Source organism: Ptychodera flava, chromosome 16 (assembly GCF_041260155.1).
Source record: "Ptychodera flava strain L36383 chromosome 16, AS_Pfla_20210202, whole genome shotgun sequence".
NCBI lineage: Eukaryota > Metazoa > Hemichordata > Enteropneusta > Ptychoderidae > Ptychodera > Ptychodera flava.
In genome coordinates this window covers 38,086,772-38,158,860 of record NC_091943.1, presented here as the reverse complement: position 1 = coordinate 38,158,860, position 72,089 = coordinate 38,086,772, and the positions used below count along the sequence as shown (strand labels likewise).

Here is a 72,089-nt window from a genome sequence, read left to right as displayed (position 1 = left end):
GTAAAAATTGAAGGAACTACACAATATCCATATAAGGTAAAAAGGAATGATTAATTTTCATCGTCAGCCGTATGCTCTGTAGGGGATGGCCATCAACACTTTCGACGCATTTGATAGAAATCCCACAAGGAATTGATCATTTGATAAACACATTTGATAAACTGACAAATATAACAAACAGTAAAAAATTACTCAAAACAATGTTGGATATTTAAACTGCTGACATTCTGCATATGTCATTTTTTGTAAGTGTAACAGCAATAATCATTTGCAATTCAATTTTGTTCAACCTTGAACCCAGTGGATATTTCTACATGATGAAATGTGGTGATTTGATGAATAGCTGGATGACAACCATGCAAAGCAGCACATAGTACACTGTAAAATAATCCTGTTAAATCTATTGTGCAGTACGAATTTACAACACAGACCCACCAATATTGTCCAGTACAAAATCATATACCATTTATTGCAATAACTTCTCTTAAACTTGTGCAAATTTCCCATAAATTCTCATAATATTGTGTGATTACACTACATTTTAAAGATCGTATACAAACCTTAAGCATGGAAAAGTCAAGTGTCTCTAAATAACCCTACTGATAATAACTTGTGAGACATGCACTCAAACAAGATCTTGAATGTCCACAAATGAAGTGAAAAATGTTGTCATGAAGCTTTTTCATATTTCATGTGTACTATCTCATAATTCACTGATCATTAAGGGTTTCCTCAGAATTGTGTTTAGCCTATCAAAACAGAGGGCTTGCTTGCCAAAACAGCTGGAAAGTTTTTGCCCATTTTCATTTAATGTAGGGAATTACAAATGGACGTGTTGATTGAAAACTGTATAATGAATACAACTCTGAAGGGCCCAAACATTTTTAACTTTCATGTAAATAAGTTAAATTTTTTATTGGGATAGGCAGGTGCAAGTGGTACTTCTAAACTTTACCCCTGTGTGAGAGTGAGGACTTCAGACTCCCTCTCCAGTGCTTGGGAACACTACCTTGATAAAGTAATAAAATTCTGACATAATTAAGGATTTGCAAAGGTTAGTCAGAATTGGTAAAAACACTTCAGACTGCACAAAATATATGTCCTCGTTTCATACTTCAGATTATAATACTATACTGTATGTAAATTGCTAATTGCTAAGCTAGTACCTATCAAATGTGTTCCATATTTCATAAATTCAGATACAGTCTATTATTTGATTCACATAAAATCCCATGCTGAGTTGAGTGGCATGCTCATAAAAGTTTATTTAAAGACACTTCTACTAAAGCATTGGAATGGCCATGCAATGTGCATGAGTATGGTATTTTGACAATGAACCTACGCATAGATACATACATAGGTTCACATACCTATAGAATCTAAGGCTGTCACTGACCTTGCAGCACTTTCCCTTGTTGAGCTATGACTGATGATGGTGCACTAGTTATTGGCACGTAGCCAGGGTATGGTGAGGGTTCAGCACTACGACCACCACTACCATTGGCCATTACGTAGCCTTGAGGTCCCATTGGACGGTCTTGGTAAGTGGTTGGTGTGGTGGCCATAGTAGTGACTGGAACCTCACCTACAGAACCTGAAAATAAAAATGAGGAAGATATAATGAAAAATTTATCTGCAGACTTAAAACTTTCATATCTTACTATTTTACCTTGCATTCTTGAAATATAGTTATGTTTATTGTTAGGAATACCACAAAAATATTTACAGAACACATATATTCTGGTCATGGCAACTCTCTGCACCTTTCCTTAACAGTTGCTTTAACAGTTTGATCCCTGATTTAACAATTTGAAGTAATTTATCAATACACCAAAGCAATATTGTGTAAAATAAATGAGTGCATTTAAAAAATTTTGCACAATAGCTTACTGCCAAAATAGCCTAGGAGATGTGAAGAGAGAAATTTAGTATTTCATGAAGTAATCAAGATATCTGTGACTGTAAATGTAGTTTCTAGCTATCTCTCTGCATATAGATATGCACATAAAACCCAATTTATCCATAAATGCACAAAAGTGATTTACTTTCAATAAATTCAATCAACAGTCTTGGAAATGGAAGCACTGAAGAATAATAAAATTGCATGAGCGTGAAAGAGAGAAGAGGGTGAGGCAATTCTTGAGTTTTTCATGTACTGCACATATAAATATAACTTGATGATTTGTAGCATAGGATTAACAAAGCCTTTGCCAAGCTGGCAAACCAAATGTACATATGAACTCAATACGCTCTAGTGTTTCTGACAATTGGTCTTAGAGAAACTGTATGCTCCAATGTGCGAGTCAGACATTTGGTGTCAGAGAAACTATTTTACCAAAGACAAGACATTTGGCCAAAAAAAATTTACATTTGCACATTTTGCCATAATTTTAAAATGTCTAAGTGAAATATTACTCCTAGAAACTTTCAAACCAAATTTGAAAGTCAATCTGCGATTGGTTTCAGAGAAAATTATGTTTTGACCAAAAATGAAATGTTTTTCAAAAATGCTCTCATTAATCACGGGCATCTTACTTTGGCATTATGACTGCATTAATGTACTGTGTCTCTGGGATAGCTAGATGATACTCATTGATTGGTCTGCAGGACTAAAGATTCATGTAAGTTGATGATTACAATTACTAACCATCAAGAGGAACTCCCAGCTGAATCAGCACATACTCTGCAGCATAGTTCTTAGCTTCATCCACAGTTGGACAAAGCTTATTTGGCTGAAAACTATTAGGGAAATGTCCTGCTAAAGCTGGAACAGAAACCTGTTGGTCAAAACATATAATAAAATACACATATAATGTACCTGCATGCTGATCAACCTGTGCAAGTTAGAATACAGATATCACTTACACAAGTAGTCTATAAAGAATCACTGAATAAAATGCGAGTTGCCTTGTAATGCTAGTGCACTACAAACTTCACTCATGCACCATGAGTGATATTAGCATAAAACAGAGTGAACAAAGTAGGGAGAGTTTGAAAGCAGGAAAGGAAATTTTGAACAATATCAGATGTCTGAGTGTTGGTTAGTATATACCTTTCAGATTGAGACTGCATAAATGCAGAACAGGGAAAGACATTACAAGTAGTGTTACCTTATATAGGAACAGTTGTACACTACTGTCAGGGGCTCTGGTAGAATGCAGAGTGTACACAGGAGTACCCCAGTTGTTCTTGTTACAGATCTCCTCCAAGTACTAGAGAAGTAAGAAAGCACAGCAATAAGGAAAAGAAGAGGAAGCGTAGATCTGTTTTTGTTGACACAAAGCAAGTGAAATAAAAAAAGTGATATAAATCATGCTTATGAAGGTCTACAGATGAAATGGTGCTGTGATATGCGGTGGCATGGGATTGACAGCGATATCATAGTATTCATCAACCTTTCTCCAGTTTAATTTCTTTGAAAGTCAGTTTTCAAACATCTTTCATTGTTTTCAAACTGAAACAGTGTTGTTTGCTTTGATGCAAAACAAACCCAGATTATAGAGAAAATTTCAGAAAAACTGAATTTTCATTTCTTATTTGGAAATTACATTTGAGATGAAAGGGTTAATGAATTTGAATGAAAAATAACAGAATCTGCTATAGACGCTTTGCATATGTGAAAATTAACATCAAGAAGATCTCAGGCCATATTGTCAAGCTGCTTGCTGCTCTAGTACATGCATTCAACAATTTAAGCTAAGCTCTGCCTTCTGTTATAGTTTTCAGAATAATAACCAGTACAGAATCACCAACCAGGATAACACTAATATTTTTTACATAGCTTTCAAAGTGTTATGTTTTAAGTGCTGATTTTTCTTTATGAAATTATGAACACAAAGACACATAGATAACATGTACTTTGGCAAAAAGAAAGGGAGAGACATCATTTGAGTGTTTCTTCTTCCCCTTGTCTACTGCACAGAATGCAAATTAAATTTGTAAAAGTTAACCCTTTCATATCCATGGAATATCAATCATATCATTATCTATTTATTTCTGAAGTTTACATTAACATTAGAAATTTCAAGGGAAATTAAAGTCTGTTTTGCTTCAGAGCAAACCACAAAGTAAGGAAATTTAAAGCTACCAAGATCTACACTGGTTCATCAGTGTTGAATAGTGGTGGGGTTGGATGCAAATAGCTTGCGTCTATGGAAGTCTTTTGAAATGAAATGGGTTTATTACTGAATATTCTTTGCTTGGATAGTGGGAGGAAAGTAGCCAGTGATCATGACAGCTAAATGACAGCTACTAATTCAATGGTTGAGTTAGAAACACATAGACAAAGATTGTGCGTTGAGATGAATTCAACACTTTGTGGTGGCACACATGATGTCTATACCTGGACTGGTGATTTGATACTGGAGGGTTTTAATGTCAGCGGGTTAGTTGGTGTCAATTCCATGCCAGGCATAAGATCATAAAGACGAGGCTACAGGAAAAAGGAAATAAAAAAAGAAAAACAGATGCACATACAAAAAAATTAATATACTCGAAAGAAATACAAAGGAGAAATGAGAAAAAAATTGAGATGTAACTCTCAAGAAAAATAAGTTTATCATTTAAGCTCAATGCTTTTGAACTTTCAAAGTGTTTCCATGTAGCTCAGTGACATGTGATTTGTAATAATCTATGTCTATTGTTATCTAACTCAACCTACTCGATGTTAACTCACACTAATATTTTAAGCAAAAAGAGATGTCAAGTAGATAACATTTTATAACAGTTGCTTACTCAGTACTGTGTATGTAAAATCTGGAACATCAATGATTTCTGAATAGGTATTCACAGTAACTTTTTACCATTTTTTCCAGATTTTTTTACTCACAGCAACCAATGTTTCTTGGTCTATCCTTATGGCACATTGAAATACCTTATACATAATTCATTTTGTCCTACACAACCTGTATATCTGTGAGGTATATGGTTGTTCTTGCCACTAAGAGTGTATTAGACCAGACAACAACTGAGCAACTCACACAGATATATCCTGTTGAGCCAACTAGGTATTTCAACTTGCTTTAAGGAAAACACAAGCAAATTTAATGTAATTGATACACAGAACAAATCAGATTCACTAGATAAAATCACTAGAAGTAACACCTAGTTTGACTTTTAAGGACACTTTGAACCAATTTAAATTTTCATTATTTGACTTATTTAGCAAACAAATGTGCAGTTATTACACAATTGTGTTGCTTACAGACACTTTTCATTCATTTCACCTGTTTTCAGACATATATTGTAAAATACTTTCATAACTTTTGTTTCACCAATGAATTTACAAATGGCACTACATTTTTGTGCATAATGTAATTCTAGTGATAGAAAGTCCTTGACTAACTACTTCCTGAGTTATTAACCTGTCAATTTTTATGAGGAGGTGAGTCTTATGTAGTTGTAAGAATTTACATTTGCATTTGACAGAGACTAATGTGAACTGCATGTAACTGATGTAAACTGCATGTAAAGTTTTCAGTGGACACACAATTAAATTCCTTTTGTGTATTAAACTTGTAACTCTTGGGTATGACACTCAAAAGCAAGATTGCCTAATCTCCATGAGTAGATCAGCATAATCGAGCTTGTTAGTTTCAAAGTTAGAAAGCAAGCGAGAGTAGACATCACAATATCACATACACATGTATAATGGCTTTCTTGAAACTTAGTAACTTTATGAACCACATGCACATTTTCAGTTTTATACATACCTCCACTGGGTTCTTCTTATCAAAGTATCTACCAGTGTATCCTCTTCCCATATTGTAACCCAAGTATCCACGACCACCAGCACCTCTTGAACCAGCTGCACTTCGACCACGTCCTCGCATCATACCCCTAACGCCAAGATGGCCATGATTGGAAACTCTACATTACAAAAGCAGGCAAACATGCAGTCTGAACAATTCTTATTTCTTCATTTCTACGAATGTTGATTCATCAACTATTATAATCTGTCATTCTTTAAAATAATATAATTTGGGAATTTATGCCTGATGTAATATAATCAGGTAAAAATTTCGCCCTTGACTAAAAAAGTATGATGTCATAGCAACAATACAAAATATGATAATTGTATGATACTTCACTTTCTTATCACAGCATGAATAAATCTGCATGCATGTGCAAACATACCAATAAAAGAGTACATATATGTCACGGACATGGAAGCAAATTGAGTGCTTTGCATATTACAAACAAATATGATATAATGAAATGATAAACCAAGCATATTACTTGATAAACTTTGATTTGTTAAAAGAGGAGCTTATATTTATCAAACAATTCTATTTAATGCTTTAACTTGAGATACATTTTTTTCACATGGATATTAAAAATTAAGGCATGGTTCAGGCGTCAGATTATCTCGCCAGGAAATTTACTTACTAGATTACAATTTCAATGGAAAACAAAAGGCTAAACCTTCATAATCCTCTTACAGACTAGAACAAACTTGATCCCTGGGATCCAGTCCCCTACCTTTAAAGTACTGATATACAAGCAAGACAGAAAGGTAATTATATACTCACTCTCCAAACCTTGTGTTTCCAGTTGCTGAGTACTGACCATAGTAAGTTGGTGGTGGAGGAGCGGACGCTGCATAGTTTGGATCAAATGCATATGGTGGGACACATCCTTGAGGAAAGGTTCCTCTACCACCACCTCTTGTATAACGTACATAATTCTCTCTGTCAACTGGTTTGGCAAGAACAACTTCTATCATGGAACCATCGATAGTTTCACCTGTCATTCCAAAAACAATTCAACTTCAATTAATATTTCAAAACAATGAATATCAATGTCATGTAAATACAGATTATCTGATGGCTTTTTCTCTATTTGAGGTAATATCTACATTGTGACTTGAAATCCAGGGCCAATGAATAAGGAAATGATACTGATGGACAGCAAAGACAGCTGGCTGTATGAACATAAATAGATCATTTTAGGGGTAAACTACTGGTACTGGAAGATGACTTAAATTTGTACATATGTATGATATTTTATGGACAAAAATCTGAAATAGAAGATTAATTTTCACACCAAGGAACCTATTTTTAAATTACAAATCAAGCCATGCACCTTGAATCCAGATATATTGGCATGTCATATGGTAAACGTATGCATAAGATGGAACCTTGTGAAACACATACCATTCATTGAATTCATTGCCTCAATGGCATCGTCACGAGTTGCAAAATGTACAAAAGCATAGTCTCTAATCTTCTTAACTCTCTCCACACACCCTTCTTTGATTTTATTAAAATCTTTCTCGATTGTTTCTTCTGTTGTATTCAGCATCAGATTGCGGACATAAAGAACCTTGACCTGAAAATACATAAAAAAGGAAATTTAGTATTAGCTGTCAGTCCACTGAGGCACCTTGAATGTCACACCGTTGGCACTATCTGAATAAACTGTCATCCCAAAAAGCTTATATTAGATTGCAAAAAAAAGTAGAGAGATCATATGCATGTGTGTAATGTTTACACTGCAATAGCTTTATGCTGGCTTTGAAAGAAAAAAGGCATATATGAATCACTTTGACTACCAATTGCAACTTCCTGGTGTGCGCTCAATATCTCATAGCACTTATCTAATTGTTCCTTATGACATTTTTGTTGGTAGGCATATGGTTTGACCATCACATTTTATCAGTTGACAGTCATTACTGTGGCAACATCATGAACTTGACAGGCAGAATTTGATACTTTGATTAATATGGAATGTGTCAGTGTAGTTTAGAAATAAACATTAAAATAACAGAATTAATATTTGGTAATACATGTGAGCATATTATACTTCAGTTCTAGGTTATTTCAAGGGCTAACCAAAGAATATATACTTTAATTTGCCCATAACTCAGTGACAATTAAAAGCATCACACTGTTGTTGCCACTATTTTTTGTCAATAACTGTGCACCTGTATGCTGTTTGTTTAATTTGCTGATGTTCAAGGTTTATCTTTACCCTGGCAATCAACTATATTCTTTATCTTTATATATTTTATATATTTTATGTGTTTGTATACAACAATCTGATAAGTAATACTACTGATTTTGCTGCAGTCATATCAATGGTAATAGTTGCATGTATGATACTATAACACTGTTTTCCTTGTTTGTGCTTATAGACAGGGTCGATTGCATTAACACCTGACAGAGCCAAACAATTAGCAATTTGACAGCAAATGATATTCATATATGTTGGCTGTTGGCATTTTGTTTCTCAAACTTCCAGTAAAAAATTGACAACAGAACAATGACAAATTTTCTTTGGTTTATTTTGATCAAGCTGAGTGAAGTATTGTATTGCAGCTAGGCTACACAGCTGACCTTATTAACCATTTCTATAATGTGCCTCTGAAAAATTAAAATTTCTGAATGTCAGTTTGTCCAAACAATATTCAGTCTACAAATTTTACATCAAGAGGCGTACACATTTAGAATGTAAAACAAAATCATGCATGTATCATAATCCGGGCTGTTATGATTACAATTGGCTTTTGCTTTCCAAATTACACTGATAGAACTGACACTCCTTCACCCAGAAATGTATTCATGTCACTAAGAGAGAAAATATCACAGTTGACCTGTATGGAAGTAAAACAATTACGGTATGATGCTGCAGTAAATAATGGCCTTTTACTATTAAAATGCATGGTTTGTATGTTAAACACTGCAGGGATATTTCATTATTGGCCACAGAGACTGTTTGCTACAAAGTAATTATATGCAGACTATTTGGTATCACACCCTACTAGTAAGATAAGCAATGAACATAGCAACTCTGGAATGTTCTGATGTCTGGTACACCTTGGTACAATTGAAGAAAGCAAACATCTAGTCCACCTTCAACAATTTTCACCACCACAACTGCATGCACATACAATCTATGTTGTTTTTGCAGGTTATCCAAGACTCTGAATTATTCATTCACAGTGGATTTTCTGTCAAGTAATATTATAAAACACATTTCTTCTTGTCTCTCTTGCTAAATACAGAATACATAATGAACGTTTTTCCTTCCATTACAGTCACATAAAGCAAATTATTTTTGACAAGGGATTATCTGCATTTTTTATGTAATTACTGTGTTACAACTGCGTTGATTTTTATTTGATCTGATTTAGTACTTAAATAATAGAGGAATGATACACTAGTCCTGAATGAGGAAATGAGAATTACAACAGTCTAATCAATGATTCTTTACTACAGTTAATATTAACTTATAAGTTACCAGAACATATATTCATGCATATTCATGAGAAACCTCGCACATCATATTGTTGATCTCCACTACATTCAGTACGCCAACACATACTTGCAAAATAATTTCTAATTAATGCATGCTTGGTGTAGCTTGGCATTTGCATGAAGAATTCTGCATGCAAGATGTTATGCATTAATTGTTTTTTTAAATGTGGGCCGTCAGTTGGGGGTGGGCCGTCAGTTGGGGGTTGGGTGACCATAAAATAAGCTAGGCAAGTCACATTGTAGGTTAGAATCTATTGAAAACTATTTACCTCAGACATGATTTTGTTTCGAAATTCATTGAAAGCTTCAATATTTCAGGGGTCCAAGGAGGTAGCATCTATGGAATACCATCTTAATGTTTATAGTTAGAGAGGGGTTGAGCTAATTGTGACACCATGCACATTCAATAAGGCATCTAGCATATAATTTTCTTAAGCATTATGAAATGAAATACGGCATATGATACTTGATAGGAGAAAATTATATAGATAACAGGGCTTTCAGCTTGACTTTCAGCATGCATAAACGTCTATGCAAGCACTAATCACAACAATTATTTTTGTTTTCAACAGCAAAAGTGTAGGTAGCAAATATATAAAATTGCTGAGTTCTCAAAGGAAATGGGAGAAATGTTGGTTGCTAAGCAAGTGATATATTCAAAACATGCAGTGTACGATTAATATTTACAGAGATATATAGAAATACCTGCATATTAGGAAATTTAACCTATCTTTTATTCAACTCTGCTTAGACCCCTGTTACAAATGGAATTTCTTTTATGCAGAGTTTATTACACAGTTTTACAATAGTCTGTGCAAAATTACTGTTCACAACCAACAACATTTATACTCTGGATCAAGTCACTGCTACATCTATGTTATTTTTTTTTCTTAGCTTCCAGGGGTATTTACAATAAAATGTTACACGCATTATGAAACAAGCAACCTAACGGCCGATATAGCTCCGCTGTGTTTATGTAGAGAATAACTATTTTTGACACATGTTGATGAAGAAGGTGGAAATCTTTGATAGCTCAATGCAGTGGCCAGAGAAAAGTGGCAAAAATATAGCTGCAAAAATACACAATTGAAGATTTCATCATACTTTGAATATATCACATCGGATCATCCCTAAGAACATGTCAACCAAAGCTATCTGATGAGTAGTTTTTTGAGAATAAAATTTTCTGACCAAAAATGGCAACAATTGCCCCCAAAAATAAAAATTGCAGATTTCATCATCATTTCAATAATTAGTTAATCTATAGAAACCTGTTTACTAAATTTCAAAGCTATCAGATGAGTAGTTTTGGAAATACACATTTTTTGACCAAAAATGGCAAAAATTGCCCCAAAATTACAAAATTGCAGATTTCATCATAATTTCAATAAATATCATTAAAGTGATCTGTAGGAACTTGTATACCAAATTGCAAAGCTATCAGATGAGTAGTTTTGGAAATACACATTTTTTGACCAAAAACGAAAAAAATTGCCCCAAAAGTGCAAAATTGCAGATTTCATCATAATTTCAATAAATATCATTAAGTTCATCTGTTGGAACCTGTATACAAAATTTCAAAGCTATCAAATGAGCAGTTTTGGAAATACACATTTTTTAACCAAATATGGCAAAAATTGCCCAAAAAATACAAAATTTCAGATTTCACCATAATTTCAATATATTTTACTTAGCTCATCTGTAGAAACCTGTATACCAAATTTCAAAACTATCAGACCAGCACCTTTTGAGAAATACATTTTTTGACCAAAAAAGGCAAAAATTGCCTTAAAAATGCAAATTTGCATATTTCTACACAATTTGAACAAATCTGAAATAGATTATCCCTAAGGACATATGTACCAAATATCAAAGCTATCTGACTGGTAGTTTTGAAGAAGAAGATTTTTAAAGATTTTTACCAAAAATGACAAAAATTGCCTTAAAAAATACAAATATGCAAATTTCACCAAGATTTGAACAAATCTACATAAGGTCACCCTAAAGTAAACTGCATATCAAATTTCAAAGACATCGGACAAGCGGTTTCAGAGAAGAAGATTTTTTTACCAAAAACAGCAAAAAATGCCCCCAAAATACAAATATGCAAATTTCACCACGATTTGAACAAACTTAAGTGAGGTCACCCAAAGTTAACTGCATATAAAATTTCAAAGCAATTGGACTTGCAGTTTCAGAGGAGAAGGCAATTGTTGACAGAAGACGACGACGACGGACGACGACGACGGACGACGACGACGGAAAATCAACCTATTTGATAAGCTCCGCGTCGCTGACAGCGGAGCTAACAAGACAAACCAGTAACCAATATACAGCAAAAATTGTGAAGTTACATAAAACATATCCCTTGACAAAACCATTATTTTGTAATTTCTCTGTTTATGACTACAGTAATGATAAATTATGACTCATATTCCCAGAGGGAAATTACAGTTACTTCCTTTTTATGTTCAAATCAAACATTTTGGTCATGCTCTGGAATTTTCCTACAAGCCTTGTAGTTTCAGCTCATGCTAATTGTGGAGTTCTCCAGTATTGTCCTAGCTTGCATGGACTTATCAATTGGATTGGCTAAGGGAGAAATGCTTTATTTTTGGGGGAAAATTGTCTGCACTGAGCAGGTGAAGAAAAGAATTTGATCCCATGACAGCTTGATAAAAAAATTGATCAAATAGACAAAAATAAGGTTAACATGAGTTGCGATATGCTAGAAATCAGCAAAAATTTGAGACATATAATTTTTGCACCACCATGGTAATGTTAATAGCTTCTGACAGCAGTTTTTACTCACAGAAATCTACAACTTGTCATAAATAATATATTTGTTGCCAATGACAGACCCTGAAAATCATATTTCAAGGTTTGTATTGCAATATAATAACACTAATACTATGAATATTTAAATAAAAGGGTTACTATGTGACTTAATGCTTTGTACACAATGACAAAAACATATCATAGAATTCAATGAACTATGCTTAGAAGCAATATATTATTCTCATACACATTAATATACACTACAAAAGAAAATATTTTCTTTCAGTTCCCCTTTCTCAAAGTTTCAGCACTGGAAAGGTATTTTGATGTAAGAGAAAAAAAATTTGTTTGTTGAATTAACTTATGCTATTATGATCCCTTAGGTGTCCATCCCATGTTTGGCTTGCTGTAGGTCATGCCTCACTTGTCTCCACTTCAAATACCCTGGACTTTGAACCAATATGGCTTGATTTAACAGTTATCCTGAAACATGTTATCATTGTTACATATCTCATAAAAACCACTGAGATCTTCCAAAGTAGCATTTTTTCTCACACAATATGTTATCATGAAAATCTACTTTGAATCTGGCAATATTTTGTTCATACTTGGCTATCATGGCGTGTAAACAAGCATAAGGCCAAAGTAATTAAATTCTTTGTTTTGCGTCCACTCTAAATGGGAAAAGGTACGCGGCTAAGCGGCTGAAAAACACACACAACAAAATTAACACAATGTAATTTGATCGCAGCAAATAAAAAATTGTAACAAAATTTTAGTTCAGAAAAGCTAAGCGGTAATGTCCTAAAATTTCCTATTCAAATACACAGTGTGTGTTTTTCATGAAAACCTTAAAAACCTAGGCGGGTTGGGACGCAAAACAAAGAATTTAATTACTTTGGCCTAATGGTATTGTGCAATTGTGCTAGCTTGAGATGTGAGTCAGCCACGTGGCAAAATCAGCAGTACCTCAATCTTGTATCTAATCTATCATCAATTATGACCTAAATTGCAAACCTAGACTACAGCCTGCCAACTTCTTGTCAACTGAACAATTTTCATTTTTGAAGTTACATGAAAATCATTTCATGTGAATGCACTTACGATGCTGCTGTACATATTTTTCAACCCACAAAATGAACTCCCAGTGCATGGTTTACATTACAACTTAATTTAATGACAGGCAAACATGTCACAACAATATTTCTTCAATGCCTGTACAGCTTGATCACATTGCACTTATTTAAGATGATGACATGCAGGGATGAATCATGATTGTCTTTTTTATTTCTAGATAGGATTCCTGCATTGTATATATACCTGGTTTACATATATTGATCATTAGCCCTTGTTTTCTGACTTATCTCAACCAAAGTTGGTTTATATGTACATATATCCCTTAATTGTTAGGAGCCTTTGAAATGAAAATGCACCAAAAAAGTCCAGCTTTCTATTTAAATGCCAATATTATGAACAGCTCATACAAGCATTAGGGCAGAATTGTTCTGCTCACATCTAGAGTTTGATTGTGATGTGAAATAAATCTCTGTCTTGCAAAGCTTTGGAATAATTCCATGGTAGTAATACAAAGTTGCTTCAATTTGTTCAATCACTATTTTAGTGTTTGCTTTTGCAATTCAAGGCTGTACAAGGACAGGCACAGGTGATGTGATTTTTTTATCCAGCTAAAATGTCATCTTTGTAAGCATTTACACAGAGACTGCATCAAAGTTTTTTTCACTCAGTAAATAATTTATACTTCAAGATATGAATCATACAACACATTTTAGTTTCTTTGCAACAAAGATATGAAACAACATAATTTATCAATTAAGTGACTGAAACTTTAGCTTGTTCATTTCTCTAAATATATAGATTTATCTGATGAAGTGAAACCATTATGCTGTGAGGAAAATAAAATCTCATATAATTATTATTTCCACTGGGAAAATACATATCCAAGGGATTTTTATACCATAAAACTCATCAACTTGTATTTGCTGTATTGAGAGAATTTATGCAACAGATTCATGTTTCATTAGGAAGTGCATAATATATCTCTGAAGATATGGTATCAGACTACTCCTGCACTGTGAATTTGAGATTCCTAACATTTAGAGATATTGTTTTCCACGCATTAATCATGATTATACATTGATCACTGAGCAATAGGCTATTAAATGCACGAAAGACTTTATTTTCTGGTATCACAAACAAACATGGGTTGCACTATTTAATAGTACATGCACTTTAGATCACGGGAAAAAAAAGTATATTCACAAAAATTTCATCACAATCCTTTCTATTTAGTTGAGACCCTACTATTACTTTACAACTGCGTAATGTGGGTGGTGATGGAAATTTACCCTATGAACTTTGCTCAGCATTCAGATAATCCTATCACAGTGAAGACAATGGAGTTCAAGGCATATATCAATCTGTAGAAATGCATGCCTGTTATGACTGGTTGTAACACATGTGCTGACTTGCATTTATTTCAGTTGCTTAATACTAAGTGTCTTTAGGTCAAAATTTCACATCGGCCTTTTAAAAATTCATCATTTGAGAAAGTAACTGTTATGTAATACGATTACTTTAGTTGTTGTATAATTGGATTATATGGGCTGGCTATGTTAAAATTTACAGTAGGGATTTCACAAATAAGTACAATCTGATGGTGGTATCTATCTCTCTGGGGTCGTTATATCCCTGCCAACAAAGAGAACATATGGTACCTGGCAAAATATGTATAACTAATGAGTAATATGCCTGTATACCTACAGTATGCCTGGTCTCGTATTTTGAATTGAACATCACCAAAGTCCATACTTCTGTATGCATTGCCTTTTCATTTACAAACTTTTTGTCTATAATCTAATATAGTTGCTATGACTAGTAGATGATGTATATAAATTCCTATAATACAATAGTACAGTTATTTAGCTCAGAGGTGGTTTATAACTAGCTTGATGGTAGTGATTAATTTGAACATTACTAGATTTTACAACTGTTCAACATACCAAATTCTTAAAACAACTTCATGTTGAGATATTTTAATATGTATTAACACCTCAAGTCACAACGTCGCTGATATCTGCTTTCTTTTTTGGTCTTAAACACTTCTTTTCTGTTTTCATCAACAAGTTGTATGGAAATTGAAGTTGAAACTTTGTTTCTTCAGCCCACAAGTGCATAAGTCATGCAACCATGCATCATAAGGATACAAACATTTGGTCAATTAAATTATAGAACTACACTTGCCAATTCCACTTCAGATTGTACAATGGCAAAATAAAATTTCTCTGATTGTCCATAAATTTCATTGATATTCATGTATAAGGTGCCTATCTTCAAACTGCATTTTTTTCACATAGAATTTGAGAAGGTCATGATCATGCGTTCCATTTACAATTTACAGATAAAACAAAAGCTGTATGTTTGTCAAGGCAGGGTGACAATGTAGTCAATGTTCTTCAATTTTCAGTATCATTTCAGCGTGTCATCAGCTCAAAGTATATCAGAGAAATCATTTTAGGGAAGAGGAGCAACTTTACTGTTACCAAGTTCTGAAATTATTCTTTAGAAAAAAGCATCCTGAAATTTTAACTATAAAAAATTCTAAATTGAAGAAAGTTGAATTCATGTAGCAATAGAAAAAGTTCATGACACACATTTTTCATTGTTGTTAGACACATAAATTTCAACACAAAAAATGAAAGTTTGAGTTTATACACAGCTTTCAGTCGACAATTTAAATGATATTGAGCTGATTGATAATTTGGGAGAAATTTGAGCTACAATGACATTATCAAGCTATTACACATGATTGATACATCTACTATCTGTTTAATTACAATCGCATTGCTGTCAAAATGATAATAAGCTTTATCTTATGAAATATCAATTATAAAAACAGCCAGGTTTAACCCTTTCACTGCCATGGTTTAGCCCAAACCCACTGTTATCAATGATGATTGCGGACCTGTTAACAGGGAATTGAAAATCAACAGGTTAAAAGATTCTCCAGAATAAGCTGGGTTTCATGTTTCATGGCTGCATCTGAAATTATAAACTAGGACATAAAATTATACAGATACTGTATTAATTCAACTTCTGTATTTGTATAAATCACCAAAAGATTTTCTTGCGCACTATTGTTGATGATGAACACACACACATTGCAACAAAGCTAAAGAAAATCAGTTTAAGTTGCAATATTAACTGCACCTACACCATCTAAAGTTAAAAAAAACTTTTCCACTTGATAATTGTGTGTATGTTTCTAGCTTTTTTGATCCAAAAATTACAGTAAATATTTTATGGCATTGGTTTACACATACACACATTGAAACTTTCTATAATTACTGATTTTCTTCTGTTTTTGCCTCTTCAACATTAAAACCACACTTCAAAGATTTGCAGTTAGGCTCCTATTATCTTTGGCATAACCAAGTAAACAGAAGTTGGCCATAGTTGAAATTGAATGTCATCACTTGTAGAAACCTGTTCTAAGCTCCTCACAGTAGCGCAAGGTCATGCATTGGGTTACTAGCATTGTTCAACAACCTCTCATCAGTTCTAGTACATTAACACTGGAGTCACTCACAAGGCCACCAAACAATTAAAGGTTTGCAGAGCATGAATAACAATAAATTTGGTGAATAAGTGTACAATATGACTGAAATGTTACCTACACTGTAAGAACATTTCCATGGTTCTGAACTGACTATGATATTAACTGACCTCAAGCATTCATATGATATTAATCAATACAATTATGCCATCATTTGAAGCTTTCCTTCAAATTTTCTTGCTTCATTTGGAGGCTTGGACAACGAGAAAGGTGGTTGTGTGTCAAACCATGAGATTACTACCATACCATGAGGGATTCTCAAAAGAAGCCGGAAAACATCCATATGATGACAGGTAAGTTTTTGTCTTATAAAAGATATTAGTCCTCAACCATAATATTTGTTTCGCCATCATGACAAATCAATCATGCAATTTCTCATTTTTCTTCACTATTGTTTGTTGAATTAACTTTACTTGGGACAAACTGGCTTATTTGGTTATTTTGATAATTCAAAATGAATTAGCCACACACAAAATAAACATGGACACAAATAAAAATAAATGTTGATGTAACACATCACATGACCACCAAGTGATGCAATTGTAACTCTACTGAATTGTATTAGAGCAAAGGCATCCAGCTCATCATGAATTTGTATGCATTTCAGGTAAGTACAAGAAATCAATGATTTTTTTCAGATTTCTGTCTATAAATATGATCACTGGCATGTTTTGTAAACCACGCGGTTAATTTCAAGATGCTTGATAGTATATTGGCTTGTAAAATAGTACAAGATTGATAAGGACTCCATCTAAAACCAGTGACTTTGACCGTTTGACAAAGTCCAAATCATTGCTGCTTCTTTTGAAGAATATCCCTCCATGTACACAAAACTTACTAATGTTTAAGGTCTTTTGTTGTGGTTTTCTGGTTTCATACTGAAATAATATCTTTGTTTCACTATTTCTTTTCAGTTCACAGTGTTGTCGTGGAACATCCAAGGTATAAAATTACTCATGAATACTAGTCATAGCTCACTGAATCAAGTATTACATCATGGTCATTTGTTACCTAGGAGATGACTTTTAATGCATCTTTTAAGATCTTTAGAACAAAGTCTAGCATTATACTGTACAGAGACCACAGAGAATAATAGCTAATCCAAGTGAAGACATTCACAGTACACAGTACAGCATGTTATAACAAGGAAAATGGGGTGAAAATAACACAATAACAGACAGATCAAGACAAGGAATGTTTAACAAACTTATGTCATATCAATCCTTCATAAATATTGAACACAATTATGATTCATATGTTAGATATATCTTGTACAGAATTACTGTGATGACATTTTTCTCCATATGATTTTTTTCAAACTACCAGCATGAAATGCAAATAGCTTGGCACATGTCCAATATTCTTCATTATATTGTCATAGAAAGTGCAGTGTCCATAACACTACAGTATGATTTTATTAAATTTGTATTCAATTGCTTTCTGATTCAATAAGCTGGAACAATTTTCACAAATGTTGTTCTCAAAAAAGAAGAAAAAGAGAACACAAATAAAGGACCTCATGTGACCAGGGCCCACATGTGCATTGTTAAACAGCAAGGTAACTATAGAGTCAATCCTGTTGGCACATGTCCAACAGTGTGGATGTACATAAACAAATTAACCTGTTGCATATTTAAGGTTTAAAAGTTTTACAATCAGAAGTCTTTTTCGATTAAATTTTGTATTTAAGCTTCAGAAAAATTCATGTAAGTTACATTAAACTTCTGGATAATTCATTCAACATACAACACACTTCTGGAAAAGTAAATACAAACAATCTTGTAACTTACAATTTTTGATTTATGGTTATGTTATTATAAATTACCATGACAATACCAATCTTATAACTTTAAAATATCCCAGTATTAAACACAAAGTGTGTCTTTCCACAGGTAATATACGACACAAACTGAATTATGTTACTTCCTGGAAACTCAGAGGATGTATGCACACATCCACACTTTGTATTGAAATCTTTTCAAATTTGTTACAGCTGGAAAAATTTCATAAAACCATGAGAGGAAATGTGCATCATTCTAGGCTTGTCTTCTTGTCTTCTTTATTCTACTCCACAGTCCAATGCAATCACCTGCCTATCTACAGTTTCTTTTACATTTTCAGACAAACTATACATACATATGCTCAGCAGTTATCACATGATTCTAACTGATAGTGGATTTTAATATTTCTCAGCCTTGTAAAATTACAGCAGCAAAAAACCTGAAATGATTGTGTATATAAGCTTGAAAATATCATGACGCTCAGAAGTTGCTGTTTGCCAATTTTCAATAAAGATTATAGTCACTCACTGTCACACATTTATTGTATTAACTACCACACAAAGTGTAGCACAAGATTAATTACCAAATCATGAAGTGCCTTGAACTTGGAGGATTGAGGACAGAAATTCTCTTTATAAAATAGACAAGGGAGTGTTCATTCGCTACTCTATGCAGAACGTTGTCTGTTCTCTGATATTCAGCTTCAGTTATTAATGTGTAAACTGTTCTGGCAATTTATTAACCAACAGCACCTGTAATAGATATGTACCTCGTGCATTTTTAACACTTTTGGAAATAATTTTTGAAATGACTTTTAAAAAATAATGATTTGTCATATACATGTTCATCATTGCACAAGGCATCGATGTTTTCAAACCCATAACCGCAAAATCGTGCATATTAAAGCAAATAGCTTTGGCACATTATACAATTCCCTTTGCAAAGCCCCGCCATGTTGTTTGCCTTTCCAAGGCGATCGACTCCACCCCCTCAGAAAACATGGCTAACAAGTGTTTAGGGTCGAAACATTTCTATTTATTTCAAAAATTACGGTCAAAACTTGTTCAGCCACAGCCATCAATTTGCTGCGCGATACTTTGCCTCGATTTGCCACCTTGCTAGATCAGAGTGAAGGAAAACCTTTAACCGGGAGCTTTTCATTTTCATCTTGAACACATCCAGCATGCAGGTCATTGAAAATGACTGACCCAGAACGGCACGAGCGCTATAAATGAGACTTGTGTACACCTCGCCGGCACATATTCTTGTAACTCGGTCACTGAAGGAAGTCCTCTTTTTGTCCAAACTGCCGGATTTTCGCAGAAAAATTGGTGAAAGGTCACTTTCCCGTTATTTTGGTCCAAAATTTATCAAAAATGTTTGAACATAAGACGACAAGTTTGTATTCTTACGTTCTCAGCACCCAACTGACCTAAGCTGCGTGCACACACACGCATTCTCGGGCTTCAATCGGTCGTACTCCTGTACAGCTTGCTTCACGCGACTTGCTTCGTGGCATAGTCTTCATATATTTAAAAAAAATATTTCGACTTCAGAGAAACAATTCAATTGGCTAATATCTTTTTGTAGACATAGAAGTATAATACAAGTTACAACTACCTACCTTTACAGTCATTACAAATACCTAACATTGATAATATTTTTGATATTCTATTATTTACTAATTCATCGTTGGTACACTATTTGGATATTCTGAGAATATATGTATTTTTCACATTTTACTCGCTGACAACAATGCAAAGGAGCATTTAACTTACCGTTTTCATTATCTCTTCATCGACTTCTTGTTCAGGTTCGGCCCAATCAACGGCGATTTGATGACCCCATAGCTGTATTCTACCTGGGATGAGTTTTCTTCTTGCCATTGCAGCAGCACGGTGATTTTCATATTCGACGAATGCAAAACCTCGGTTCTTAGATTTGTCTGTGGCACTTGGATAGACAATTACGTCAACAACACCTTCAGTTACTTTTTGCATTTCATGGAGTATTTCGTCCCTTTTCTTGTTCTTTGGTATACCTCCTACAAAGAGCCGACAATTGTCAACACTAGCACAAACGCCCAGGTATCGCCCTTTCCGAATTTCATAGTTGTTCAGTTGTTTGATAGCTTTTTTGGCATCTTCCTTGTTCGTATACATGACGAAAGCATACCCGCGATTATTGCCACTGAAGTCCATCATCAGTCTCATCTCATAGATTTCACCCAAAGACTGGAATACCGGCACCAGCTCGTCCTCAAACAGATCTCGTGGTATTTTACCGACGAAAATTTCACATCCGCGACCAGGCGGTACGCCTTTCCATCCTGGTGGAGGACCTCCATACTTTCGCTGTCCATTTTCTTGGATGATGTTGAATCCAGTACGCTCCATCAACTGTAAAAGAGCTGTCTCATTCCTTGCTCCAGCAACCCCTTCTGGAGCGTGCATTTTGCTGCCGGTCTCCATGTCGCTCGCCTGGCTGTTGGGCACAACTACACTATCTTCTGCGGTCATCGCGGTGGACTTTGAAACAGCATGTGATAATGTTAGCTAGCAGCGGCGGGTGAATTGCACCTAAGCGATATCTCCACTATCAACACAAACCTAAGTACTCTGCAGGTGTAAAATGAAACGAGCAACCTTATTGGAAGAAAGTTGTCATATGGTAAAGGACAACTACTTTAGACGCTGACCTAAAGCTCCGCAAATAAAGTTTGAAAGAGTGGTTCTGCAAAAATTTGCATGGTCTAAGTAGCTATTGTACCGACATTATGAATTTGTTCTAACTTGCTGTGTTGTGCTACAATAATAGTACAACCCAATTAACCAATCAATGGCGTTGTTTTATATCCATGACGTTCTGTAGTTTAGTATTGCGACCAACCTGGCAGCTAAACCGATTTACACATTACTGCAAACATAGCAAAGTTTCGTCCTACACTGATAACGATTTACCTAAGAGAAAAGGTTCACGGGACTGGCTTAGAGAAATCCATAGCGAACTGAAAGATCGTATCATTTACGAAAATTGCCAATTTGCTTGTGTGGCGAGGAAACAAGTATAAACAAGATGTTTGGAATTTTCGCTTAAGAACCGATGGTGCTATTTTTAATACGCGGCCGAAATTTTTGTCACAGGGAGTGCTTCGGTTTGATAAATTACATTTCTAATCGTTGATACTATCTCGGACGGATTATTCATCAACAACGCGACAGCTCTACTTACCTGGGACGGCGGAAGAAATATATATCTACCGAGTATCAACGTGTTTGCTTTGCTGCACGCCGGTGGTTGTAGGCCTACAACCACAATGAGAAAGGCTATTCATAGCCCTTTACCCGTACCAAAAATGTTTTCCATACCTGTTTACTTCTGCTATTGTGTTGCTAATGCTTTACCGCTTTTCTTTTGGGGGTGCGGAGAGGTCGTTAAACAACAATACAATTCTCAACGATCCCGCCCTATCTGTCTCAACATGTCCACTTTTCGTTTATTCGCCCAGCGTAGAGCGAGGTGTAGCCATCTTTCTTTGAAATTCGTGAAGATCTGACCGATTTTAATAGCCAGAAGATCGATCTCCAGAAAGACGAAAATGTAGGCCTAAAAGCAAAATGCTGTGCGCCAACTGAAGAATGATGAATGCGAAAGTGTAAATTGGTTCACCTGTCCTTCGGTGAACTTCGACACAATAGCTTTGTTCGTGGATACCGTAAATTCGTGAGCGTTCCTGAACGTACTGAAAATAATTGTTTCAATCCTGACCACGGTTTGATTACTACTTCACGTTCGGTTGCGTGCCCTGCACGCGCACGTGCAGTGACAACGCATATTTAAGCTTAGGGGATATGTGAACTGTGACGGCGAAATAGGCCTAGACGAAATATCATGATAGCAAAACAGGAGTTGACTTTCCGTAGCCTAGTCCTGGGCCAGGTCAGTCCGTCGAGGACCTTTGATACACCGACAACTAGGACTACTTCACTGCAATATTTCTGATTGGTCTAAGTTGGGTTAGCGAAAGTCCATTAAACGGACGGGGAAAAATTCACGAAACATGCAGACCAACCAATCGATCGGCATTGAAATCGTGAAAATACGTGGAGCCTGATACAGAAGAGAAACTAAAACTTGATTGAATCTCAGCCGCTTTACAATCTCTTGAAAACAGCTACACACACACCTACACACACGTACACACACACACTCACACACTGTAGGCCTATAGGCCGTACAAGGATAACTTTCACCACAGGATAAGACTTACCGATTGGACCCACGGTCAGACAAGAGAAACACTCAAAGTCACCAAACTGCCAAAGTTAGACTTGTCGTGGTATGTGCTGCGGAGTATCCCGACTCGTCAATGGAACATGCATGACTATCACTGAATCATCGCATTCATTCACTTTCTCTCCACCTCACACCCATTCTTTTGTTGTATACCCTCTCATTTAAATATAAAAAAAGTGGGGAAACTGAAGACACGCAAAGAATGCGTTGCTAAGGAAACTAACAAATGCCAATATTAAGTGGGGCAAAGTTTAACATGTTCGCCAGTAAAATGTAGCAACGTGTAGACATGTGCAGCGTGGAGTAGACATAGCGGTAAAGCCAATATTAACGTGACACGGACGTGTGTGGACAGGTAGAGCGACCCCGACAAGTTATGCTAATAAGTTTGACAAACAACTATTCATTCAATCAGAACCTATGAACCATAGCCTCGTCAGGTTGATTCATTCTCAGGTGAGTAAAAGAGGACACGATACAAGTAGGGGACAATGATACCTGGTCGGACAACAAGTACAAACCACAACGAGAGAATGCACGGGGTTGCTGAGGTGAAAAAGATTTTTTGAGATCATGAGACTTATCGTATGCTATGAGTATTGTCTTGGCAACAACAAATATTGATAGGTATTAAAATCAAGTGCAGCATACTGTCTATGGATAGAGGGACGGTGATTCGGCGAAACTTTAAAACCTGACCCGAGACCAGACAAGCCGGAACACCCAGACCCCTTCTCCCCACAGTCGCTTGTGGTTCAATACACGGCGCACAGCCCGTTTCTATAGGGACTTTCGCGGTGTGTCGAACCACAGCGACAGTGGTTCTACTAATGATCGAGAAATCGCATTCTCTACGTCCCAGTCCTAAAATTCATTGGTACTAAATGTTGAAGCTTTGCAACCACGATACTTGTAGCTCCTATCTATTCACATTTATACACACATAAATCTTTCATATATTTATACACATATATTTACACACATCGATATATATATATAAGCTTATATTTATTCATTTATTTCTTTTTATACATATGCGTATTGTACATGTTTTTTCCTTTTATTCCAGATAGCTATACTGTATTACTGAAAGATCTTTACGGTAATTTGAAGCTTGACCACTGAGTGATGCGATTTTAATAAAAGATAATACTGTATTTGCATGAAAGGGATGCAGCCATTTAAAAAAACAACATTTTAGGGACCGGTTATTTTAACCAACTTTCTCATATCACACTTCTGTATGATGCATTGATACAGTATGGTAAGACGAACACAAAACGGGGAAAAAAACGAGAAAAATATGGAAAGTAAAATGTAAAAAGTAAAAACTAAGTAATACCGATTTAATCTACAAATGTAATCTCATCTGCTTTTCTTTTTACGTCACACACTTTACGAGTAATTTGTATTATTGCGACATTTAACTATCTAGCACCTAATACTTTTGAGAAATTTAACAATTATGAAAATCCAATTATCCAAAACTTGATTAGTTCCAATCGTGTTCTACTCAAACTGAACAACATTTTTATTCTGAATCATTAATAACAAAAGAAGTGGCTTACATCGATCCGAAGTTTGTATACGGTGTTGGTTATAAACATCCCAATAGCTCTGTTGTTTTTATCGTTATTTTGCAGTTTGCAGTATTTACACAAATTCTAAAGTTCTTTTTACCGGCAATTATAAACTTGACAGTCGAATATAAAAGTGCACATCTTCAACAACCTTGATTTGGCGTTTGCTTTAATTATCAACTAGCTGATCTTTGATTTTCTTCTCCTGCCCAATTAAATCTCCAAGTCATGATTACAATTAAAGCCATAGAGACACCAATAACCGATATGTGTTATTATGCCGGTAGGGTTTACTATTTGTTTGGCATCATATCACAAGCAGCACTGTTGCGTAGAGTCCTGTTTTGTGTTGTTCATACTCCGAATTTATACAGAATAAAACAATATTCTATTTCTGTTGTCTCATAGCTCTCATATATTTATGATTGTGTGTACGTTTTGTTAATTTGCTATCGCCATATAGTTCAATAAAAATATCAGGACAGAGGAATCCGGAAATTTTCTCTGAGCTCTGAATGCAAAGTTTGACAGCAAATCGAGGCAAATAGGCCGATGGCTGGTGCGGAGGTGGCAGAGAGGAGTATCACTCTCCCTATAGTATAGTGAGAAAAATTTTGAATATGTGACACATGTTCTGAACGTCGATAGCAGGGAAAGAGAACTTTGTTTAGATGTGATGATGATCATATCCACATACACAGGTCATGATATTGAACTAAATCATACCAGACTTTCCAAAAGGAAATACAGGATACTAGAATTCAAACGTCACATGTACTTCAGTATGATTGAAACATAACATGTGCTACGGTATAGGTTTGAAGAACCCGCCAACCCCAGTCACATTCTTGACGAGACGAGTAATTTAGGGAGCTCCGGAGCCGTCATTATGTACGGCCTGGGGGTCGGAGGAATTGCATCGGAAACTCCGAAATTTCGAGTACCCCCCTTGCCAACCATGATGAATTTGAGTAACCTTCTTTCTTACACAGAAATTTAGAAAAGTTAACCATCAAAACATGTATTTGTAAAACTTACAAAAATACAGCATAGTAAGCTTAAACACCTTTCAAATCCTGGTGCACCATGCTAGGTTATCACCCCTTATCTCATGGCGGTTGAAAAAGATGAAACCAACAAAATGAAATTCAAAGTCACACAAGGCTCACGCTATAACCAGTATCCAACCATATACTAATGTTAAATTTGGATTGGTATCATGACGGTTTTCATTAGGATATCTGACTGGGAAGAATTTGAAAGTACAAGGGCGGAGAACACGAGGGATCGACGCTGAGGGAAAAGCTAGTGTCAGAGAGGGTGTCCCCTATCTTATGTGCAAAATTTTTAAAAATGTATGTGTGCAATGGTGCAGTTTGATGTAATTTGAGAGGTGTTTACAATATTTTTACTACATGAAACTGTTAGAACACCCCAAGAGGGAGAGCACGAGAGGGGGTTCCCCCTCTCACATCGACATTTTTGAGAAGTTGATGTGTGTAATCGTGCAATTTGAGAGGTGGTTTAATTTATTTTGCACTCGGTAAAACTGTTTGAAGATGACATTGAACACTACGGTGGCCCCTACACGCCGGGGAACTCTATTACTTTTGAATATAAACTCTAATTTTTCTTGACAATATCTTTAATATTTGTAAGAGATTTTATTTCTCCACCGCAAACTTTTAATTTTGTACGGGCAACTTTATCTTAACATTATCTTAACTTTAACTTCTCGAAAGTAGTTTTAGTTTTAACCATAAACAAAATATGTTTCTCAAAAGTATTTTTTATTTTGTAAAACAAACGTAAAATTTTTTCAAGATAACAGACTCCCCTACACGTCATGGAAATTTATTACTTTTGAACATAAACTCATATTTCTTGACAATATATTTAATATTTGTAAGAAATTTTATTTCTCCACAGCAAACTTTTATTTCTGAACGGGGAAACTTTATTTTTTGGGTAAACTGTTTTTAAAAACTTTTAACAAAAATAACTTTAACTTTTAAAAAATAACTTTAACTTTGAACAAAATATTTGTTTCTCAAAAGCGTTTTTTATTTGAAAAGAAGTAAAAATTGTTCACAGCAAGAGTTGAAGATTTTTGCTAAAGCGCGAACTGAGTTACTTAAATGACATAACCTTATGTCTTCAGTAAACTTAAATTCTTAAAGAAAAGTTTTATTTTTCCAAGAGTAAAATTAATTATGGAAAAAAGATTTTCTCAGAGCAGCAAATTGAAATATACAGAGATAAAACTTTTTTCTCAATGGCGAGAAATTATTTTCTGAAGACAACAAAACTAATTCTTTCAAGATATATTTTCTACATATGAGTGTGGTTTAAGAATTTGGTAAAACTGAACTGAGAAAGAACGAAAAAGGAAGGATGAAAAAGTCAAACTTACTTTTCTTCAGAGCGAAATTTATTTCTGAGAGGAGAAATATTTCATGTGAGGGCGCAATTACCTATAATGCATAGCAAACTCTTTCTAGCGAGAGTAAACATATTTTTGGGAAGAGTAAAACATTTTTCCGACGAGCAAAACTATTTTAACGGCGGCGGAAGTTAAAATATCCCACCATGCAACACCCAAGTTTGATGACCCAGTCTCCGAGTTGGTAGCCGGTATCAGACAGTTCGTGTTCGTGTCGGCTACACGGACGACCTGGTCTCCTTGACAACTATGACTGACTTCATCGGCGATACGGGCACGCCAGCAGCCCGGCCCTACCTGCTACGATGCTGCGTGTTGGGGCCGTATAACGCCGGGAACTCACAACATCGTACACAGGGCTACGGGCACGCGGGTCAGTTGCCACTTGGCTGAGTCCCCGATGAACAGTTTTGTGTTTGAGTGATTCGTCCTGATGGCAGACGGTGTGCGACGGGACTGCATTGGGGTTCTTCATTAGCTCTGCATGGCATAGCCCTGCGTACAGGTGTGTGTGTGTTCCCGGCGGAACACACAGACTCGTACGCAGGGCTATGCATGGCAGGGCTGTGTGTTCTCGGCGTTATACAGTCTCCCACCACATAACACCGGTAACACACAGCCAATGTGTGTGATATTCATCTTTTCTAAGAGGAGAAGCCAGATGTTGGCAACACCTCGATTTAGACAATATGTCTAGTTCGTCTAATGCCAATGCTTCAAAGCAATTCACAGTAATTTATAGAATCTGAAACTGAACCGAGCCCGCCAGATATGACCACAGTCGCGGACTGGTTTTGACTTTCACGTGTGGTTTGCGGGGTCAAAAACGTGAAAGTCAACCAGCCCGTAAAAGGCATATCCCGTCAGAAAACACCACAGCTGTGGACCCACAACTACTGTATTGAACCATGCTCGACTGTGGTCAAATCTGGCGGGCCAGGTTCAGTTTCAGTCGAAAACTCTATCAATTACGAATCTGGCTTATAGAAAAGATGACTATCACACAACATAACATTAACAACACAGCAACTGATGAAGGAATAGCTCTGCATGGCAGGGCTGTGTGTCACCGGCGTTACGTGGTGGGAGGCCGTATAACGCCGGTAACACACAGCCCATGCAGAGCTAATGAAGGAACCCAATGCGGTCCATCCCGTCGCAAAACGTCTGCAGTCAGGACGAATCACTCAAACACAAAACCGTTCTTCGGGGACTCAGACAAGTGGCAACTGTTGAACTGACTCGTTTGCGTGCCCGTGCCCATAGCCCTGCGTACAATGCTGTGTGTTCCCGTCGTTATACGGCCCCAACACACAGCATGATCGTACGCAGGCAGGGTAGGGCCGGGCTAGTGCTGCAGTACAGTACGGCAAACCGTCCGACCCAAATACCCAGGTAAAACCTCGAAGTACTGTACTGCAGCTAGGGCCGGGCTAGCGTGTCTGTATCGCCGATGAAGTCAGTCATGGTTGTCTCGGAGACTCTGGGTCATCAAACTTGGGTGTTGCATGGTGGGATACTCTAACTTCCGCCGCCGTTAAAATGAAGTTTTGCTCGTCGGAAAAATGTTTTACTCTTCCCCAAAATATGTTCACTCTCGCTAGAAAGAGTTTGCTATGCATTATAGGTAATTGCGCCCTCACATGAAATATTTCTCCTCTCAGAAATAAATTTCGCTCTGAAGAAAAGTAAGTTTGACTTTTTCATCCTTCCTTTTTCGTTCTTTCTCAGTTCAGTTTTACCAAATTCTTAAACCACACTCATATGTAGAAAATATATCTTGAAAGAATTAGTTTTGTTGTCTTCAGAAAATAATTTCTCGCCATTGAGAAAAAAGTTTTATTCTCTGTATTTCAATTTGCTGCTCTGAGAAAATCTTTTTTCCATAATTAATTTTACTCTTGGAAAAATAAAACTTTTCTTTAAGAATTTAAGTTTACTGAAGACATAAGGTTATGTCATTTAAGTAACTCAGTTCGCGCTTAGCAAAAATCTTCAACTCTTGCTGTGAACAATTTTTACTTCTTTTCAAATAAAAAACGCTTTTGAGAAACAAATATTTTGTTCAAAGTTAAAGTTATTTTTAAAAGTTAAAGTTTTTTTGTTAAAAGTTTTTAAAAACAGTTTACCCCAAAAATAAAGTTTCCCCGTTCAGAAATAAAAGTTTGCTGTGGAGAAATAAAATTTCTTACAAATATTAAATATATTGTCAAGAAATATGAGTTTATGTTCAAAAGTAATAAATTTCCATGACGTGTAGGGGAATTTGTTATCTTGAAAAATTTTTACTTTTGTTTTACAAAATAAAAAATACTTTTGAGAAACATATTTTGTTTATGGTTAAAACTAAAACTACTTTCGAGAAGTTAAAGTTAAGATAATGTTAAGATAAAGTTGCCCGTACAAAATTAAAAGTTTGCGGTGGAGAAATAAAATCTCTTACAAATATTAAAGATATTGTCAAGAAAAATTAGAGTTTATATTCAAAAGTAATAGAGTTCCGTGGCGTGTAGAGGCCACCGTAGAACACTGACATTTTCATTACATTTTTTGCATGATAAGTGTTTGAGTCACAATATTCAACAACCAAGCAATGATAGTACATTTTGTAAGACAAGTTCTCAGTTTGCCCGAGATTGAAGACCAAAGAATATGCTGGAAAAGAAAACCTGCGACCTTCTTGTGTCATTTGCAAAATCTTAAATTTCTGTAAACGATAATAGAGGACCATCACTCAGAGTTAGTAGTTCGTAATCCATTCATTATTTGTTTGCAACCTCGCAAATCTGATTAAAATCAGATGTAGAGTACGGCGACGTCTTCTTATGCGTACGCGGTATTCTCTCGCTGTCGCCTCTCACTACATGAGCTGGCAGCCAGCCGTGCAATTTCACCAACTGCCAACTTCTAATGAAAAATCTGAATATGCTTTGGTTAAACGTCAAAATGGTCATTGACCTGAAGTCAATTAAAATGTATGTTTTTGTGAAAATAAAGAATGAATTCACAATAGTTCAGTTTTGCTCTAGATTCTGTTCAAAATTTTGAGAAATTGATGTATGCAATGCTGCAGTGTTGTGCAATCTTAGAGGTGTTTTCAATTTGTTTTTTACTAGTAAAACTTTTAGATCACCCCGAGGGGGAGAGCACGAGAGGGGTGTCCTCCCTCTCGCATCGAAAATTTTGAGAAATAAACGTATGCAATGGCATAATCTGAGAGGTGTTTCAATTTTTTTTACCCCAAAAATTGAGTAACCCCTCTTCTTTCTCTCCACATTTTGAGCAACCCCGCCCTCTCCCCGCGTAGCTTTCAAGTTTTTGACTGACCCCCTCCCGTTCTTCCGACCACCCAAGGCCGTAAATAATGACAGCTCCCTTACAGTAAGTTGAACAGCCCTGAAAAACGGCAAAATTTGGCGCACATTTCCGATCAGTCAATATGCCCGATAACTACCTAAAAAGTAGCCTACATGCTGGAATGTCATTTAAAAAACATATTCACTGGTTATATTTTAGTACAACAGCGTGTGACGTCTTTAACGCCTTTGGCCTGTCACTGTGAATTCAAACTACTTACACAAATATTTCGTTTTATATCTCCGCTGGAGTATGGTGTATATAAGAAATATTATTATACACCTTCGTCTGTAAACTATGGGGTTTCATCGTAGAGAGTCCAGTAACTTTGATTCGGACGCTATTTGACCTTTGACCTCATGACACTTTTACTTCAATAAGGGAAAACAAGAGACGATGTTACATTTTTTTTACAAAAAATATACTTCGAAACATTCAGTACTTCACGCGTGAATAATGGTCATTCCGAAACCTGTGAATTTGAGTGAAATTGCCGATGACCTACAATTCCTACCATGTGCACTGCGCTGCGCGAGTTAAAATTTCGTTCTATGTTTTCAATGTTCTCTCAATTAAAATGGCTGGAGCACTTTCATATGATTCATGCTAACCTTAAGGCCTATAGGTGTGAGAAAGAACCTGATATTCGGCCAACATGTGCAATCAATAAAAATCTTTGTTTTTGTGTGACTTTTTGTTCAAAGTTGATCCATTATGACATTTCCAACTTTGTTCAATGTTATTTATTACTTTCAATCAGCCCCCCCCCCCCCCTAGTCACGCAGCGTTTTCAAAGACCCCCTCAAATCTCTTGTCCGGCGCCCCTCTCCAGCCAGCATGATTGGTGAACGCAGTCTCATGTAAATATTACCCCCTGCGGACCCCTCAAACTGTCTATTGTAAAATTTAACCCTTCAACCAGTTTGTGAAGTCACCCACCCTGAATTCAACTGATTGAAACCCCCGCCCTCACCTTTATTGTACTTTATGATCAAGATCCGAACTGGGATACAATTCAATAAAGGCTTACTTTACTTTAGTTTACAAAATGAGCATTCCCTAAAGCAACTGGGAATGCTAGCTTTGCGCACAGGTGCTTGCAGCGTTGCTCGGTTAGTCAATCGAAGCACATGCGTTATGTGGACCGGGTAAGCTTAGTTTTAGTGTTCAGTTAGGCAACGTTTCGACGGTCCAATCATGACCCCGCGGCCCGTGCAGAAAACACGAATAACGACATATGTATCGGCATTCGGTGCTCACCAACTGGCCGTGCGTCCATGTTTATGATAAACGAAATACTGTTCAAAACAAAACAATGTTTTCCTCTCGAACAAAAGTAAAATAGGAAAAAATTCTAGACAAAATTTCAATTATGAAAACTTTCAAAAAAGCATATAGCCATCCAGGAAAAAAAAAACAGAGATAAAACTTCTATAATGAGTGAAAACTCTGGAAACCGTATAACGCCGGTAACACACAGCCCTGCCACGCAGAGCTATGGAAACCTGTGCCCAAATACAAATGCTAAATATGCTTACAGTGTGGTGTTTGGCATCATCGTGAAATAAACTTGACAAGATAACACAAATTTTCCGAGAAGAAATGTTGATGAACGGCGAGATAACCGCCAGAATGAATACACAACTGTGCTACAATGCATGTATAGCCTCTAAACAAAAGCACACTACTTTCCCTTGCATTCCAACACCTGACTGGCGGACACTACACTTGTCATTCACGAGACAACAGGTGCCGCCAACGAAGCTGTTCGAGCAAAAAGGTGTTCGTACGCAGTTAAGTTCACGCATTCCACTCCCTCTACCTATCCCCCCCCCCCCGCCTATTTCCCGGTGCACTGCCAGAGATTTCAAAACTAGTCAGCGGGTGGGGAGAAACATTCAATATTTACAGTGGGCGGGGAAGAAATTTCAGTTCTTACAGTGGATGGGGAGAAAATCTCTGGCAGTGCACCGGGAAATAGGGGGGGGGGGATAGGTAGAGGGAGTGGAATGCGTGAACTTTGAGGGAATATTAAGCATCATCGTCGTAAACCACTCGCCTCTTTACGGCAACAGCTTAGCGCTGCCCATTTTTTTGCGTAGGTCAACGGAGCGGAAATTATGCTCTGGCTCGCGAGAATGATTAAGCATCAAACTTAGATGTGAGTAATGTCCAAAGGTTGTCCAATGTCCAAAGATGTACATCTAGTGGGCAATGGGGGAATTTCAGTGGTGGGGAGAGAGCAGTTGGGAGCTCGAACTGTTGTGGAGAGAGGGGAGCGGGCAGACCGTAGATAGTGGCATCATAATTCAGAGGGAGGGCACATTTTCCGTATATGCCTGTGGGAGGGCACGAACAGCTCTACTTTCCCTTCCAAATTTTAGGTCAAGGTCAAAAAATATGTAAAAATCAGTATATTAGCCTTCAAAACATTTTTTATGTTGATTTCGTAAAATTGAAGAAAAAAATAACAGTTGGTGGCACCTGAACATTTCCCGCTTTACTACGAATCGCGGGAAATTTCGTGTTGACCCACTGTGTAGGAAACACGAATAACGACACATAGCTCCAACTATAAGCTTAATACGAAGCAAAACAAATAATTAATACAAAACTCAACTTTTGAAAAACACCCGGCAAACTAAATATTCTTCGTCGTATTCGTCTTTAAGGGTGTCTTACCTCTTAAAAACAGAAACTTTAACAACCCTGAATTTTTTGAAAAACCCAGCCACCTGGAAGAGATTCCTCAACATACCTGTCTTTTTGCGGTGTCGGACTTCCACCGACCGTGGCGTTTCCAACATCGATTGCCAAACCCCTCCATAAGCAGCAGCGACTCCAGCGCCCCTAAACGCAAAGAATGGAAACAAAAAGACCTTCCGTTTTCGTCAACTTCCTTCAAACGTGAAACTATGGCAACTGTGGCCTGTGTGTAACTTAATTCCTTGTTGCTCTTCACAAATTACAAGTCCTTCCTGACCTATAAATGGGTTTGAATAAAAAATCTCCAGAACTTAAAATAATACTTGCTTACTGATATATCTTAAAAAGAAGTCGTAGGGGCAAGCTACAGATTCCAGCTTTGAAAAACTACTTCAATACCGTTTCGAGACTGATCAGTGTTACTATGACGAATGAACAACGTTAGAAAATCTGAATGAATCTGTACATCACTACATTTCAAATTACTGACCTCGTCAAACCTAAGAAAATCAATGAAACTAAACAAAATCATAGTAAGGTCCCTCAGAATCATCAAGTCTGAAGAACCCTGATATTCAGCACAAAGTGCGCGTAATAAATCGGAAGACACAAGATCGTTTAATGATTTTTCAACTGAACAATGTATCTTTGCAATCTCTGATAAACTCTTGACAAACGAATGAACAGTGGAATCTGCAAATCCTCCAATTTTATGAGCCCATTTAATTGCAGAAACGTAACTCAGAATAACATTGGATGAAGTATTACAATCGATGAGGTGGGTGATGAAAAGTACAACATGTACAGCAGGAAGAGATTGCTCCTCTTTGGAAAGAATGAAGTCCTGCCACGTCTTGAAATTACTTGAATACTGTCTTCTTAACCGTATTGTTACTCTTCGACACTAAAAGCTGCACTGGCAATTTGTCTATGAGCTTCAGTAAGTCGGGCTGAGTCACTTTCCCATCGTTCACTGCTGCAGTCTTGATGGTTTCCTCCAACTTCAGACCTGTTAATAAAAGTAAGAAAAATGGTAACCTCGACAAGTTCACAATGAAGTGTCAAAATTAATTCACAAAGCAAGTAAACCAAAATTAACACGCTGACCGCTGAAAATACCGTTTTTTTCCTTTTCCATGGACGATGGAGTTACTGACAGATAACAAACGAAAGTCCCTCACGAAAAGTGTGAAATTATTCGCCGTCTGACAAAGAAGAGGCCAAAATGGATTAGAGCGCCAATGTGGAACCACCAGCGAACCTTTGGCATAAGTTGTCCAACTTCAGTTTGTTCAAAACCCTAACCGCCAAAGTAAGGGGGGAGGGACTAACTAATAATTTTCTCCTCCCCAACTTTGCGAAAAAGCGTTTAGCCTATGTGCCGTTGTACCAACACAACGAATTGAATCTAATGCACTCCTTTTTGTAATCTGTGGCAAAACAGTGGATCATGTGCGGCCCTCCACGCCTTATCAAGAGACCTAAAAATGTAAAAAGAAATTTCCCAATCGTCGTTATCACCACGTCTGCTAATCTGCTTGTATATTGTGCTCTCGAGGCATAGCACCCTCTGTGGAATAACATCCACCGCGAAAGCTTTACATAAGGGATTAAGGGATTGGATAGAATTATAGAGGACGTTTTTTTTTTCAAAATGACGCTGTGCGAAGGACTCTTCAAAATTGTTTGCAAGAAAACGAGTGACCCTCCCAAATTTTCATGCGCAAAAAACAGTGACCCTCTCCCTGCGTATCAATAATATCTTAATTGGCATATAATTCTCATTTGACCTTTGAACTTTCAAAGATTACATTTTAACCTTTACAAATAATCAGTTGGATGAAATTCCAATATCATATTTGTTGTTCACATCTGCTCTTTCAAACATCCTATTCTCATTACGTGTATTTATATCAATTATCAAACATTTATAAAAGCCCAGATTTTGCTAAATTTAGTATTTTAAAAAAATTGCACAGTTTCCTTATACACTACATGTACAGTGAATCAACATTTTTTAGGGAATCAAAAATCAAATTTCTTGGACACACATGTACTTTTTACCTCCTACTTCAAGCAAAGCACATTTACATAAATTATCAAACATAAATGTACAGATATAGCTTGTTTTGTAGGGGAAAATTGTTAATTGTTTGCCCAAAAGATTCCAATGTTCCGAATTCAATAAATAAGTTCTGAATTGAATTGAATTGGGAGGAAATTCGCATGACTAGTTGTACTTTCTATGTGTCAAATCAATCATGGTAATATAGAATTATCAGAAGTTGCAAAGCTTGTGGGATGTCGTCGGCAAAAAGCCTGAAGTGACAGGAGTTGGTTGAGTTTGCGGTATCATTAAATCCCCTGTAGCTGTAATTTTTGAAATTTGTTGACCTGAAAAAGGCTTTCTATTTTCTCTGGTTTTCTTTAAATTCTACGAATTTAAAGGATGTAATCTTTTTACTACTGGAAAATTAGACCAGTAAATTTAAATTTTATCCGTTATTTTGATTTCCCGCCATTTTAAAAAATTGGTAATATTACAAAGAAAACAAAGCATATAATATCCCAATGGAAAACATTCAACACTATGCATTATATTGGACTACTCAGTTGTTTCTGTGAAGATTCCAATGTATATGTGCACGACGTACAGTGTTTTTGCTTTATCTGCATGAGGGCGCCATTTTACATTTGGGCAAACGTTTATTATTTACGTTGCTCAAAATTGCACATGTAGTCCCAGTGGACAGTTTATTATACTTGTATAAACAACCCTAAATGAGTACATTCCCATGAACTTGTTATAGTTTGGAAGTAAAATCACAACAACATGCTAAAGATACAGGTATTGGGCCTTTAATGTGAACTATAATTGCACCAAGAATCGACCCTGTGGCAACATTGTATAGCTCTTGAAAATGGTGTTATCGGCGACTGCTTGTTTTCGACTGGATCAGTGAATTTCAAACCAGTGTAATGGGATGTCTCTCATACCTTAATGCTCCATGCATGATGAGTTACATATTAACGAGTCTGTTGATCTATTTTATGATTAAGTATTTGCTACTATTAAATATCGTGTCTTCTATCCTACAGACCTTATCGCAGATTTCCTTCTTGATATGACAGGGAACAGATTTCTGCCGTCGTGGAGAAGGGATGTGCATTCAGGTGCAGAAACGTGATAAATCTAAAATGACCGTTTACACCTAAGACTTGTACTTAACAGGGAGAAAAAATCGAAAGGCTTAAGACCGTTTTGAAACTTTGCATCGTCCGCTCGCACGGCTCGTTATTTCGGGAAGCATCCAGCAGCCCGAACAGCAGGCCTTGGCAAGCGAAGATGAAACTTTGGTCAAAGCGTATAAGCTAAGTCTGTATGGTAAAATCACTATCATCAAATCAGTAGCTCTTCTAAAACTGTTTTACGTATTGTTAATTCTTGGTGCTTTTGATGAACTTTTGAAGCCGATCAATCAAGCAATTTTCAAGTTTTTTATGGAATAATGGGCCTGACAGAATAAAAAGACTAACATTGATTGGAACTTACGAACGTGGAAGGCTCAAGATGCCCGACATCTTTGCCCTCCATGATGCATTCTATGCTTCATGGATTCGTAGACTGTGCGATTCAACGATCGCTCGCTGGTAAGCTGAAATTGCTAGAATAATAAACATATGACCTATTGTACGACAATATTTTGTACCCGTTAACCTTAACCATGAGCTGATAATTTGCATTTTAATAACTTAATATATTTTTATTAATTCAAATTTTATTCGGAGCGTATTTTAAAGTTCCCCAGAATAAAATATGCCATCATTCACACGGTTGTCACTTCGGGTTACGTGTTAGAAGAACTTTTGGCAAACCTAAAAATATCTAAGTTATTTTTTTATTTATTTGAAACTATGTCGTTATTTGGCGCATTAATGATGACTGATACGCATATTCCAGGACGGGCTTTAATCGATACGTGACCGATATTTCTGTCATTGAACACATTTGACGACACCCGTCCCTAAACACTGCACCGTTGCATCGCACCATGATCTGTCACAAAGTATTCATCCTTTTTGTGTTGCAGAACAGCTAATACTCATGGCTTTTACATGTCTGAAATGCACCGAAAATGCCACAAAATGACACCATTTCAATAGGCAAATTTTCAAGTTTCTACAATGGAAGGCTGCGGCCGGCGTGACCACCCTCCTCATGACCACAAGCTAGCCTTTTTACAGTGTCGCGGAAAAGTTGATTTTGAAATTTCTCATTCTGATTTGAGCTTATTGCTGTTTCACTGTGCCGTAAAATTTTAATCTTTAGATAACATTAAATCACATCATTGTCAATACAGAGAATTTGTGACGTTATTCCCCAGATAATTACTGATAAAATATCCAAATGTCTCGTATTGTGGCCTCAGATGTTTTATAAATTCCCCGGTAATGCCAAAACTATTAACCAAAAATAGTGTACCCCTCCAGGACCATCATGGACTCAAGTAAACTTTTCACTCCATAGTGTACTCGGCTTTGTATCGTACATTATTTTGTACAAAGTTTTCTTTCGTCCATTATGGCCCGGGAGGGGGAATACCATTTTCCCGTTAATATTGAATTATTAATAATTCTTAGAAAATAATAATTATCACTTTTATATATGTTCTGGCATTAAAATCAAGACGGGAGGTTCATGAATTTAGAGGAAGGCCACAATTTCGTATGCAAGTTTGGAGGAGAGTCACCATTTTCAAGGCAACCAGTTAATATTTCAATCGCACCACCCTGCTTCTGTTAATTCTGTCCTTACCCTATGTTACCAATCAAGCATACCCGTGAAGCCATCTCGACATGACAAACATGTCTCTATAAGAATATTCGAAATAATTCTAGCTGTACAATTATTTATTTGGAGTTTTTATATGTTGATTGTCACGACACATCTCTAAGATTTTTCGAAAATATCCTTCATTAATCCAATCTGTAAATTATTTAGCAAGAGTTTCCTTGACGATTTGAAATATCACTATTTTTGTGGTCGAGTCATATTGCAATATTTGCCACGGTCTAGAGAACGTTTTGATAATGGGCCGCCACGAAACACAGTCCGCTCTTCAAGCATGCGCACCATAATCTTTTGCAAGGAAACTAGCGACAAAAATTGCCGAATGAGTTGCCTCGTGTAACTGTTCCAGTCGCGTCGCTTGACGTGTTGCCTACCGCGTAGTCTGGCAGAGACCCTTGTATTCGCGTTCTTCCCTGTCAAGCAGTTGGAACACGCGCGCCCTTCAAAGACGCGACGCGAATCCCAGGGTCTGGCACAGGCGGCCCAAAAATTATTACTGAGTTTTTCTCACAGTTTTCTCTATCATTTTCTCTCCTTTTCTTCATGCTCTGACTGAACGGAGTAAATAAAATAAATGGTTATATAACCTAACCTAGCCTCTGTGACTCTTTATTTATTTTACAACCCATTACAAGGACGTATATCTCTCATACACACATGTTGTAATTAATTAGTCAACACAACTAATTATGCTAATCCGTGGACTTATCAGGGATTTTACGGGTTGGTCAACATCGCGAAAGATAGGAAAGGTTACTAAAATTTTCATTTACATCTCTATCTTTGCAATGTTGACCAACTCTTGATAAGTCCATGGATTAGCATAATTAGTTGTGTTGACTAATTAATTACAAGATGTGTACATGAGAGATAAACGTCCTTGTAATGGGTGAGTTAAGAGGCTAGGTTAGATTATATAACCGTTTATTTTATTTACTCCGATCAGTCAGAGCATGAAGACCTAGTCCCTATATCCATAGAGGGACTGTGATGAAGAAAAGGAGAGGAACTGATAGAGAAAACAGTGAGAAAAACTCAATAATAAGCTCATTAATACTGTCTGGGTGGCCTGTGGGTCTGGACGTTCTTGCAAGCGACCGGTCGGATTTCTGCCTGATCCGGGTACTTTATAGAACGTCATGCATCCGTCAATCAAAAACAAATGACAAGTACCATAGCCAAATAAAATTAAAAATGACAAATAAAAACATACCGCCTATATAGGTCTACTAGCTACTAGAATAATATTCTCTCCGTCCAGTAAGATAGGTTTTTATTTTGATGGCACTACCTTATGAATATTCATTTCCTTGCAAGAACCGACAGTCGCTGTGTCTGGCAGCGCGTCCTCAAACTGAGCGTGGCGTGGCGTAGCCTTCGAATGCAAGCCCATCGCGGCGCACAATACAAGGCACAGCGACAGTGGAGAGTCTACCTACCGCGTTGCTCGTCATGTTGCTCGACGAGTTGCCTCGTGTAACTTGGCCTTTAGAATGCAGTTGAAGTGTTCAGTTAAGAAAACTAGAATGTGTTCAGATTAAGAACATAGTATCTTTATTTTCGGACGCATTATATTAAATAGAACACTATTTAAGTATAGGATAAAGCCCGAGTACGAGGGCTCTTCTGGTATATAAAGTCCAACCTAACGATAAAATGTCTCGGCCTGCGGCCTCGACATTTTATCGTAGGGTTGGACTTTATACCAGAAGAGCCCGAGTACTATCGCCCCTAACTGATATATTTTCGTTTTCAATGTGTTTACGTCAACCGTCCCCTTTGTCAATGTAACATGTTCAGGATATGAATAAAAACTTTTATTTGTGAAATAGCCTTCCAATGTAATGGAACATCCTATAAATGCCCTAGGGCACATTAGTTTATGTTTGTACCACCGCAGATTTTGTGTTGCAGCTGGTTTCCGCTTTGTTACCAAATTTGAATATTAGGGAAAAAACGTACCAGATGTCTACAGAATACGACATGTTCACTTTTTATTGGACAGTACTTTACTACGGCGCTGTCATTCGTTTCTGGAATTTGGTGACAAGGCTTTACGAGTAAATAAAACACCCTGAATTGAGCACTCTGATTGGTCAATCAACAGTAGATAGTTTTTAAGTGTCAACTGGCACATTTTAAACACAAACTATAGGCATGCAGAACAAGTAAATAGAATCATACATGTGTTCTTAAAAGAAGACTGTTACCAGATTTGAAGTGTACCTAGTAACGTAAAGACAAACTATAGGCACAAGTCAATGATGCAGATTTTTAAAAAAATGAGATGGTTATAAAATCTAGAATTTAAGTTATACAATACTGCGAGAAAAAAAAATTGAGGAGGCCGTGTCTACCAGGCCGTAGTTCAAACTTGGTGGCCATTCATAATTATATACTTCCCGTATTCAGTCAAAGAATTTTCAATTCTTCGTGTTATTAGCCTACATATTCCGTGTGATCAAACTGAACACATGTGACGCGTCCTTCATCGTCGACAACTTTAGAGTGTAGATTATACCACTGTTCTACTTTCACTCATGCAGGGCCTAGATTTTATGAGAACAGCTTTACCCATACAGCCAATATCGACTAAAACATAAGCAAACATGCATAAAGCTTTTCAGAATCCATGTACATTATTTTCCATGTCATTATTGACTGGTTTCGGACCATCTTCCACCGTTTACTTGCTTGATTCTGTTCAATTCTCCAATAGCTGACAAGTTAATAAAAGCAACACAGTTGACAAAACAGTATTAAGCTCTGTTCGTTTTAAAAAATCTGTACTCTAAAAGATGGATGAGAGGAAGTCCAAAATCATGATGTAATAAAGAGTAATTGCTAAAATTTGGAATGCAAGAAGATGGAATATTGTTGACGTAAAACACGATTCTCTTACAGGTCACAGGGACCCATTTGCTGCACTCCGATCGTTTTCCCTGCAATTTACTTTATTAATTCTGTTTCTAATCTTTATATAAATACCCATATAAGCATACCGTTGAAAACAAAACAACAATTATTTCGATGAAAGGTTTCTACTAGTACAACAAAATCAGCCGAGAGACGTTTTACGTCAACTTGATTCAGTTTCATCAGGAAAAATACACTTACCCTTTCTGCAAATAGCATCAATAGTTTTACCCCAAGATATCTTCTGAAATCAATAAATTAGTTTTATTAACATTCAATTTCGGAAACGATGTTTTTTACAACATGAATAAAATTGTCAACTATTGGATATAGAAACCGAATTAGAAAGATTACCGTTCCAAATATTTGGAGCAAAACTACCGTAGAACAGCAAAACTTATTAAACTGACGATGGCTGAATCGTCGGCAAACTTCAAAATTGGCATATTCTCATGTCGACTTCGCAAGGGGGTATCTGGTCAATACACGGTTACGTGTGGTTCGATACACAGTGGCGTCCGAGTGGTATGCATAATCCTATTTTTCTGTGCATACCACAACGGCCGCTATGTATCGATCGAACCACACGTAACTGTGGGTCAACAACACTTCATAGTTTGTGTTTGAGATATGGTGCTGTGAGTTCTTGTATCTACTGTACCAAGAGCCACTTTGAATGACAAGGCTGATTGAGGCCGTATGTTCTGTCATAATTTCGCTGCGTTTGGGCGGGGACCTCGACTAATTTATTGGTAACGAGAGTGAAAGGCTACAGTGGTCGTCAGAAAGGTGTAACAGTACACTTGTCTATTATCAGTTATTCTCAGTAGAACTTTAATCGATTTACAACAGTGTGTCTCTAGTTCATCTTTCTCTACACTGAACAATTTCATTATTCTGGGTGGTAGTTGCATTTAACCTAGCGAATACATAGCAAATGGTGGTCATTTTAACGACCAACAGTTTTGGTAAGCTTACTTAATCCAATAAAATTATAGCCAAGGAAATAAGATAGGCTTGTTCTTCCGATGTTAACAGTATTCTCCATTCCATTATTTAGGTAGGATTATGTCAATGAAACACTGGTAATCTATCTACCCTAACCAATGTCCCAAGCCCTCCCTGGGATATCAAAAAGTCCACTCCCTAGCACGGCACCGTACAATACCTCAAATACACATGTGCGCCAGATATGACTGACGTATAAAACCCTGCCAAGGTAATCAATCCAAACGTAGGAAAATAAAAAAAGTAATTATACAAAGTTTGGTCTTTGAGCGCCTCTTCTCTAAACCACAGTTCCTCCACTAGACTTGGTTCAAGTCGGTGAATTTTTAAAAAATAAAATCATTTATAATAGTTTCTCTTGTGTCTCTACTATTTCGTACAAACCTATTCGGAATTTGGTAGCCCAGGCCATGTTTTCCCAGCGATTGAATGCGTTACAATGCGCAGTATAGTGAGTTAGTTTCTGCCGGATTCCGGGTGAAACTCCCCTATATAGCGTTCATCCGACTCATCGCGTCCACTCCACTCTCGCGCACGTTTCACATGAAAGCAAAATACATATTATTGCGTTCACTCCACTCAAACATTAACAAATCACAGACTTGAACCAAGTCTATTCCTCCACAATAAGGGACCTTTTGTGGAGCATAGCCCCTGTAGGTTGGAGGAACTAGTCGACTGTGTCCCAACATTGAAGTTGTTCTTGTTCAATCACGGTCCCTCCACGGACCGTGGTTCAATTCAGTACTGAGTAATGACGATCGTCTGGAACAAATTTTGAATTACCTGTATTGCGTACAAGTGTGCATAATGACGACAATTTGATTGCATGTAATTAAAGATTTAGATATTTTGGCATAGGGACACCTGTCTGCCTAGACTTGGTTCAAGTCGGTGAACTTTTAAAAAATAAAATCATTTGTAATAGTTTCTCTTCAGACAAACCTATTTTGCAATTTGGCAGCCCAGGCCAGGTTTTCCCAGCGATTGAACGCGCTACCTTTGAGTCTGCGCAGTAGTGAGTTAGTTTCTGCTCGATTGTGCTACAGGGAGAAACTCCCCTGTGTACCGTTCACCTCACTCATTGCGTTCACCCCAATCATTGCGTTCACCCCACGCACACATTTCACATGAAAACAGAACAAAAATTATCGCGTTCATCACACGCAAACATTCACAAATCACAGACTTGAACCGAGTCTACTGCCTGCCTAACAACCTAAGAATCGATCAGAAACAACTGCACTGACTGAGCAAATTACACATGTCACATGAATATTGCTTGCATCACATACACAGGGTCATTGTATCACAGACTTTCTGTGATTCTATACATGCACAATGACATGGTTGCTCTATAAAGAGACTAAAATGTTTTGTTTTCAATTTGATAAAAAGGGCAGGAGAATATCGACACCGACAAAGATGTGATCCGTGTTGTCTGGTTTTTACATTTTATAGCTATAATGAACATGGTCACTTAGCTTTTCCCCAATACAACACGAAGTTACCGATGGAAGATGCATCGTTAATCTTAATTTACGGGATTGGTCAGTTTCTTCAGCCAAGGGGGTGGTGGTGGATTATCTTATGCGGACATCAGAACATGGCTAACCCCCCTCCCCTGAAAAAAAGGCCAACGCCGCGATTCAAACTTCAGAAAATAGAGTGACTCCCCGAGACAAAGACAGAGGTATAACAATATATATATATATATATATATATATATATATATATATATATATATATATATATATATATATATATATATATATATATATATATATATATATATATATATATATATATATATACAGTGTTGGAAACTGGCCAAAATATTTGCCAGACATCAGGACTGGTATTACTTTCAAAACTTGCCTGTCCTGCCAGAAAGTTGCCTGTCCTGAATATTTGACAAATCCATTCATTCAAAAAACACAAAACCATTATGTACTTCAAACTGTAAACAACTTTATTTTCGACATGAGTATTAACTGCGATCTTACAAACAAACTGTTCTGAATTCCACTGTTTGAAATGAATTCTAATCCGGACTTGAATACAAAATTTCTACAATAACAATGCTGATAACACTCTGATACATTTTGTTGATAACCGAGTACTGGACATTTCATCATGGATCTGTGCATGGTCTCCTTGATGAAATCAGTGCTGACATGAGTCAAGCACAGATTACATCAAGTCAGTGTCCCTACAAACATCACTTTCCAGGAGATCAGAAAAGTCTGATTCATAATCAGAGTCCAGTCCCTGTCCTGCTACAAATGACAGTTTATCTGCTATCCGCGCAAATCTCGCTTAGTGTGAGATTTACTAGTATGAGCGACTTCCTATTTACCCGTGTAAACTTACATGTCTCGCTTGCATTGTGTTCCGCGTCACACAGTTGCACAGTTTCAGTAGCATAAGCGCGTCGAAGTCGGACGTATTGGTATACAACATTTCGTTTAAAACAACATCTAGAAGCAGCTGATCGATGAGATTACTGGGTATGCCGTATGGGCTACTATCGAAAGCCCGACACACGGACGTGGAAGTACAATTTTCCTCCCGTCCGACTGAAAAGTTACCCGTCTCGGACGGGAGGACGGGCGGTAGTTTCAAACGCTGATATATATATATATATATATATATATATATATATATATATATATATATATATATATATATATATATATATATATATATATATATATATACATATATATATATATATATATATATATATATATATATATATTTATATATTTATATAAATATATAAGATCTCAGAGACTATTAGTCTACTTGTAGTTTTACAAGTTATAGCCAAATCTGACGTGCGCAGTGTCTGAGAGGACCTTTATTTTTTACCGTTGAAACCATACAAGCACAGTTAATAATGACAAAAACTGCCGTGTGTTAACTATCTTTTCACCCATGGTAAAAAACACCTTTTATTTGCAAACCTGTCATCAATGAGACCGAAAGATATCTTATTTTTTCTTTCTAAATAATATGTCGCTGTATCAATGTACTGTCAAATATTACTGTAAGCTTATGTTGCTTTCTCATAATCAGTTCTCATAGAGAACACAATTAAGGGTCAGGTTTTTGTTATGCTTCGTACATGAACTGCAAATTTCATGAAGATTGGTGTGCTTTGCAAAACAGACTTTCAATATGCAAACATCCCGCTGTCTCTGATATAATAAAGTTACGCGCCGGAAGGGCGCCCCCATGAAAGTTGTGACTGAATGATGTAATTATGATACTTTGCAGAACAGACTTTCAATTAACACGATTGGAACTAATTTGGGATAATCTGATCTTCATATTTTTCAAATTTCTCAAAAGTGTTAGGTGCCATATCAGTAGCTGAATGTTGTTATATCACAAATTACTCATAAAAACAAGTGTGTAACTTAAAAAGAAAAGTAGATCAGCTTACATTTGCAGGTTAAAACGACCTTATTTCGCCATCCAATTATCCCAAATTAGTTCCACTCGTGTTAATTCGTAAACATTCTGATTTCTCTGATGTATATATCTGAAACATTAAAGTTTTGGGCCGAAAACCGCAACTGAATGATGCGATTCGTGGCTGGTATGCATTTTATGCGATTGAGAGCCCGTGTTTTCATTCAAAAACACACTGACCCCCATAGAGCATTTCAAAAACATGGTGAACCCACCTCAAACACCAAAGTCAAAGACAGGGTGATCCCCCATGGATCCACCGCCCCCAGGCTGAAGAAACTGACCAGTCCCTGAAGTCAGTATAGGCCCTATGGGTGTCACTTGTTATATAATTTTGTGTGATTTTCGCTCTAACCAACCAACACAGCTGTGTAGCCTGTTTCTTGAATTACACGAGTTTGTTTACTATTTTCCTGCTTCTGTATTGTTCACTTAAACTCTGTATTAATGTATTAGTATCTTGATTTGCCATACCATACTCTCTGTTACAATGTTTTGAGCACTATCAAGATTGAGTGATTGATTTCAGCGTTATGGATACAAATCACAGTTGCGGGTGTAGTGATACATACCGGCCGCCGCGTAGTATGCATAGAATATGCATACTACGCGGCGGCCGGTATGTATCACTACACTCGCAACTGTGATATAAATGAAAGCCGTGTTTGTCAAAACGATGCTTCTGCTGAAGACCTGTTGAGAAACAAATAAGATTATGGCATTGCGTTCAAAGTTTTTAAGGCATCGCGACCAACAACTTCATTTCTGCGCCACTATACTACACCAAAATTAAATCAAGTCTCCAGTTGTTGTCTGTCTTGACATCCTTTTCCATTCTTTAAGCCAAGTGTTGTAGGATTTTTTCTAAGAAATTTAGGCCTACGAAGAATCTGTTGACCCCAAACAGTTTGCCGAGCCCCCACCCTTGGACATCAAAAGGTTCACCCTTTGGCTCCATGGAGTGCATGACCTCAAAGACACGTGTGCGCCAGACACTTTACACGTGAATGCTCACGTCCTTGATACGGGAGGAACCAAATGATTCAGGGAAAGCAGGAGGCATATTTTCAAGCATCGCCCGGGCCGCAAGGCTTGGTCAGGTCGGCGTAGCATACATGTAGTATACCTTATCTCGAGGGATGGGCATCTGCCGGAGAAACACTTTTGACCAGCGAAGTTGATTTTTAAGCAAACGTCCGCCCCTGAGTGTATGGCTGGCTAGTAAAGACGTTATACCACCGTGGTTAGATAGAGTAAATGGAGAATTTACTTCCCGTAAATAGTTCCAAGGGCTAAGGCAAGTGGTGCTATGGAGACAAAGACGGGGGTAAAATCTTTACCCCATTGCAGTGCATAGTAACTTCCAAGGCCATAGTCTGTCTGCAGGTTTTGTGTGCTGTTTGTGTTGCCCATGGAAAACATTTCTGAACACAAGTTACAATGTCTGACAGTATTTGTGATGGACAAATAAATAAATAAATAAATAAATACATAAAAATATAAATAAACTACTTGATAGCGATGTTTCTAGCGGTTAGTAAAACCCTCTCTACTACCTCCATGGTAAAACCATACCACATGGAGATTAGCGGTGTCGCTTGCAGACTATTTCCTTTGTAATTTATAAATCAATCAATATTTTGTGTTTAAAAACTTCAAAAAGTCACTAAGGAATTTTGCTGGACTTCTCTTTGGACAACAAAATTATGAAAGTTTTGTTAAAACAGCATGACATACACGATACGCCGTTACCACGGTCCCTCCACAAATATTCCGAAGTTTTTGTTTACATCCCTAACCACCGTTCCATCAACACGTGAATATGCCATGTGAAGCTGACACGTGAGTGGTCTAGGATATTCTCGGGCATTGACCTGCTACTATGCAGACGTTCTCTAATTCAGATTCACATTATGTAGGGATGCGATGTCACCGATGAGAAATGTTTGAAACGTTTCGGGTGAAAAAATTAGTTAACCTGAGAAAAAGGCAAACTTCGTTCTATTACATCGTTCTATTACACACATCAAAACTCAAAAGTCACTGAGAGAAAGATTGGTGTACAACCAGAGGTGTAAACAATGCAGTTTCCGCTGATAGCCAATGCGATCCTGATGCGGTTGTCGATGGCTTTGACGGACCCTGGAGTTGTTCATTTATAACAGTCTTTCGTTCGTAAGCTCTACGATAACTTGCAAGAGTTCGAGCGAGAGAAAAATGACAACGATCCTTCGAAATGTGCGACGCCTGTCCTTTGCCGTAAGGTTAACACAAGTAAGTTTACTTTTATCTCATTCGCTTCGGACTTTCAGGACTTGAGAGAAAGTCACAATTATAATTATCTAGCGGATTGCTCGTAGAATAAGCTTACGTTTTAGGTGTTTTTTTTGTTTGTTTTTTTGGGTTTTTTTTGCTTTGTTTTTTATTTTGGGGGGGGGATAATGCATTAAGCAAAATCAGCATAAGCCCTGGCAATAATACGTTATTGCAGGAAGGTGGAGAAAACGCCAATATTTTTTTAGTTTTCGCGTTCACATTCAATTAATTGAATTGCGACTGCGCATAGGGGGACTTGTTGATCACATTTCGGGTACAGAAAATTAGCCAAACCCTCATTCCTATTCAACTGAAACAATCGTACCGCCACTACTGTTCTCATCTTCTTATTTCAACAACTCACTTGATCGAATTTTACGAAAGTTGGATAACACTCTAGAAAGTGTTTCCGCAGTGGCAGCAGTATAATCATTGCACCCTAAATACTATGGCCTATTAATCCAAGGTCATCCTTTTTTTAATTTTTTATTAACTATGTCACGTATGTATGTTAATAAAATTTCAGTCCTACGTTATCATTTGAAAGGCCATATGTTTTTTATAAACAAAAATATTCACTCACCATAAAAGTAGACGTATATTTGTAAACTAAAGATGCAAATTAATATCCGGGCTGGAAGGTCTGCATATGCCTCTGGTGCATTTACTCAGATATGTAGCTTTAACATAAATACATCTATTACTTGCATTTTAAAAAGTGTATTTTGTTACTTTTGATTCTGTTTCTACAATTTATGTCAATGCGTTGTACGTACATGTATATTTTAACACCTCAAAAAAAATAACTTTCAATGCCTGATTATATAACTATGTCTCGGACAACAACACAATGGTGATCTGGCAACGCTGCTAACCAGGCCTACACGAATGTAGAGTCTATTGCTTGACGTGTTAAAGGAAGGTGGGGGTTGTCAGGTCGTATGTATGGAACACATTAGACCAAAGTAAATACTGTATCCGAGGTACGAATCTACAGCGATGGCGATTGATGACAGTTAAAATATGTTTGTCGTAAACTTTAAATGTTGCAGCTATGTGTTGACTTGATGCATCTGGATATCGTGCTTAAGTAGTACATCGTTTGTAAACCAGAAAGTTGCGCAGGCGCAGATCCCGACGAGCTCCCGTTGCATCGACGGGGTCTACGACCATCCGAGGTCACTCCGAGGTCACTTGCCCACGCAGTTCTTGAAAGGTTTACCGCACAAATAGGTCTCGGGTTAGTTCTTGTTGATATTTACTTCCTACATGTTGTAGAGCCTAAGTCCTTTGTTTTCCCACCTTGTCAGTACCCCATCCATGGGTATTGCTGCTACTGTCAGTTCCAAGCCCACAACTTTCCTCAGTGATTCGTCTTTTTTTAATGTCCATGGTGTGATCGGGAAATGGGGGCACAATTTTCCTCACCACACAAAATCACCGAGGAAAGTTTCGAGCTATGGAACTTTAATCAGCTGCAGATTGTTCATCCGGTGACTTGATCCATGCGTGATCAGACCTTTCAGTAGATCAATTAGTCAAGACATTGACAACAATGTTTTATGCAATGCAATAGTTAGTCCACGGTGATGTTCCAGTGAACCTCTCGAGAGTGATACTTGTTCCTATAATCATGGAGGTAGTAGAGACTACCTCCATGCTATAATCAAGGACGAAACTACTGACCTTTCAAATAAGAACAACTACCGCCCAATTGCTTTAGCTTGTGTGTCCTCTAAGATACTTGAATACATTCTCCTTAACAGGTGTGATAACCATTTACATACCACAGACAATCAAATTTGATTTAAAAGGGCACATGGTACCGATATGTGTATTTTTCCACTGAAAGAAACTATCAGATACTACAAACAAAACGGGAGCTCGGTGTTTTGTTTGCTTCCTTGACGGAGAAAAAGCGTCTGATAGAATCAACCATTGGAGTCCATTTGACCCTTTGAAGAAACTGATTGACAGATCAGTACCACTACCTGCTTATATCGTCCGCCTTTTGACAAACTGGTTCGCCTCTCAACAATTCTGTGTCCGTTGGTCTAATTCTCTCTCAATTTCATTTAATGTTGCGAATGGAGTACGCCAAGGAGGGATCCTTTCACCCTTTCTTTTTAATGTCTATATTGACGCACAGTCGCTCGAGAGCTATTCAGCTCTGGGACTATTCGCCCCATAGACGAGTATACAGAAGTGAGAAATGTATATTACTCGTCTATGGGAGGTGCGAATAGTCCCAGAGCTGAATAGCTCTCGAGCGACTGTGATTGACGCACTGAATTCAAGGCTTTCTGATGCTGGAGCGCGTTGCAAAGTGGGTGGGATCACGATGAACAATCTTTCTTACGCTGATGACATGTGTATTGCCGCGCCGTCAATCAAAGGTCTCCGCAGACTTATTGAGATTTGTGAAAACTACGCTTCTGACTACAATATTAAATATAATTCACGAAAATCCAAGTGTATCCATTTTAAATCGTCGACAAAGCTTTCGACTGTTCCTCCAGTCACGGTCCCTCCGTGGAGGGACCGTGCTCCAGTCAAGCTGTGTGATGTTTCTCTTGAATTTGTTCCAAAGTTTGTTTACCTAGGCCATATTTTTACATGTGAATTACGTGACGACGAAGACATTCTAAGGCAACGTAGAGCTCTGTGTGGCAGGGCTAATATGCTTCTCAGAAAGTTTTACTCCTGTTCGGTTGATGTTAAATATCGTCTTTTTAATGCGTTTTGTAATAACATTTACTGTAATTACTTATGGTCCGATTTTAATGCAAGCGCCATTCATAGCATCATTGTGTGTCATAACAATGCATTTCGTAGACTGTTTGGCTATCCAAGATACACTAGTGCCTCAAAGGTGTTCGTTCACCATTCAGTAAACTGTTTCTCAGTTTTAAGGAGAAGAACGGCGTACAACTATAGTGCTCGTTTGCAAAGAAGTAAAAATGTTCTGATTTATCGACTTCTTGCATGTGACATGCGCTTTAATGGTCTTCAAGCCCACAGGGCAAATATTTTATATTAATTGTGCTTTAATTTACTATGTAATGTCTTGTCATGAACATTTTTTTATCTGTTTTTTTTTTAAATCTTTTATTTGTTATGGACGTTTTTGAAAGTCTGAAATACAGTAATAATAAATAAATAAATAGTTTTGTTATCGCTATACACTGCACTTTCTGAAGTGTGTTGTTATGCAATATATTGTGTTTGAGAACTGTTTACATTAGAGTGGTTTACCTAGATGTTCAGAAAATTTTTTGATGGTTCTTTTCAGGCACACTGCAAGTTAAATTTTCTTTGTATAATGTAAATGGTGAAATCTGTCGTGCATCCAGTATGTTTTAGAAGTAAACAAAAGAAGTGTTCTGAAGAATCAATAACCATGTCTTAATTGCTCAGTTTAAAGCGCAGTGGTCGTCGCGCTGCGCGTGCGCGATTTTTGTTGTTGATAAACATAAATATTTGTAAACATAAGTCTTCTCAACTTCAATCGGAGTGAGATGGGAGCGGTCCATCACTTTGTTAACGCCTTGGTAAGACTGAACATCATGCAATAGTAAAATATTGAGATCGGAAATGAACTTCAGTGGTGTATTTCTATCTATAAACTCATGTAAGGCTACGAACATTGAGACACTCTGCACATTAGGTCGCTGAGTTTACTGCACGCAGTCACAGTGAACAAATGGGTTTGATCGCACGCGGTCACGCTGGTTGTACACAATGCTATGTACAGCACAGTAAAAATACATCACCAAAATGATCAACATTGTATATGTATATGTAGACCAGCAACAAGCACCATACCTAACACAAAAATTACACTCAAGACCATGATCGGCAAGCCAGAGCAGGATGCGGGAGATGATGTTGCTTCGACAAGGGAGAAGGTCACCGCGTTGACGTACACGGATATATGGAGCATCCGGTCCACAACCATGCAGCGGCACAACGTACCGGCCTCGCAACGACTTGGCCCACGACCCACTGTTGATCATCATTTCTTACTTCTTCTAGTAATACGTGGCAAGAAATAGTCAAATGACAGGACACAATAGACAAAACGAGCAGGTTTTCGCGGCATTTGGCAGGAAAATTGCACGGCTACACATAGGGACGTATTGAGAGATCCTACATATGCACGGTCATGGCAGAGATCCAACGGCTAGCTAGTGTGGGCCTACCAGTGCTACGCAAACTTCGTTGTTGTACCTCCTGATTACCGGGTAGGTCTGAATCCTCTTTCAAATGAGATAACCCCCACATAACAAGAAGACCTATGAAAGGTCCTTCGCTTGACTTGATACCTGTACTCGAAATTCTCGTTTGCACCCCCTACGGGGTAAACTTCGTAGTGGAGTTGGATTCTCCACAGCCGAGTGTAGCGCGCCATATACCCGGTTCTCTTGACACCGACGTTCATGCAGACTACAGAACAGATGCTTCTTGCTGCAGCGGGCATTGCTCTGCGAGCTGTAGATTTCTGTAGCTTGCGTTTTTGTCAATTGTACTCCTGTTGGGCCTCTTGAAATGAAAGTTCTCGTCCTTGCTAGCGATGTCGTAGACCAGAGCCAGGTCATTGATAGTCTGTTGGCATATACACGCGTACGGATGAGTGTTTAGCTCCATGGCTCGAGCGAGCCCCATTCAACTGATTCAAGAAAATCATGATCAAATGTGATCTCAATCCAGCCTGTAATGACTGTTCAATATTCAGCAGATATTTAACTTAGATTAATTGACCTTTTATTGCGTGTTAGATTTGGTAAGTTGGTATGCTTGTGACAAAGCAGCCGCCATATCAGCGGCAATATCGCAAACATAATAATCAACCCGTAACTTCATGCGGCATTCTCGGATATGTTGTCAACAAGGGGGACCCCCTCAGGAGCATGCGCAGCGCGACGACCACTGCGCTTTAACTTGCCCTTGAGAAGCCTGCCAAGTAGATTGATGGCAATTTGCCTTCCGTGCTTTCTTACTTCTTGAAATAACTCTTAAAAGCTGTAATACTTTATTGCACAATGATAGACGTAGGTTATGTAATTTATGGCTGGAATAAGAAAGTTGAAAGTATACACACCATAGAGCCTATCTTGTTCCAGGGTTCACTAATTCACCGACTTACTATGTTTGTAACTGCTTCGTGAATTGGGTGTTGTTCAACCTTCTAGCTACAGATAGATGTATAGTTACTGTTTTATTTAAAATCAACAAAAGTTATTATTTTTTATCACAATCTGTTGATGATAATATGATCTGTATCTATATCCAACAAAATCAGTCTCATACAAGTCAGCATTTGTAACAGAACCTTGATAATATTACATATAGGAGGTAAGCTTTAATACATATAGGAGGTAAGCTTTAAATAGATTTTTAAGGCAAAGTCAAACCACATGTATCAGTATAGTTTTGTAAAATCAGAAAAAAAGCGAGAATTTTCTGGGAAACATCAACTATGAAGCTATAATTGGGGTATGCTTAAAGGGAGGCCGTCATCAGAACTCTGCTCAAGGTTGCCAGGTACCCCTACAACCGATGTAAACACTGTATCTAGGGTACGTTGGCCATTGATGAAGTTAAATCATGTTTGTTAACAATGATTGTTACACTCATGCCTCGATGTGAGTGCAAATCAGTGCATTGATTTGAAAGGAACATCCAGGGAGTTAGCAGGCCGTGTGAATGATATACTGACTGGTTTCCATAGTTACCCAATCCAGTGAAGCCCTTCGACGTTTTCGACGTCAAAGTAGATGATTAATACCAGATGTAAAATATCCATGCGCGCACTGCTATTTTGACTTTCATTAAAATCTGATGCTTGTCGATAATAGTAAAATGGCTTGAGAATGTCCTGCATATAATAAATGTCATATAGCATTAACTATCGGAGGCATGTAATAAAAATATTATTGCTTGAATACATGGGTTAATGTGCTCTCGCAGCAGGAGACAATTTGCCCTCCTGGAGTCAGGCAAATTGTCACCTGCTCTCTGGCACATAAACCTATGTATTCGGCAATAAGATATAATATTGTAAAATTTATATGTTGCAGCTATGTCGACCTGATTCATCTAGATATCATGCATGAAACATTGTAGACAAGAAAGTCGCACATGTGCAGTTCTGACGACTGCCACCCACCTTTAAAATTAATATTTCTAAATTCATAAATAAAATGATGTTTGGAAATATAGTGTTGCTAATTTTATTTTCATCCGAATTAAAGTGAATAGTCTCCAACTGTTAAATTTAACAGAAAAAACAAAACGATGGCACTTGGAATTTACTGAACTGTGTTATTGATGATTTGATTGCAAAATTTTGAAGTAGTGATTATTGGTATGTAGGTTCTACACACAAACAGTGCTTTCTTTTTAAGCCAGCCATGAGACAAACTTACAAAGTATTCACTTTTATCAAAATTTTACTATCACTTATCTCACTTAAATCAAACTATAAACTTAATATATAGTAAAATCTTAAATGACTAAGTGTTTTTTGACGTTTTGTTATGACCACTTTTACACTTTTAGCTCACTTGTTTGAACATATGAGTTGTTGTCATACTGATGTCTGTCTGCATCTCTGTCTGTTGATACAATATCTCAAGAGTGGCTCATTTGATTGGAATAAATTTGGTACTGTCCTTAATGTATGGTAATGGCAAGAACTGGTTAGTTCTTGGTGGATGATGCTTGCAAAATTGATACTAATTTGCATAATTGTTCAGAAATCAGATATTGTCAGAATGACAATATCACATCCTATGAATCTGCTTACAGATGTTAATAAAGGAACCATATGACAAATGTCAAGGTCATGTAGAAGTTTTATGATAATGGCACAGCTTTTGCATATTTACAGGAACTTTTCCTATTTAGGGATTGCACTTTGCATTTCACATTGGCTAATTAATTATTTGCATATCTCATGACCTTTACAAATTGGGACATAAAGAGTGGAAGGACAATTCAAGTTGCTAAAGTTGAAGAAAGTTTCTATGTATATTGCTGAGACAATGTATTGAAGAAGTGAAAGACATTTTGCATTTTCATGTCAGCTACTTGGAACTTTGCATGTGAAATTAACTCACAGTTTTGCGTGTAAAACTTAAAAAAAACATTGTAAGTGATAGTTCTATGATATGATAGCAGTGAAAGAAACTAGATTTGTCATTTCAGCTAAATCCTAATTGATATACTTGACAGTGTTTTCAATTGAAGCTATACATGATGAATCATGTTCATGATGTAGATTATCAATTATAATGAAGTTATAAACTCATAGCAGTGATAATAGTGTCAAAGTATCAGTTTACAGACAAATGAAACAAGGAAGCATTTTGAGTTCATATCTGGTCTCATTGTATCAAAACCACATATTCTCCAAAACTGCTTGAGTTATAGCTTTAGCAGCTCATTCATAGGTTTCTAATGATTTTATCTTGGTTTATGAAGAATATTATAAAATTTGCATATATATTAATATTTAGGACAATTTCTCAGTTTCTGGTCAAAACATCATATCTGTCATAAAATGCTAGTTGTACAGCTTTCAAATTTAGTTTTAACTACGTTGGACTCAGACTGCTTGTGTTTTTCGCAAATGCTAATGAAATTTCCACAATACTTTCTTAACTATTTCTAGATTTTATCTGATTTGCAATGGACTTGAAAAGTTCTAGAAAAAGTTCCGTTCAGAATATTGTATTCTTTTTTCATCGTCACAGCCATGTAGCAAGGGGGCCATGGAAGTGTCTCAATTGTTTAGAAATTTCCAATTTGGATTTGTATCTGTTTTTCACAAGAGGCAGAATACTGTTACCTATGAAAAGTAATCATCAATGTGTTGATAGAAAGAAAGGATGAGATGTATAAAAGTTTTGTCAGGAAGAGTAGTGTTCTGCTGTCATGCTGACTGGCATTGTCGTACTAACCAGTCTGCTTTGCTGGTGTAGCCTACACATGTAAAGCCGTGCATGCAAAGTAAAGCCATCCTGCTTTACCTTGCATTACTGATAACCATGCCATGTGCATCCATGCAGAGTATGGGATAATCTGAATGAGAAACTGTAAGACTGAGTCTATATACATCTTTGTCTCTTAGTTTGGAAATTATTCCCGTCGGGAACTTCATCAATTCTATTATTGCATCGTAATAAATATGACATTTATTTGTTTTTTTACCAGAGCAAAAACAGAATATGGAACAGTGGTGGTGCTTTGTACAGCAGTACATCATCAACAGACAGTGTTGGTCCCAAAGTATCCAAGGATGTAGACATATCACAGGCTGTTGGTGTAATGCAGGCAATGGGCAAGGAAGGACCTCTGATTACCAAAGCAAAACATGATTCCTCTCCTAAATCTACTATCAATGATCCGGTGGCCAGTTCAGCAAATGCAACTTCAGCTGAAGCACCTGCAGTCACATCAGAAAATGCACCTGAAGATGACAAGTTAACCTCAATACTATCTGCAAGTGAAGTCATCACAGATAGTGCTTCTGAAGCAATAGTAGCTACCAGTGAAACTGCAGCAGCATCTGAAACTGTTGTTGAGGTGAGTGAGACAACAACAACAATAGTGGCCGAGGAAATTGAAGTAGTAGCAAATGGAACTGAAGCTGTCATAATCGAGACTGTGACTGCAAAAGTTGATGAGGAAGTTACAGCTGTGCCAGAAACTGCAGCAGAAGGGCAAGATGATGTCACACTCACAGTAGCAGCAGAAAATGTTGAGCAGCTGGAAATTGCCTCTGAAACTGTAGAAGAAATTCCTGAAGCGATCGCTGCAGCAGCTATCGAAGTAGAAATGACTGAACCTATTGTACAACCAGAAATGACTGCTGAAGCAGTGGCTGAAAATTCTGAAGTGGAAGCTGCAGCAGCTGCAACAGAACCAGCAGCAGCACCTGAAGTTGAAGCAGAGTTGAGTGAAACTGCAGCAGACAGTCAAGCTGAGGCTATCGCAACAGCAGAAGTTACTGAACAACCAGAAATGACTTCTGAAGCAGTAGCTGAAAATCCTGAAGTGGAAGCTGCAGCAGCTGCAACAGAACCAACAGCAGCACCTGAAGTTGAAGCAGAGTTGAGTGAAACTGCAGCAGACAGTCAAGCTGAGGCTATAGCAACAGCAGAAGTTACTGAACAACCAGAAATAACTTCTGAAGCAGTAGCTGAAAATCCTGAAGTGGAAGCTGCTGCAGCTGCAACAGAACCAGCAGCAGCACCTGAAGTTGAAGCAGAGTTGAGTGAAACTGCAGCAGACAGTCAAGCTGAGGCTGTTGCAACAGCAGAAGTTACTGAACAACCAGAAATAACTTCTGAAGCAGTAGCTGAAAATGCTGAACTGGAAGCAGCTGCAACAGAACCAGTAGCAGCACCTAAAGTTGAAGCAGAGTTGAGTGAAACTGCAGCAGACATTCAAGCTGAGGCTGTTGCAACAGCAGAAGTTACTGAACAACCAGAAATAACTTCTGAAGCAGTAGCTGAAAATGCTGAAGTGAAAGCTGCTGCAGCCGCAACAGAACCAGCAGCACCTGAAGTTGAAGCAGAGTTAAGTGAAACTGCAGCAGACAGTCAAGCTGAGGCTATGGCAACAGCTGAAATTACTGAACAACCGGAAATGTCTTCTGAAGCAGTAGCTGAAAATGCTGAAGTGGAAGCTGCTGCAGCTGCAACAGAACCAGTAGCAACACCGGAAGTTGAAGCAGAGTTGAGTGAAACTGCAGCAGACAGTCAAGCTGAGGCTGTTGCAACAGCAGAAGTTACTGAGCAACCAGAAATAACTTCTGAAGCAGTAGCTGAAAATCCTGAAGTGGAAGCAGCTGCAACAGAACCAACAGCAGCACCAGTAGTTGAAGCAGAGTTTAGTGAAACTGCAGCAGACAGTCAAGCTGAGGCTATGGCAACAGCTGAAATTACTGAACAATCGGAAATGTCTTCTGAAGCAGTAGCTGAAAATCTTGACGGGGAAGCTGCTGCAGCTGCAACAGAACCAGCAGCAGCACCTGAAGGTGAAGCAGAGTTGAGTGAAACTGCAGCAGACATTCAACCTGAGGCTATGGCAACAGCAGAAGTTACCGAACAACCAGAATTGATTTCTGAAGCAGTAGCTGAAAATCCTGAAGTGGAAGCTGCTGCAGCCACAACAGAACCTGCAGCAACACCAGAAGTTGCAGCAGCGGAGAGTGAAACCCCACCAGAAGCAGCAGCTGCTGAGGTTTTATCACCTACACCAGAGACTTTACAGGTAGAACCACCTTTAGCTACCTCTGAACATGATGCTGAAATTTCTGAAGTTGCAGCTGCATCAGATGCCAGTGAACCTGCACCTGCTAGTGAGACTGCAGTTGATACAAGCACTACAGTGACTGCTGGAAGTGAAGATGATAAAGCTGCAGTAGAGACTGTGATGGATACAGGATTGGAAATGCAGGAAGAACAAGCAGGTATATCTGAAGGCATTGAAGGAGACGTACAAGAACCTGCAAGTGAAACTGTAGTGGAAGGTGCTGTATCAGAATCTAAAATCGCAAGTGAGGAAAAAGTAGATGAGGTCAAAACAGAAGATGATTTGTCCTCATCTTCATCTCCATTTCAAAAGAATGAAAAAGAAAACACTGGAGGAATATTCAGTCGTATACTGAAAAAAATATTTGGCTTTTAGACTGAAATTAGAAGTAGAAAAGTGTGTACTTGACTCATTAATGCTTCATTTTCAATTGAACTGCATCAAACATACAGTCAGGTTTTTCACAGAGCAAAACAGCATTGCAGGCTGCCAGGCTGTCTTTCTGCCACCAAATATTTGTCAACAAAGATACTCACTGCTTGACCCACCGACAGATATGCAACAATGGACAAGTAATTAAACTGACTGACAATAGTTCATACCTTATTGTTCTGTTCTATATTCTGCAGTGTATACTAACACTGTTGCACAGAATGATTATCGTTGATGTTGGTCATTCAACTAAATTTCAAATACCTTGGATTTTATACGGGGGATGGGGATGGGGGTGTGTGGATCATACCCTCATTTCAATGAAAACAAAGACACATGTTAAAATAAATTATAAGTCAAATACATTGAAAGATATATAAACAAGCCAACACACAACATAGGCTGAAAAATATTTCATTACACTGGATGCAGCAGAGGACATGTCAGCTGGGTCAAGATGACAGTTCAACAACACCAGCATTGTGCCTTGGATAGATTGCATTGATTGCACAAAAGACTAAATTTCAGAACATTATTCAAATCTGAACAAATTTTTCAGATGTAAATTTATGGAAATATCTATGCAAATTAGCTGTAATCTTATGACAACGCCTCAGAGAAACCTGACGACTGTATTAGATATTGCATTGAAATTCAACCTTCCTGCAACACTCAGTTACTCAAGATTTACTGATGGTAAGAAGTGGTTATATCAAGCTGATACATCAGGAATGAAATAAAATATATTGTTTTGTTTGCCTGCAAGTTGGCGCATCAAGTTTTCAATTCAATAATCACAAAAAGACCACTCACTATGAGTGCACCACACAAGGCAACTTAAATAAGAAATACGCTTTCATGTTTATCCTTCATCATGAATAAACAGCACAAAAAATTTAGTCACTGTCTGTGAAATTGCTTCTGTAGTACTTAACAGAAGTACAACAACTAATGACAGGGGAGATCATTGTACTAATGATACAAACACAACCATAGCAACTGTACATTGTAGTACCTGTTAAGATAAAACACACAGAGTTGATTCAACACAGCATTCAAAGTGTTATAAACTTCCATATTTACGTCAGAGAACTAGTATCTTTTATGAATCAACCACACAGTTTTCATTTATTTAGGAAAAATTGTTCTATTACCCCTGGATATTATTCTAAGATATCCTTAATATTATTGTGGCCACTATGATTCAAGAAAAAATACCTTTTACACTTTAACATCATCGGAACACAATTTTTTTAATTTGGATGTGTCCAAATTATGTTTGATATCTGTTAAAGAAAACATGTGACTTGTCATCTCTTTCAGTCATCAATATCACTTTTATTTCAGTAGATTAGCCATATAGGCATGACAATATGTAAAGTTTTGAGTATCTTGTTTGTGTCAAAATAGAATGGTTCCTGAACAAATAATTTTACTGTCTGTTATTTAGTAAACAAAGAATGACACAAAGTTTGTCTTTGCAATGTTAACATAACGAATAAATGTGAAATTATGTTTGAAACTAATGATTTCTTGATTTCTTTTTGTATGATGGCAATAAATGGAGCATCTGCGTGTGTTCACCCAATGGAGACTTAATGCCTGCTGTACATTGAAACAGAATCACCGATTTTGTATCTCTGATTGGTTAGCTTGAGATAATCACTAATTCTCATCAATAAAATAAAGCCTTTGCTGACTAAGTGTTGTAGGAAGGTTGAATTTAATTGCATTACATCAACATGGACTCAAATACTTATGGTGTTTTCAATGTAATATTCATGGTGAGAGGGCAGCAAGTTTTAGTATGTGTGTAGAGTGATGTTATTTTTTCGAGATAAAACTTCAAAAGTATCTTTTAGATTATTCACTGAAGTCTCTTGAGTATTCTTGTTTAACTTCAGACTTTTCTTACCGCAGATGATGAAATATTAGACCACTTATTTTATTCAATAAATTCACTGACACCTTGGATGAGTTTTAGAATTTCTACAAGGAGTCTTTTCTTCATATTGTGAAACCTAATTACATGGTGTACTTTTTGGAGATACTGGTGCCATGGTTATTCATAATCCTCTCACATTTATAGGAAAATGATTTATGCAATGAAAATGTCGAATTACAGGAAACATCATTTGCTTGTATTTGCTACAAGCTAAACACAGCTAACACATGCTCTTTCAGTGTGACATTGTTCTTGAAAACAAGAGAAACTGGAGAATCTATGGTGAAAATGGATTAAACTTTTACCAACAATTAAACTGATAATTGAAAGCTGTACTGTTACACTTTTCTGACAACCAGTGTAACCCTACATTTTCATTACCAATAAATTTTTTAAAGTGTATTACGCTAATTAAAAGTGAACACAAGTGTTGAGAGTCAAGCTGAGCAGTGTATTATTTAGTGAGCCAGCCGGCTTAGCAACCAGTGGCCAAGCTGAAGCAAGCTACCCATGTTACTATAGTTGCAGAACAGAGATGTACTCCACACACAATGGGTATGTCTGCCATTTCCATTCCTGCCTTTAACTGTCTGTATGGTACAAAAATAAACTAAACTTTATAATTTCCATTCGCATATTTATTGTGTGTAAGCGTACTCAACCATTTCATTAACACAGTGGACTTCTTTAGGAATGAGGTGAGTACCTGTACCACAGACCCCACTCTTTTGTTGGGGATTATTCTTCATAACTAGGCTACTTCAGGATTTATGGTTGGTAATTGGGTGCTGGCAACACGTGAACAAAGGAGAGAATCCAAAAAAGTTCTCTGGTTTTTTCAAATGCTTCTCCTGACAAATTAAAATACACATTCACATGCTCCCATGATTCTGATTTGCTATGGTTTTTAAATCCCCCTTAGAATAAAAGTGTCCTGATTCTTGAGTTGACTCTTTTGGGTTGTATGTCTGTGTTCCAGGGACAAAGGCCGCTTTCACAGGAAAACTTCATAGGGTTTGGAAACAGTCCCTGTTGACTTCTCTCACCTGTCAGGAAAACTGAACATAATTAACGTAATTGTATAAAAAGGACGCTAGCTGTACCTTATGACTAATTTTTCAGAACACTTTGTTCTGTGTATCTACTGCAGTTTCTTGTTCTACTCCCCACGGCCCAATTTGAATGTTCTATTTGAAAAAATACAGTACTCTGTATAAATGTTAAGACCGTAATCACCGTTATTGATGACAAATGAATTTTAGAATGGTCGCTATTTTATGCGCAGTGTCATTTTGAAAAACACCGGCCCTCCACCCTGCAATTTCTGTCCAGTCCCTTAGTCACATGGGGGAGGGGGCGCGGCAAGAAGGCGACAATGGGGAGAGCGACTGGTGTGAGTAATACTTCTGTAAGTTCTGTATAAGCTCTTCTGTACCTTTTTTACTTGCATTCCAGTGCTCAATGTAATTTGCTGCTCCTGTTGTTTTCAGTGAGCCACTGCTTTAAAAGGGTTGCAATAAATAAATAAATAAATAAATGCATTGAATCATGGACGTAAAAAGTATCTTTTTTACATCTATGATCAAATCGACCATCTGTTCAGCTGTTCGTCGGAGTTATTTCTCTCTATATGTTTCATTTTATTTATTTCTTTATAATGTATGAATTAATTCTCTATTTTTCAGTTTCTTTATTGGAAGTGGCTATTTGCACCATAGCAGTGCAGGGCCAATAAGAAATTTACATTCATTATTCGCACCGCTGTGGGGCGAATAAGAAATTAAGATTTCATATTCGCACCGCTGCGGTGCAAATAACATTTTCCTTCTTTGTTTCTTCATTTCGCTATTAGCCCGTTTGCTTATTAATTAAGTTGTGGACATACTCCATAATACGAAATACCATTTCTAACTATGCACCCCCTGTATCAAGTTGCGAACTTACTTACAAACTTTCATTTCTAACTATGCACCCCTCTATATCAACTTACGGACTTACTTACGAACTTTGATTGGGTACCAGTAAGCTCGCACCTTTTCCAACCCGCCCGGAAATAACTCGCCCGAAACCAAATTTTGATTTTTATCACTACCTCGTCCTGACAAAATCATACTCTAAATAACGTCCGACCACAGTCTCCACGTGCATATGTGAGCTGTCAGACGCGATATTCACGACACAAGATAATAGTACTTTAAATTGACAACACAATCGGCCAAAACACACATGGAGAACAAGTGCAGGACCGTGGCTAATGCAATGCTACTGCTCGGGTGTGCTTATGACGGCTTTCGCTAATGACACGAAATGGGGGTACACGAAAATTTTGGTGACCAAAAAAATACTGACAGAAGCAAGGGGAGGGTTAGAACCAAACGGACTTAATTATAAACTTTCAGATCGAACTATGCATCGCTGTACAAACGTACGGACGGACTTGCTTACTTTCGAACTTTCAAATCGAAGCATGCACCCATGTATCAACTTACGGACCTACTTACTTGCCAACTTTCAGATCTTACTATGCACCCCCTCCCTGTATCAAGTTGCGGACTGACCTTTATTTATTTATTTTTTAAATTTATTCTTTATTGGAATCCACTCAGCTTTCCGCAGAGTAGTGGCTGTTTTTCACTGAGCCCAAAAAATTTCAGAAAATACATCTAAATCAAAACTGAAATAAAACACTCATGAATTGACAAAGAGACGAACAATACGAGGCAGAGAAAAACCCTCGCGGTACAAAAACAATACCATACAAAACACCAAAAACAAGGCGGGCACATGCCCGTTTAAAACTGTTCAGAGATGCCAGCTCTCTGTACGTAGGATCCTATTCCAAATATTGACTGCAATGTATTTCAAGGAATTTCCATGACAGTCATTGTGGTAAAAATCTTCTCTGTCAATTGCCCTAGTCTATAACTAGGGCAAGTGACAGAGTACTGGACCGTGACTTGACAGAATTGTTTCACTTAGCTCAAAACTAATTGATATAGGCCTACCCCAGAGAAGTCTTTCTACGTTTCATAATCAGCAATTACTCAGGAAAGCCCGCTCAATTCTTTTGTCTAGTGATCATATTTTATCAGCAGAGTTCGACACACTTCCCTCTGGTCGGCGTTTTAGATACCCGGCTTGCAGGTCAAACCGGCGCAAGTTGTCTTTCATTCCAACCGCTGTGCGGCTTTTAAATGATTCCTAAACTGTTTTTTTATATAGTCCTGCGTCTCCTACCATTTTGTAATTTATTTTATTATATATTTGTGATGTTGTATTTGAGCCACGCTTTTAATTGCCCGTGTTTGGGATAAATAAAATTCTATTGAATTGAATTAAATTGAATTGAATTGAAATGAATTGAATAATTATAGAATTTGATCTATTCTCGTGGACATATTAAAGAGGCACTCCCACTTGGTAACATTTTTAAGGTAGAACGCACCTCGGGGACAGACATTCGGACTCTTAAACTTTTACAATTCTCTTCTGATATACCACATGTTGGGGTTCATTTTAAAGCTCTCGGTGAAAGAAAACTTTTCACTGGCTTAGTTTTTCGAAATTCGAAAATTTTTATTTTTCTCCATAGAGTTAACACAGGGATAGCGGCCATTTTGAATTTCTAATGTCGGTAAATCTTGGGTAATTTGTTTCTCTAGTACCAAAATTTGCACGGTGACCCCCTATTTTTATTCTTGATTTTGAAAGAGAATGATTGAAAGATTCCTGGGGAAAGTTAGAGCAAGAGTTTAAGTCTTTCACTTTCGAGGTGCAATTTACCTTAAAGTGGCACTCACACTTGGTAACATTTTTAAAACACATTTTTTAATGCCAACTGTCGATATTTGACGTGGAGACTGTGCGCGGATCGCGAGATATCAAAAAAACATGTCCTCAAAAAAGTAAAAGTTTGAATTCCGGTGGCCCACCTGAATTTAGCTTCCGAACATCGAACGTTCGGCACTGGGGCCATTGTCAACTGAGCTATGGAGTACGAGTCTGACGCTGCTGTACGCCATAGTACCACTTGCGTCTGTGATCAGCCATGCCCGGTGGGAGAAAGCTTAGTCTTAATGACTTGACGAATAAACGAAAAACAATTTTTGCTGATTCCACCAGAATTCGCATAGGTGACTAGCACAGTTGCGTGCCGTTGATACATAGCGGCCGCCGCGTGGTATGCATAGACGCATACCACGCGGCGGACGCTATGCATCGAACCACGGGTAACCGTGTGGCAGACGACAAAATGTAGTCATCAGAGGCGGTTAATATTTTATACGAAAAACTGATATATACATTGTATTGGTTAAAAATATAATACAGCTGATTGAGAATAATGAAAAGGACAAAACTAAGGAGAACTTTTTAAAAACTTACCTTAGGTAAAGGCATAATGCTGTATATTAAGTCTTCGCAGTGGGGGTAAATAAATTGCGTCTTTCGAACTTATTATGGACTCCCTAGAATATCGTCAATCAGCACAACAACAAACCTTCGTGGCATTTCGGGTCATAATCAGAGAAACGATCATAAAACTTCGGGATGTGATAAATACGCTCGGGAAATGACATGTATTTATCGATATCTCGCGATCCGCGCGCAGTTGCCACGTGAAATATCGACCGTTGGCATTAAAAACATGTGTTTGAAAAATGTTACCAAGTAGGAGTGCCACTTTAAGACAGGGAGGAGTTATAAATTATTATTGTCATCTTATACATCAACACGCATTAACAAAAGTAAAATCTCTGTTTCACTGACATCCACTTCAACCTTTTAAGCATATTTACACTATGTGTTCCACTGTCACATTTCAATATGATACGCATACCACGGTTTTGCAGCCGCTGCAGTCGATGTAGTGGCTTCACTACAATGAGACCACACAGTATTACAATAGTCAAGGTAGGGAAGAACTAGTGTATTGTATAAGGTATTATCGAATGTGTAAAGGTATGATTGGAGCTATCCTCTTGACAACACCAATCAGCCCGGAAATATGCAGGAATCCCGTCTGAAAACACCACAGCTATGGACCCACAGCTATATGAACACCCAGATAATGAAGGCTTTCAACTTGATCAAATAGTTGATTATCCATGCAGACTGAGCTCTAAGTTGGTACTATTTAAACGGGCTTCTTTTTGAAGCGCGTCATAGAAGAACCCAGTCTATCTATGTAAACTAGATTGAGTAGCATTATTTTTTCTGAACCCTGATTTGTCTGGGCAAAGTAAATTATTTTTCATAAGGAAATCATATACTTGGTTGTGAACATATAACGTTCTGGGAGTTTAGAGATCACTGGCAATACAGATATCGGGCGACAATTTCTCAGTTCCCGTCTTGAGCCTTTCTTCTTATTGCAGAAATTCTTGCCGATTTAGTGTCACACGGAATCTCGGCATTCGCCAGAGAAAGGTTAAAAAGATAAGTAATACCATTCGAAATGGTAGGAGCTGACATTTTCAGAAGTTGCGCTTGATAATTGTCTGGACCGGTAGCTTTATTTGCATTTAATAGACGCAAATCTCTAAGAATGACAGGATGAGAGAGATTCAAAACAGAACTTATATATTCAATAAGCTTTTACTGTACCCATCCAGGTAGTTAATGGCTAATTCGGAAGGGGCCGGGAGAGAAGCTGCTAAGTTTTCACCTATAATTGTAAAAAATGTATTAAACCCATTAGCAATATCAGAAGCAGTGGTGTGTATTACTATATTTTTTCTTCGTTTCTCTGATAAGTGATGTCACCTTGTTTTTAATTAAGTTTTCTGTACACCGCCTATGATTTTGGGTCACCTGCTTCAATAGCTATTTGGTGGTATTGATCCCGAACCTGCTAGCAATTTCTTCATTAAACCATTTACATTGCTTCTTTAGAGGTCTAAATGTTTCCACTGGTGCATGGGTATAGACTTCCATACATACCAAGCATCATATCAATGCTGTCCGTGGCCTAAATGACATGCCATGGGACAAGAATGAGATATCTTCAATTAACTTTTTACTTTGTTCAATTTACGTGTAGTTATATTTTTGTGGCTATGTTGTATTAAACATTTGTCCAGAATTACAAAGTTCATCAAATGATCTGCAACTGATACCACAACTACGCCACTCAAGGTTGATTTAACAGTGTTCATTATAGTACTGGAGTTTTCAATTATACGTGTTGGATGCTTAATTATTATAATCATAAGCAATATTAATTCAACTTATATGCAAGTAAACCACTTTCTGAAAGATGATTGTAGTCACTGTTCAAATCGCCTGTGACATAAGAATTAATCCAAATTAGAGCTATCCAACTTTCAAAACACTGGAAAAGGGAGTGGTTTGATTTTGGATGTCGATATATATATATATATATATATATATATTACTGTCGCAAGGAATGGCTTTTTTTCCTCCGCATTTATTTCGATTGACACACACGTAAGGTCATTTATATCCAGATCGGGACGCGGTGTGTACGAGATTCCGTTACGCACATAAATACTGACACCCTCTTTACCAATGTTTGAGCAATTATCTTGTCTCATAGTTGTCAATAGTAACAATATTTATATTTATATTACTGTCACGTTTCAGTAACGCACAGTACATCACGTTAATATTCATGAATTACACTTTTGACCTCATCAAAATGGAAAGCTAGACCACATTTCCAGTATAATATGTACTAGTTTGAAACCTTTAGTATTTTTAAATATTTCGTTACTCTTTGATGACAGTTTGTGAGTTGCTGGTGATAGATTACCATTGTTTGGATGAAGGTCAGTGTCATGACAATCATCACAAGTTGAAAAAAACGAATCCGAGAACCAAGGGAGCATACAGAAATCGCAGAAGAATTGTTTTTTGAGGTCCTGGGTATACCATAGGGAACCCAGACATCTGGTTGTTGTTGTTGTTGTTTGTATTTTTGTTTACGTTTATTAGTCGTGTTGTTGTTGTTGACCAATAAAATTCGACGAACATAACTGTTGTGTTGTTGTTAATGTTTCAAACGTAACGTAGATGTCATAAGAAACGCTACAACAACACTACCATTACTTGGCCCGATACAACTCTCTGCTATATAACGTACACTCTCTTCAGGGGGAGTTACGTAAGCAGTCACGCTGTGAGGACGTCAAGTTTACCGCTCCGTCGCAAATCCGATATTTTCGCATTTGGTTTGCTCCTGAAAACTCAAAAGTCACCAAAGAGGAAAGTTTAAGACATAGAAAGGCCTATGGTTCAATACGGGGACAGAATTAGAAATTTATAGACGGAAAATTGGATGTTTTGTTGGTGGTGCGCCTTCTCACAATAATATAATAATAATAATAACAACAAGGCAGTATTGCTGAAGGCAATGAGTGCTTAGGCCATGATAGAGTAATTTTGAGGACAATATATACTACTATTCAAATATGGTCTTGAATTTCCTCCTGTCAGTTAGGCATTTGATTAACTGGTTATTAAACGAAGCAATGGCATGACAACGGCAAAATATGTCTAGCAACTTTTATGGAGTTTGAGGCAGGGGTTCTTTATTTATAGTGGAAATTGCTTAAACTCCTTAAATATTCAAATTACAGCAAATTTCTTTTGTTCTCGATGGTAGATGTCTAATATTTAGATGGGCATATTTAGATTTCTACCCTATAGTTATCCCTATATACCAAAAATCGGACATCCAGCTCTATTGGCTTGCTCAGAATTAGATATGCGCATAATTAATGAGGTACAATATGTGGTGTCATAAGGTGTCCCATCATACCAAATATGAAGGGTGTAGCACTTGTGGTCACTGAGTTGTGGACAAATATATATATTTGAGGTCAAAGGTCATTGAGGTCACGTCACATTTTGTCCTAATAATTGTATAGCTAAGTTATTCATATATACCAAAAATCAGACCTCTAGCTCTATTGGCTCGCTCAAAATTAGATATGCGCATAATAATGAGGTACAATATGTGGTGTCATAAGGTGTCCATCATACCAAATATGAAGGATGTAGCACTTGTGGTTACTGAGTTGTGGACAAATATATATATTTGAGGTCAAAGGTCATTGAGGTCACGTCACATTTTGTCATAATAATTGTATTGCTAAGTTATTCCTATATACCAAAAATCAGACCTCTAGCTCTATTGGTTCGCTAAAAATAAGATATGAGCATAATTAATGAGGTACAATATATGGTGTCATAAGGTGTCCTATCATACCAAATATGAAGGGTGTAGCACTTGTGGTTACTGAGTTGTGGACAAATATGTATATTTGAGGTCAAAGGTCATTGAGGTCACGTGACGTTTTGTCAAACAAATTGTATTGCTAAGTTATCCGTATATACCAAAAATCAGACCTCTAGCTCTATTGGTTCGCTCAAAATTAGATATGCGCATAATTAATGGGGTACAATATGTGGTGTCATAAGGTGTCCCATCATGCCAAATATGAAAGGTTTAGCACTTGTGGTTACTGAGTTATGGACAATAATGTATATTTGAGGTCAAAGGTCACCAAGGTCACATGATATTTTGTCAAAATGTCTGAGATATTGCGTGAACTGATGGACTCACTGATGGACTCACGGACGGATATGACCCAATCTATAAGTCCCCTGGACTTTATCCGTAGGGACTAAAAACTGTGTCACTGCATCCTTTAGGCAATATGAAGAAACTAAATTTTTATTTTTCTTGGCCTTATACATGGGAGTCTATGGAGAACTGCCTTATACATGGGAGTCTATGGAGGTGTAAACTAAAAAGTCCTCTAACACGGCCAAATTCGATCGCATTGTGAAACAAATCGACGTGCATCTGTATGGGGTTGGGTACTATTCTTGTACTGCAAAGTTTGAAAGAAATTGACCAGGGCATGTCTGAGATATCTGCGTGAACGGACGGACGGACGGACTGACATGACCAAACCTATAACTCCCCCAGGACTTCGTCCGTGGGCACTAAAAACAACGCAACAGTTATTACAGCTACACCGGCGGTAGGTTCATATCCAGAGCCCCGTACGGTCTGCCGCCGTCGCTTGAAAACAATCTCATAAACCTGGCCATATGGGCAACTGTGTATGGGCAGCTGGATACTTGACTTCCCGGAGAAGGCGAGCTGTCACGTTCAAGCTCAGGATTATTTGTCGATCAAATTTCAGTAAATTTACCTTACCTAGATGAAATTTTGTATAGGCTGAAATTTCGCCGAAGTTTGACAACATTGCATCGATTTTTCAGGTTCATATCCGACATTTTTGAGTTTTGAGTGCAGACAGAAATAAGTTTTGAGGCAACATACATGGCTGCGACCCCATGTTGACCCCTATATAGCCCTGCGTACGATGCTATGTGCTACAGCTAACACACAGCATCGTACGCAGGGCTAGCGAGAGAGTTGCCGACATCGACGGTTATTTACGAGAACTGAATAAAAGACTGTCATTTTTGGAAGCGATCGAGTAGCTGAGGTAGGCTGGGATACGACTTGGGCCCAAGAACGCTGAATTTCGGCAGTAATTTGGCTTTTTACGTCAAGTCCCAAAATGGATTTGAAGTCACCGACCCTACGTACGGGTCTTTGCAGGGCTGTGGTGAGCGGGGCGATTAGCTGTAGCGGAACACACAGCATCGTACGCAGGGCTAGTTGACCCCAAGTGAAGACGTGTTCGCGATCAAATCTTCCTATATTTTTTTCAGAATTTTCGACAAAATCATTGCTTCGTAAATCTTTTGTAAAATATAAAATACTAAAATAAAAATGCGATGTGCCATGTCTCCAGATTTCTAAAATATCGTTCGTTGACCGTTCGACCATGGATGTAAAAAATAGATCTCATTTCGCAAACTTGTGACGCAGTTGAAATTCAATACTGACCGCCAAATAATCTTAATGAGACGAGATCATTCTAAACATCCTCCAAATTATCCAACCATTCGCGTTAGAGTTCAGCTCGCTTAGAGTATCATAACATTCTCCGGCCTTCGTTTAGATCGACCCTAATCTCTCCCATTTAGGAAATAAATACACAAGCTACCTTGACAAAACTTCGTGCACCATCCAGGACCAAACGCACTACAAATCTGTCTTGACGTCATCATCTCCTTACATGGTAATCGGCATACCGTATTTTTTAGCAAAGGAGACACAGAATACGTCGGAGTATTCAGTTTCAAAACGTATTACATTGTGTGATGTTGTCAAAAAAGGTGAATGTTACTGCAGTGGTATAAATTACAAAACACAAAAGTTCAAATCAGTTTATTTTGGACTGGCTTTACCCAACATTTCATATTGTTTCTTATGCCAGATTTGACCACGTGCTTACTGGCGACCCCTTTACATGCAAATTTTGTGTCAAATGGTGTGTTCTCCTGGAAAAACAAACGTACGATTTCTATATGAAGGAGGCGAAATTTGCCCTCAAAACTCGAAACCACCCCTTAATATATGGGGTGTACCTAGCTATTTTGAACGAGCTTCTCGAATCTGCAGCTCTATTTCGAAATGATGGTCTGGTTTTTTCAGCTCAAGGATAAGTGTTCTCCATCGCTGTGGGCATTACTATTCTCAACTGGGGGTACAGTTTCCAGTCGTAATGTTTTTCATTGTTTTTCATTGTGTCCGGGATATAAAACCTCTTTTCACAATTTTACTTTAATTAACACTAGTCCACATCTTGTCAGCGATTAAACATGTTACAAGTTTAAATGTTAAATTCTGGTCTCGAGCCCTCTTGTTCGACCAAACTGAAATTACCCCTCCCACTTTGGCTCGTCCAGTGGGTGTAGCAAGGGTCGTGCCATCGCCTAGGAAACGGAGGGTGCATTAATTGTTGCATTTCGATGCACATTTTGATTATATTCAGAAGATTTTGTGGCAAAAACTCAGATAGAGAAGCATTAATATTCACATCTCACTTATTCAAGACTGGCTGAGAGCAGCACTTCCATTCAGTTAACATCATTACGCCATTTATTATGCCAAGAAAGATGAAGCCAAGACATTTTGCCCTCCCTGGTCTCAGCCAGAAATGGTTATACCTTACAGAGTTTTTTCCCACGGAATGAAAACAAATGTACTTGGGCTGAGGCCCAAGTACAATAATATTTTATTGCTTGCTTGTAAATATAGGATTTACATCACATTTATGGCAATAAAAGTGTAATACAAAAATAAGTTCAAATTTTTCTTCAATAAAGATAAAGTAATAGAGTATAATAATAGTAGCTAATAATAAATATAACTAGGTATTTCTTTGTTTATATAAAGTAAAAATATTATCTCGGAGTTGTTCATTAAAAGATAACTCTTGTTTTGTTAGTAGAGAAATAAACTGATTTTCAGTTGTATCGTTTGGGAAATTGATTTTACTGAAAAAGTTCTTTCTTTGGACTTTGTATTTCTGACAGACTAATAAAAAGTGTGTTTCATCTTCAATACTGTTAGTGTTACACTGATTGCAGTATCTTTCAGTAATTGGAGTTTTTGGAACAGTTTGTCTCCCTTTTTCAATTGCTAGATCATGATTGCTAATGCGAAGTTTGGTGGGTACTTTTCTTTCTCACCTTGTAACTGTGTTAAGTAGGGTTCTAATCTAAAATTGTTTTATTTTGGCATACATTCTTTGTTTACTATTTTCATCAGTGATCAAATTTTTCCAAAAACTTCATGATTGTTTGTTAAATTTGTGTTCATTAATCCAGTTATAACTTTGTGGTGTTTAAGTGATGAAGTCACCAAAGATGGCCGCTTTGCGTATACCACTAATCAACTGCCACATGTTACTGGCCATTAAGGTATGTCTTGTGGCACTACTGGTTGTAGCAGGCAGTGTTGAACGGAACCCTGGTCCACCTAAACGCCATGCAGCAGATTTGCTACAAAAGAAGATGTTTTGGCGCTTCATGAGAAACTTGACGCAATTTTAGAAGATACGAAGGTAATGAAAAACAATTTCGGACTTCTACA

At 37.4% G+C, this 72,089-nt stretch overlaps 2 protein-coding genes across 22 annotated transcripts in view; one reads left to right on the top strand and one right to left on the bottom strand.

The window, feature by feature from the left end:
- The window catches only part of LOC139114782 (APOBEC1 complementation factor-like), a 28,129-nt gene extending 5,206 nt beyond the window's left edge, over positions 1-22,923 (bottom strand). Inside the window, exons 1-9 of one of the 20 annotated variants that reach the window (XM_070676693.1) lie at positions 22,720-22,923; positions 20,228-21,067; positions 7,155-7,329; positions 6,531-6,744; positions 5,712-5,868; positions 4,343-4,432; positions 3,111-3,212; positions 2,648-2,777; positions 1,371-1,594 (exon numbers count right to left, since the gene is read on the bottom strand). In XM_070676693.1, the coding sequence (XP_070532794.1) occupies positions 1,389-1,594; positions 2,648-2,777; positions 3,111-3,212; positions 4,343-4,432; positions 5,712-5,868; positions 6,531-6,744; positions 7,155-7,329; positions 20,228-20,968 (1,815 nt within the window). In that variant the 5' untranslated portion in view covers positions 20,969-21,067; positions 22,720-22,923 and the 3' untranslated portion in view covers positions 1,371-1,388. Of the gene's footprint in view, positions 1-1,370; positions 1,595-2,647; positions 2,778-3,110; positions 3,213-4,342; positions 4,433-5,711; positions 5,869-6,530; positions 6,745-7,154; positions 7,330-20,227; positions 21,068-21,680; positions 21,836-22,719 lie in introns of those variants that run through there. The other 19 variants (XM_070676699.1, XM_070676691.1, XM_070676689.1 and 16 more) reach the window with 19 other exon arrangements.
- A 24,281-nt stretch (positions 22,924-47,204) lies between these two features.
- Positions 47,205-60,019, top strand: LOC139114781 (protein bangles and beads-like). 2 transcript variants are annotated; one of them, XM_070676687.1, is made up of 2 exons: positions 47,205-47,361; positions 55,621-60,019. In XM_070676687.1, the coding sequence occupies exons 1-2, from the start codon at positions 47,305-47,307 to the stop codon at positions 58,099-58,101; spliced, it is 2,538 nt and encodes an 845-aa protein (XP_070532788.1). In that variant the 5' UTR covers positions 47,205-47,304; the 3' UTR covers positions 58,102-60,019. The 2 variants fall into 2 exon arrangements, with proteins under 2 accessions (XP_070532788.1, XP_070532789.1); XM_070676688.1 differs by lacking the exon at positions 47,205-47,361 and adding an exon at positions 48,529-48,643.
- The last annotated feature ends 12,070 nt before the right edge of the window (positions 60,020-72,089 follow it).

What these genes read in the sequence shown, in the direction of transcription:
- LOC139114781 (XM_070676687.1), top strand. Translation starts at nt 47,305, where the DNA reads ATGACAACGATCCTTCGAAATGTGCGACGCCTGTCCTTTGCCGTAAGG. An exon ending in TTGCCGTAAGGTTAACACAA is followed by an intron (nt 47,362 to 55,620) that starts GTAAGTTTACTT and finishes TTTTTTTACCAG; the next exon opens with AGCAAAAACAGAATATGGAA.